At 49.1% G+C, this 60,948-nt stretch overlaps 3 protein-coding genes across 5 annotated transcripts in view; 2 read left to right on the forward strand and 1 right to left on the reverse strand.

Annotated features, from left to right (window-relative positions):
• Positions 1–1,267, forward strand: part of PGF (placental growth factor) — a gene marked incomplete at both ends in the record, with an annotated part of 11,692 nt that extends 10,425 nt beyond the window's left edge. For all 3 annotated transcript variants that reach the window (XM_082836638.1, XM_082836640.1, XM_082836639.1), the window contains one exon: positions 1,240–1,267. In XM_082836638.1, coding sequence (XP_082692764.1) covers positions 1,240–1,267 — 28 coding nt within the window. The remainder of the gene's footprint in view (positions 1–1,239) is intronic.
• A 15,836-nt stretch (positions 1,268–17,103) lies between these two features.
• Positions 17,104–32,496, forward strand: RPS6KL1 (ribosomal protein S6 kinase like 1). Its single transcript, XM_082832663.1, is given in 12 exon segments — positions 17,104–17,180; positions 17,628–18,653; positions 18,657–18,858; positions 20,147–20,271; positions 21,272–21,364; positions 27,276–27,323; positions 27,719–27,851; positions 28,641–29,228; positions 29,686–29,775; positions 29,942–30,024; positions 31,414–31,509; positions 31,774–32,496. Coding segments are annotated over 11 exon segments (1,668 nt in total). The 5' UTR covers positions 17,104–17,180; positions 17,628–18,554; the 3' UTR covers positions 31,885–32,496.
• Positions 32,497–34,594: 2,098 nt separating this feature from the next.
• DLST (dihydrolipoamide S-succinyltransferase) lies at positions 34,595–54,478 on the reverse strand. Its single transcript, XM_082835913.1, has 15 exons — positions 54,385–54,478; positions 53,775–53,808; positions 51,119–51,167; positions 48,301–48,356; positions 48,088–48,162; positions 47,813–47,868; positions 47,203–47,314; positions 45,541–45,696; positions 45,091–45,167; positions 43,185–43,282; positions 39,684–39,814; positions 38,212–38,285; positions 37,820–37,903; positions 37,250–37,417; positions 34,595–36,215 (listed from the first exon to the last, which is right to left on the reverse strand). Exons 1-15 carry the CDS (start codon positions 54,445–54,447, stop codon positions 36,081–36,083), a joined length of 1,368 nt encoding a protein of 455 aa, XP_082692039.1. The 5' UTR covers positions 54,448–54,478; the 3' UTR covers positions 34,595–36,080.
• Positions 54,479–60,948: the final 6,470 nt, after the last annotated feature.

The following is a 60,948-nucleotide window of genomic DNA, read 5'->3' on the forward strand; positions in this document are numbered from 1 at the left end:
TCATTTTAAATTTCCTGTGAGCAGAAAACTCAAAATTCAATTTTCTCTTGGAATGAATTATCACAATAATTATTATCAGTAGCAACTGATCAAAACAGCACAAATACATCATATTTTACTAGATGCTAAACGCAGAAGTACAATCCATCTTATTGGGAATGCACCTCAATGAGATGGACGCAGCTACTTCTTTTCAATTAGTTAATGAACTCAGTAACGCATGTTACCTCCTGCCAGACTGAGGCAGGATTCAATAGTAATCCCATTCCTGTGCATCGTTTTTTATAGATGAAAAGACTGAAAAACCATGTTCACGTAAACAGGTAGATGGGACTGGAAGTCACTCAATCACTTGAACTCCTTCCAAGTTGTTTGCCAAAAACCTCAAGGTGATCTGCTACAAAAATTCCTTCTCATGACAGATTAACTGACAATTCGGTTAAGCTGTTCTTCAATTTTGTTGAAAGCAGACTTGGAAACCACCCCACTTGCAAAACGCTTGCTTACCCAGTCAGTCACCATATTTCCTTTCTCAACGCCTACAACAATGTCTCAGATGGTTATTTTATTCAGTGTCCCCTCGAATCCTTTTTACCTTGGGGAAAAGTACTGTAACAGGATTTAGAATGGACATGATGCTTCCTTCCTTCCTAAGGGAGAAGGGCAACTGGGAACAAGATGGTGGGAAGCAGACCTCAGGTGGAGAAGATGGGGGAAGCGGACCTCTCACGCAGACAGTTTTCAGGCAGAGTACATGGGAAGGCTGAAAACGAATTTCTTTAAAACCATCAGTACATACACCTTGGAAAACCTTCACGTACACCTAGGGGTTCCCATATCCTCGTTTGAAGACTGCTGTCCCAGAGTAAGCAAAGGCATTGGTGCATGGAGCCAAATTGCGTTCAAAGTAGACTTCGTCTCTGACTAGCTGTGTGACCTTGGGCAAGTTTCTTAACCTCTCTGAGCCTCAGTTTCCTCATCTGCAAAAGGATGATAGTGCCTTACCCATGGGATATTTTTAAGGGTAAACGAGAGAGTGCTTAGCGCGGGGCTGGGCACCTGGGTGCGTGCTTGGTGAGGGGTAGCTCCTAGATGCTTCTTGGCCTCATGCAAGCAGAGATCCAGGCTTCCCATGCTCCCTGTCCAAGCTTCCCCTCTGGGTTTGTCCCCCCTCCCATAGGAGGGACCCCACCCTCCACACTGGGCTGATACCCCCTTTCTGTGTCTGATCTCTGGCAGGTGCGGCGATACTGTTCCCCGGAGGTAACCAGCCCCTCGGAGGAGAGAGACCCCACACCCAGCTCGTGTATTTATTACCGTCACACTCTCAGTTACCTCCCTGCTGGCACCTGCCCTCTATTTATTAGCCAATTGTATCCCTGCTGAATGACTCACTCCCTCCAAGAGGAGGGGCAGGGAGGGACAGGACCCTCAGGAATTCAGTGCCTTAAACAGAACGTGAGAGAAAGACAGAAGACAGACCCATGTGGCTTCAGCTTGGGAAGAAGCAAGACGCGTGGCTTTGTGAGGGGCAGGCCAGGCCCCAGAGGCTCCGGGGGTCACCAGGGGGCTGGAGAGGGAAGGACTGGAGACCCACCGCCTGCCCCCCGGCCTTGGGCTCTGCATGGACCAGCAGCCCTTGCTGGGGGAGCTCCTGGCCGGGGTGGGAGTGGAGAAGCCTGCTCCCACTGGCCCTGCTGGGAGAGTGAGCAGGCAGCAGCTCTGCATCCTCTTCCTGGCAGCAGCTCTACCCCTGGAGATCAGAACATTCAGCTGTGGAGAACAGTGGTTGCCTGGGGGCCTTGGCCACTCCTTGTCCCCTAGGTCTGGCCTCACATCTTGCCACTGCTTGTGCTGGGACGTTGTTCTTTACGGCTAAGGCGTCACCATCCTGCCCCTCCCAGGGACACAGGCAAAGAGTGGCCCCAGGCTGGACATGGAGCGAGCTGCCCCCGCGTGGCTGTTTGACCACCAAGCCAGATTCTCTTGAATAAAGTATTTTAGTCTGGAAACAGCTTTCCAGGGGAGTGTGTCGGCCAGAGCAGCGGGCAATAGCAGGACATGGAAGCAGGACAGAAGTAAAAGGGACCGTGGGCTCCAGGGCTCCCCGGGGGTAGCTCGAGCCTGTTGCTGCAGCTCCCTGGGGCATCTTCTCCCAGGTGCTTTAGGCACGACCCTGAGGCCCACTCCTCCCGTAATGAGGGGTTCCCAGGATGGAGGCTTGGCCCCAAACTTGGGAGGCCCTGACCCCAGCCACCCCGATCACCCTCAAATTCAAGAGCACAGTCCCCTTCCTCTCCCCGCCAGGGCCACCCTATACCCAGCCCAGTGCCCTACCCTCTGGACCCTGAGTGAATGGGGGCTCCCAGGTGCCACGGACTGTGGCCCTGGGGGACTGAACTGCACCACCTCCAACCCACGCTGGCTGCTGAACGCAGGGATTGGCAGATGCTGCCTGATCTCTTCCTCCTTTGACTTCCTGTCTTCCTCTGTCTTCCTCCTGAACACCTTGGCATGAAATGAGAAAAAAATGTTTTTTCTTTTTTCAATCCCATACACTTACTCTCTGATTCCCTTCTGCCTTTGACCCACAAGATGTGTTTGTTTTCCTGTTGTGTTTTGGGAAGGGGAGCTCCCTGTTCTCTCTAATTGCAGGCTGCTCAGACAAAGCCACAAGGCCCGGGGGCAGGGGCCCGCCGCAGGCTTTGGAAGGAAGCCACGGACGCTCCAGTGAGGTAGGTGGAGTGGGGAGGCCCTGCTGAGGCCCTTGGTGGTCTGTTCACCGAGGCCTGGGCCCCCCTGGAGGACAGTCTGGTCAGAATGTGCTTCTGGCTGGTGATCACAGAGTAGGGGTGGGCCAGCCCCGGGGGACACGCTTTGCAAAAGAAACGCACTTTCTCTCCAGCTTCTCCACTCTTGGGCGGTACGCATTCTGAGCCGTTGCCTCTGACAGACTGAGAACTGAGAAGAGCACCCCTCCCCCTTAGGCTCTGATGTGGCCCCAGGGACCCTACCGCAGCCCTTGCAGCATCTCCAAGGCTCTCAGATTCACAAGTCACCCACATGGAGGTCTGCCTCCCCGCCCAGACCAGCCACCTCTGTAGAGAACTAGACAGAGACCAGGGGAGCATCCAGAGGCCAGAAGCAAAAATCTGCATCCGGGCCAGAGCCTCACAGCAGGAGTCAGTAGGAAAGGAGCTGACTGTCCACCTGACTACACTGGCCGTCCTTTCAAATCATTTAGGACCTAGAGGGCCCTTTTCCTTTGCTCTTTATATATTTGTGGAGCCCCACCTGTGTACCTGACACTGTCCTAGGCACCAAGGACTCAGTGGGAAATAAAACTCCCAGGACCTGCTCTCATGGATCTTGTATTTAGTGGAGAGACAGACCATAATCGTGGTCCAATAAGGATGTTGGGTGGACTTTATTCTTTTTCAAATTGGAGACTGGACCATAACTTAGGAAAAAGGGGCCTTGAGTATCCCACACTCTAAAACAAAGAAGAAGCAATTTGGGGCTGGACACATCTGCCTACAGGATTTATTAAGAGATGGCTGAAGTAATCCTGCTAGGCTCAAACATCACCCAGCATCCCCTTCCTCAGTCTCCATAAGCGGAGGACCAGGGAGGGGGAAAGGAGAGAGAAGGAGGGGAGGTCACCAGAGACCTGGGTTGCTGGCCCCTTCTCATCTCCCTGGAGCTGGATTTGTCATTCCGATTAGCCCATGTGCTAGCTGGCTGGGAGTTGGAGGAATGGAGAACTGAATAGTGAGTAACAGAGGATGGGGAGAGGGGACACCTCAGCACCTCCAGCGGGAGTTTCCAGGGGGACATAGGGGAAGGTGAATGGCCACGAGCCTCCTTTCCCGTGTTCTCCCAAGAGGGATACGTGCAGATGAGGAAACCCCAGAGGCTCGAGGCTGTGGACCTAGGGTTGGGACAGTAGCTGAGTGGAGGTGTCAGGTATAGATCTGGAAAGGGCACACAGTAGGGAGCAGTGCGTGGGGTAGCCCTGTAGTGTGCAGTGCACCCACGCGAGAGTGGGCATCTAGACGCCCGTCATACGAGGCACATTCATAGCTGGAGAAGAAATGGCCACAGCGAAGAGAAACTTTCCCCTAATTTCTCCTTCCCGACCCTGTGAAAAAAGAGAAAGGGACTTTGGCGAGGAAAATAGAGAGGAGTACAGGGGCAGACTACGCCTCTCCCCACTCCCTTGAGCCAAGTCCAGGCCCTGCCCAGGGGAGAGAAAGGGCTTAGTCTTAAATTGGATGGACCAGCCTAGATGGGGCTGGACCTTTAATAAATTAAAGTGACAGGAACATTAGAAGGTCTGCCCAAGATGCTATTAAGAAACAGGAAAAGGAGGATCAACATAGTTAATCTACAAGCAATGATGAGAGAAAGAAACTGGTTTGTTTGTGCTCCCACGGTTTGCTCAATAAGCAATCTATACATGTAAACAGAGAAATTAACGAGAAAATGACTTATTGCCAGAATACGGTTCTGGCATATTAGAGATGGCCCTTCCTTTGAGTTGACCTGGGTCTGCTTTGATCAATAGAGTATAGCAGAAGGGACTTTATAATTGTTCCAAGTCCTTTAAAGAGCACTGGCAGCTTCTGCCTTGGTCCCTTGGAACCCTGGGCTGCCATGTAAGCAGTCCAACTATTGTGAGGTCACCATGTTGGAAGGAAGCCCAAGCTAGCAATTTAGATACGTATGGATATGTAGGCAGGGGTAGCAGCCAGCTTCCAGTTGCTCCAGCTCCCAGGCATTACAGTCATCTCAGCTGAAGCCCCAGACCCCATAGAGAAGAGAGACATTAGCTGTACCCACTGTCCCCTGTTTGATTTCCTAATCCATAGAATTATGAGATGTAATAAAAACAAAGTGTCTGGGGGCAGTTTGCTATGCAGCAATAGGGGCTGAATGGAAAATAAGGAAAGGTGATGAGATAGTGTTTGGGGAAGGTTCTCTAGACCAGGAGGTCACGGAAGGCCTCTCTGTGGAGGTGACATTTATGGTGAAGTTATGGTCATGTGAAGATCACTCCAAAACAGGACAAGAGCCCTTTGAACAGAAAACACAGCTGATGCAAAGGCCTAGAAGGAATCCCAGTGTGGCTAGAGCGTGATGAGTAAGGAAGGAAGGGCCAGGAGATGTGATGTTAGAGGTAGGCAGGTCATGAAGGGCTTTGCAGGGTAAGGAGTTTGAATTTTGTTGTAATGTAGAGGGAAACCATTGGAGGGTTTCAAGCAGGGGAATGAAGTGGCATTACGTACATTTTGGAAAGATCACTCTGCCTTCCATGCGGAGGACGGACTCTAAGGGCACAAGCCCAGAGGTGCAAATACTACCTAGAAGGCTATAGCAAATCCAGACAGCCAATTATGGTGGCTTTGTCTAGGAAGAAGCACATGGAATGGAGAGAAGTAGAGTTTGGTCTTAATTATGCATGTGGGCTCATTACTCCGATCATTCATTCATTCATGAACATTTTTTGAGTCTACTAGGACCAGGCATTTTGTAGCAGATACATGTGTGAAGGGGCAAAATATGTTAGCACATGAAAGTCTTTCCAGTGTCCCCACTTACTAAAGAAAATCCCATTCTGGAAGAAATAAGGATAAAGAGAGAGGTCTTAGCTGGAAAGACTAAGTTGTCTACCTGAGAACTAAGAGAGAGAAGACACGATTCTGAGAGAGAAATAAAAGATGCCAGGGCCAGAGCTAGAGAAAGAGCTTGGTGCTCTGTTTGGCGCTTCTGATGATTTAAGATAGCATGGGGAGCGAAGGAAGGGTTTGGGGAATGTTGCTACACTTCCCTAATGTTGAAGGCCCTAATGTTCTTAGGCAGAAACCCAACCCAGTGAAACACCTGGATTAGCTAGGATTACACAGAGATAGCTAAGACATTGTCCCTGCTCCTAGAAAAACTCGTCAAAGGAATCAGATACGCACAGGTGATCACAACAGAAGGAAAGAAGGCCACATAGCTTCAGCAAAGGCAGATGGAGTGCTACTAAAGAAACCTGAGCTGGGCTGATTTACCCATGGAGAAAATCAGGGCCAGCTTTGCAAAGTCAGTGACATTGAGGAATAGGCAAGCCTGAGTGCAGGGAGATGGCTGGGGAAGGTGTTCCAGGTGGAGGCAACCCACTAACAAAGACCCAGAGGTGCACCCCCTCCCCCAAATCCAGGGTAAAAGCCAGGGCTTTTCCAGTGGTTCAGTGTGACTGACGCTTAAGGTAGGTGCAGCAGAGGAGTGATGGATAAGGCCAGAAGGTGGGCTGGACCCCAGGCGCCATCCTCGGGAGGCAGGACTTGGCGAAGCAGCGGGAGGCACGGAAGTGTTCTAGGCAGGAGGGTGACGTGATCTTGGAATTCCAGGCTGAAAGAAAATTTACAAATAATCCATTTCCATACCCTCATTTTGCAAATGAAGAAGCTGAGGGCCAGGTGCGTCCAAAGCCGTGGAAGTTAAGTGAGTCAGAATTTCACAATTGACCAGTAAGTGACAGGAATGGAATTGAATCCAGATCTGGATCCAAACTCCGTGCTCTCTACCCCTCACCGCATCATCTCTTCTCAGGATGGAGCGCAGAGGAGGGGAGGGGAGGAGAACTGTGTCTGCTCCAAACCTAAGAGGCAGGCCAGACATCTGCGTGGTGGGTCCACAGAACGGGCCCCTCTGCACACACTGGTGGGAAACCAAGGCTCCAGACAGGGCGGTGACAGGACAGAGCCTCGGTGTGGAAAGACGGCTCTGTCAGCACCGGAGCCCGGCAGCTGTTTTCCTAGAGAAGGCCGACCTTCCCTTTCCTGAGGGAAGCCTGGAGTGTGCTCTCCCTACCCGACGCTGGCTGTGACTGAGGCAGATGAGGGCCTGGTCCCTGCTAGCCATCTGTGGATCCCACCTCACAGGCCACGGGGCTCCAGGCCAAAACGATAGTGTGTTTCTAGCCCCTGAGGTAGCTTTTTACCATGGCAACCACCAGGCAGGACAGTCCGGCGGGGAGGAGGGTGAGGGCTTCCCTACGGGGCTGGGCACCCTCCCACCCGCATTCCTCCCACGGAGAGGGCGTTACCTGGGTGACGGGCAGAGGGCCCTGCGGCCATACTGACCTTCCGTCGAGGCACTTTGGAGAATCAGCCCCTGTCCTCACTGGACTCGGAAGAGGAGAGTCCCCCACCGCCAGCCCCCATCTCTAGGCCTATCCCTTCTTCTCTCCCATCTAAGGCCCCGGCTCCCCCACCCCCACCCCCACCCAGCAGTCAGCCCGGGCCCCCCATGAGTCACCATGTGAGCCACTCAGCAGCGGGAGCCTCTGTGCTCACACAGCCAGGCCGGCAGCCCCGGTTGTTTACAGACATGTAACCGCCTGACGCCCCCAGCGGGGGTCTGAGGTTTAGACTGTAATGATGGTGATATCCGCCCCTCCTTGAGCTCTTTATCCCTCCCAAAGCTGTCCCTGCCACAGTCCTCTTCGGAAGCCTGTGAAGTCTTTTCATTTGCCAGACAAGCTGGAAGGAAGTACTGAGAGGGTGAGAAATCTGCCCGAGGAATTCCAGCCCCAGAGTCTCTGGAGGGTCCAGGGGGCTGACAGCTGGCCGCGGCTGCCACACAGCGAGGCAGAAGCTGAGGCCTCGCGGGCTCTGATCGGCTCGTGGACCCCGGGCCAGCCCTTTGGGGTCATGGAGGTCATCACTCAGGAGGGAGGGCCCAATCGGAACCTGAGGGTAGGGGGGAACCTGAGGGTAGGGGGGCACCCGGGAGCTATGCCTCCCCCACCCCAGGTCACTGGAAATACAACTTCTCACCAGACCTGCGGAGGTAAGGAGGGGATAGCACTCTTCTCTCACAACCAAGTCCTGAGTCCAAATCCAGGAAGCTCTGGGTGCCTTTGGGATCCTTCTTTAGAAACCAGTCCTGGCCAATCAGGATTAGCTGTAGCACAAAGACTCCCCCTGGGCTGTTTCACTGGGACCCTTCATCTTCATGTATGTGTGGACTGCCCTGTCATCTCTTCCCTTCTCTTTCCTTCTCTTCCCATCCTCTTAGGAAAAGATGGATTGTTATGTGGCTGTAGTAACAAGGAACTCTTAGCACCAGTTATCTACCCGGCTTCTTCTACGACCACTTGTTTCAGTAACCATGCTCCTGGAGCCGCACGCTCCAGCAGTCATAGCCCACCCTTCTGAGAATAACCAGTCAGCAGCGACCTCACTCCATTGACGGTGCTTCTAGAGCCAAAGGTCGACCATTCCTAAACACTCTGAAAGTTGACCCATCGCTGAACTCCACGCTTCCCCAAAGCCTATATGAGATGACCTCTCCCCCTTGCTCAGAGATGCCTTTGCAGGTACAGCTCTCTTAAGCAAGCAGTACACTCAAGACTCTTCTTTCTGATAGTGAGCGGTCACATCTTCCTTTAAAACTCTGCCCCCCACCCAGATATTTCCTATAACCTATCACAAATTCCTCCAAAATCCAGAGAACGAGCAATACATTGTTTTCAGCTTTGGTATAAATTTGGCCTAAGCTGGGCCCACAAGTGCCTTCCTTCTTATCCCTCTGCCCTCCCCCAACATTCCAGCTCCATCCTGGACCCACATGGAGCATCCACAAGACAAATAAACCTCTCTTTTGATAAAGTGGATCACTTCCCTTGGCATAATTTTGGGCATGTTGCGTTATGTCAAATGACCCCCTCCTCCTCCCACCACCAGGCATGAAGACAGGGAGAAGGGAGGAGGTGGAGGAGACATCCTGACACCGAAATGAGATCGTAATATATTCATGATGTTATAACTTGCTTCTTAAACTTCATATGTTGTAGACATTCCCCACAACGATAGATATTCTTCTACGATATGGTTTTTTAAGCACTGAATTGCTTTGCGTCACTTGGATATCCCGTAATTTGATTACTCGATCTGTTGCTGGATATTTAGTTTCTCTTTGTTGTTGTTGTAATAAACAATACTATGATGAACGTCCTTGTGGATATGTCTTTGTGTGTAAAAGTCTTTCCCATCATAAAAATAACAACAGCAGCCGGAATTAAACCCAGACTTCAATGGCACGTTCACCCTCCAGGGGCCTCCCTATCCCAGTCTTGTGCTTTAGATCCCCGTGTTTTGAGATTTGTCTATATTTTCAGTCTCTTTCTTGGCATTCTACTCACTATCATAACACAGCCCTGCGAAAGTGATTCCAGCGATTTCCATGGTGCCAATCAGAGTGTCCAGTTTTCATCTTACCCAACAGCACACAATATTCTGAGAATTAAACTCCCAGTCCTTTCCTCAGCCTACAGGCCTCCATGAGGTCAGAGCCCTGTCCACCTCCCCAACCTCATCTCAAGCCATGTCCCCTCTTTCTCTAAAGCCTAACACACTTACCTTTTCTTAGTTCTGGGAATTTGTGGTACCCCCCTCAGGGCCTTTGCTCATGCAGTTTCTTATGCCAGGAAATCTTTCCACCCTCCCACCCCCAACTCCTTACCCTTGCTGACTAATACACATGCATCATCCACAACTCAGCTCAAAGACACTTCCTCAGGCAAGTTTCCCAAACATCCCTCCGCATCAGACTAGGTCGAGCCCACCATTAAAGGCTATGGAGCACTGTCTACTTCCTTGTAGCATTAACCACTATATCCTGAAAAATAATTATATATTTTCATGTATATATATATATATATATATATTTCATATGTAATTTTTTTGTGTATGTGGTACGCGGGCCTCTCACTGTTGTGGCCTCTCCTGTTGCAGAGCACAGGCTCCGGACGCACAGGCTCAGCGGCCACGGCTCACGGGCCCAGCCGCTCCGCGGCATGTGGGATCCTCCCGGACCGGGGCACGAACCCGCGTCCCCTGCATCGGCAGGCGGACTCTCAACCACTGCGCCACCAGGGAAGCCCCCATATGTAATTTTTTAAAATTAATTTATTATCACAAATAATATACGAGTTTACGTTGCCCTTTAAAAACATAGAACATTACAGGTATTGCAGAGCTTTATTTGACCACTGCCCAGCTCCTCCCCCAAGTTTCGCTCCCTGCCTTCCCCCACTTCCTAGATAACATCACTGTTATGAGCTTAATATGATCAGCATCGTGGCTCAGAGGTTCGGTTCTGGAGCCAAACTGCTAAGATCTGAGTCCCAGTGCTTGCTCCTACTTCCTATGTAACCTTAAGCAAGTTACTTAATCTTTCTCTGCCTCAGTTCTATCATCTGTAAACTATGGATTAATAATATTAACTAAGAGTGTAGGATTAAGATTTATATGAGATGTTCCATGTTAAGTGATTGGGGTAGTGCCAGGCTCATAATAAGTTCTGAGTAGAAGTTAGCTACTACTATATGTGATAGTTAATTTTATGTGTCAGCTTGACTGGGTCATGGGGTGCCCAGATATACGGTTAAACGTTATTTCTGGATGTGTCTGTGAGAATGTTTCCAGATGAGATTAGCATTTGTATTGGTAGATTCAGTAAAGCAGATTGCCCTCCCCAATGTGGATGAGCGTCATTCAATCCACTGAGGGCCTGAATAGAACAAAACAGTGAAGGAGGGGGAAAATCCACTCTCTCTGCCTGACTGAGCTGGGACGCTGATCGGAGACTTATGCCCAGTGTTCCTGGTTCTCAGGCCTTCAGACTCAGACTGGAGCTAGGCCAGGCTTTTCTAGGTCTACAGCTTGCAGACATCAGATCAGCAGATCATGGGACGTCTCAGCCTCTATAATTGCACGAGTCAGTTTCTTACGGTAAGCAACCTATCACCTATCTATCTATCTATCTATCTGTCTGTTTATCCAACCTATTGGTTCTGTTTTTCTGGAGAATCCTAATACTCTATAATATATAGATCGTATACAGTATTTTTTTGTGTGTGTAGTTTAAAAATATAAATATAGGGACTTCCCTGGTGGTTAAGAGTCCACCTTCCAATGCAGGGGACCCAAGTTCGATCCCTGGTTGGGGAACTAAGATCCCACATGCTGTGGGGCGACTAAGCCCGCGTGCCACAGCTACTGAGCCCACACACTCTGGAGCCCACACGCTGCAACGAAGAGCCCTCAAGCTCTGGAGCCTGCGCGCCACAACTAGAGAGAAGCCCGTGCGCCACAAAGAAGAGCGTGCATGCCGCGACTAAGACCCCACGTAACCAAACAATAAAATAAATAAATAAAAAATAAATATTAAAAATATAGGACTTTCCTGGTGGCGCAGTGGTTAAGAACCCGCCCGCCAATGCTGGGGACATGGGTTCAATCCCTGTTCCGGGAGGATCCCACATGCCGCGGAGCAACTAAGCCTGTGCGCCACAACTACTGAGCCTGCGCTCTAGAGCCCGTGAGCCACAACTACTGAGCCCGTGCGCCACAACTACTGAAGCCTGTGCACCTAGAGCCCATGCTCCGCAACAAGAGAAGCCACCGCAATGAGAAACCCGCGCACTACCACAAAGAGTAGCCCCCGCTCGCCACAACTAGAGAAAGCCCATGCGCAGCAACAAAGACCCAACGCAGCCAAAAATTTTTTTAAAAATTATAAAAAATAAATACATAAATCAAAAATATATATAAATATAAATGGCATCATATGGCAGGTAGCTCTTAGGAACTGACTGTTTTTACTCAACAATATGTTTTTCAGATCTTGCATGTTCGTACACAGAGATTTAGTTCTGTTTCATTCCTTTAAAATGCTGAATAATAATAATAACTCAATAAATGAATATACCACATTTTATTAATTCATTTCTACATTGATATTTCACAAGATACTAAATTTGGAATTTTTTCCAATTTTTTAACATTGCAGGCAATGCTGCAGTGAATATCCATGTATATCCTTATGTATCTTAGCAAGTGTTTTTTTTTTTTTAGATTAAATGTCTAGAAGTGGAATTGATAGGTCATAGATTGTGTGTATTTCCATTTTAAATAGTTCTGATAAATCACCCTCCAAAATATACTAATTCACATATCCCTCTCCACCAGGAATATTTAAAAGGCGATTTCTACCTGAAGATCGTGCTGATATTCTTTGATACTTTCTTCTAAAATTTTGAGGTTGTTCTCTTTTTTTTAATTTAGAATTTTAAACTTGAATTTATTTTTGTAGAAGGTATGAGGAAGAGATCAATTTTTTTTCCTTAAGTCAATTGTCCCGACACCTCTCATGAAGAATTCATCCTTAGCCCACTGGTTCGAAATGCCTTCTTTATCCTAAGTCAAATCCCCTAGATACATGAATATTATTTTTTTGGACTCTAGTCTATTCTTATCTATTTATGTGTACCAACGTCACCTCTTTTAAAAATTGCAGCTTTATAATAACTCTTTAGATCTGGTAAGGCAAGATCCTAACCCCCACCATTTGTTTTTTTCCAAGGGGCTGGGCTATTGTTGCACATTTTCATATACTGTGTAAAATCATCATGAGAAATTATGTATCTGTACGTCTGTGTCTTTACTACTGTTTTTCTCCATTAGAAAAAGAGTTCCAGGAAGGCGTTTTTGTTTTGTTTTATTTACCACCATCTCCTCACTATCTAGAACAGGGTTAGGCCCATAGTAGGCCCTCCATAAGTTTTTGTTAAGGGAATGAATAAACATACGGATTTTAGAAGCATCCTGTCAAGTACTACAGAGTGTTTTTAGTATTTTGATTGAGATTGCATTGAAGTTTTAAATTATTTTGGAGAGAATCAACATCTTTACGACGATAGTCATTCCCTTATTGAACACAGCACGTCTCTCCATTTTTTGTGACTTTCAATTTTATTATTTCCTCCATGAAGGTCTTATATACTTCTGATTAGTTTATTCATAAGCATGTCATAGTTTTTGTTACTGTGATGAATGGGATTTTAAAGTTATTATTACATTTTCAAATTGTTATTGTTGATATATAGAAAAGTTCTCTTGATTTGTAAATATTGAACCGTTCTAACTCACTAATTGTTGCTCTGGGTTTTCTAGGTGAGTAATCACATTATCACAAATAATGGCAATTTGGTCTCTTCCTTTCCAATCTTTAAACCTCTTCTTTTTTTTGTTTTGGCTTGTTTGTTTGTTTACATCTTTATTGGAGTATAATTGCTTTACAATGTTGTGTTAGTTTCTGCTGTACAACAAAGTGAATCAGCTATATGTATACATATATCCCCATATCCCCTCCCTCTTGAGCCTCCCTATCCCACCCCTCTAGGTGGTCGCAAAGCACCGAGCTGATCTCCCTGTGCTATGCAGCAGCTTCCCACTAGCTAGCTATTTTACATTTGGTAGTGTATATATGTCATTGCTACTCTCTCACTACCTCCCAGCGTCCCCTTCCCCCCCTCACCCAGTGTCCCCAAGTCAGTTCTCTTCATCTGCGTCTTTATTCTCTTCTTTGTTTTTAATTTCTTATCGTGTTAGTTGTAACTTCCAGTATATTGTTGACGAGTAGAGGTCTTGGCTCATTTCTGACTGCACTGGGGTATCATTCAAGATAGGTCAAGGTTTGCTGCAGTAACAAACAGTCCCAAAATCTAGTGGCTCAACACAATCAAAATTTATTTCTCATTTACACCTCATATTCAACACAAGTCATGGGTCAGGGAGGGGTTCCTTATTGTTATTTCTCAGAGACTCAGGCTGATGGAGGCTAAGCACATGGACGTGTGCTTCCACAATCACTATGGCAAGAGGAATTATGTACTGGCTTTTGAAGCTTCCACCCTGAAGTAACTGCTCTTCTGTCCACTGACATTTCAAAGCAAGTCGCATGGCCAAGCCTAACTTCCAAAGGGGTAGGGAAGTGTGATCCTTCCATATGCCAGAAGAACAGCTGGACTGTGGGAATGCTTCTCATGCTCCACCGTTACACATGGTGTTTGCTCTAAGTTTCTGGTAGATAACCCTTTATCAAGTTTAGAAGTAAGTGCACGAGTTTGTTTAGAACTTGTTAAGTAAAGAGTTTGTCCTTATCATGAATGAGTGTTAAATTTTATCAACTGTTTTTATGTCATCTGTTTGATGTGTAAATGTTATTTTTCTCCCTTAATTTGTTAAGGCATTTATATATGCTGTTTCTTTACCCAGAACATTCTCCTCCACTGTCCTCTTCAAACAGTTTTCCTGGTTAATTCTCATTCTTTAGAGCTCATTCACTCATCCAGCCAATATTGATTGAGCAATGCTATGTGCCAGATGTTGTTCTAGGCACCTGGGATACATCTGGGATACATCTGGGATACAAAGCAGATAAAGGTCTTGCCCATGTGGATCTTACACTGGGGGGAGGAAAGAAAAGAAACGTATAAAATAAATAAGTAAATTAGATAGCATGCCAATAGTCTTGAGTACAACAGAGAAGAAGCAGAGCAGGGCAAGGGAGAAATGGAGATGTTGGGAGGGTATAGTCAGAGTAGGTCTCTCATGACATCAGGGCAACGACTCAACGCAGGGGCAGAGTTTACTAGGTAGGTATCCAAAAGCAGACTGTTCCAGGCAGAGGGTAGCAGTGGGGCAAAGGCCCTGGGGTGGGAATTGCCATGTGGGTTCTAGAAGCAGTGAGGAAGTTCCGGGATTGAAGCTGAGTGAGTGAGCCTGGCAAGGAATGAAGCTGGAGAAATAGTAGAGGAGGGTGACTGTGAGGGCCTTAGAGGTCATAGCAGGGCCTTTGAGTTTTTCTTGGACTAAGATGGGAGCCCTTGCAGACTTTTGAACAGAAGGACAGAATCTGACTGAGCTTTGAAAGGATCCCCCTGATGCAGTGGTGAGAACCACCTTTAGGGTGGCAAGGGTAGAAACAGGAAGACAGGAGGAATCGCCTACGATAACTCAGGTGTGAGATGAAGATGCTCCTACGAGAGTCATAGCAGTGGAGGTGGTGAGAAGTGCTGAGATTCTGGATACATTCTGAAGGAAAAACCATGATGATATTCTAATGGATTAGATGTGGAGTGTGAGAAAATAAGAGAAGCCAGGATGGCTTTATGGCTTTAATGGAGCTAGAAGAGTGGAAGAGGCTTTAGGTGGAGAAGGTTTCAGGTGGGGGAGGATCAAGGGTTCAGGTTTTTTTTTTTCTTTTTCATTATGATAATTATTTTATTGAGATAAAATTTACATATCATAAAATTCACCTCTTTAAAATGTGACTTCGATGGTTCTTAGAATATTCATGAGTTGTGCAACCATCACACTATCTAATTCCAGAACATTTGTTGGCCCCCCCAAAAGGAACCCATACCCATTATCCACTCTCCTTCCCCCGCTCCCAGACATCTACTTTCTGTCTCTATGTATCTGCCTATTTTGGAAATGATATATAGATGGAATCATACAGTATGTAGCCTTTTGTGTCTGACTTCTTTCATTCAGCATAATTTTTCCAAGGTTCTGGACTCTTTGAATTTGAGGTGTTTTATTAGACTATTAAATATTTAAGTCTGGTAGAGAGGTGAGGGCTAAAGGATACAGAAAATATAAGATATCTGTAAATAGATATACAGAATCATCAATATATGGAAGAATACTACTTAAAATCATGAGACTGGGTGCAATCCCTCATCAAGTGAGTAAGGACAGAGAGAAGGAAGATGCCCAAAACTGACACACTCGAACATCTGGAAGAGAAGAAGCCATCACAGGGGACAGAGAAGGGGCTGCTGGTGAGAGGGAGGCAATAGAGAGTATGGGTCCTGGAAGCCTGGGGAGAAAGTGCATGGACAGAAGGCTGTGATCACCTGGGTCAGATGCTCCTAAGAGGTCAAGTAAGATGAGGACTGAGAAATGACCATTGGGTTTAGCACCCAGGAGGTCATGGAGCTCCTGGTTGACCAAGAGCTATTTCAGAGGGATGTCAGGGAAGAAAACCTCATCAGAGCAGGTTCAAGAATGAGTGGGAGAAAAGAAACTGGAGACAGGAGAGACATCTCTTTTGAGGAGTTTTGCTGCAAACCTGGGGTGGTAGATAGGAGAGAAGTGAGGCCAAGAGTGTTTTTTGTTTTGTTTTCAAGATGAGAGAATCAGCATGATGTTTGTTTCAGACAGGAATGAACGATGCAGTGGGAGCCAAAAATTAATGATGTAGGAGAAAAAGGGGAGAATTGCCGGACGGGGTTCCTTGAGGAGGTGACAGGACAAGATTGATCCCAAGGGGAAGGTAGGCCTTTGATGGGGCTCGGACAGGTCATCTGTCGAAAGAGATGGGGAGACAGTATGTGGGTGCAGACCTGGCCAGAAGGCAGATAGCAGGCAGGGTAGGAGTCTGTGTTCCTAAATTTTCAAGGGATGGAAGAAGGTGGTCTTTGGCTGAGTGAGGGGGAGGAGGTGTTGGGAATTAGAAGGGAATGGAGTGAAAAGGTATCTAGAAGAGGGCAAGTGCACTAGGGAAGAATAGTGTGAGTCCAGGCAGCATTAGGGTGCAGGTGAGGTCTGTGTGCCCAGTTCAGATATCACCCCCTCCCGAAAGTCTTCTCACCCCCAGACTAGGTCACTCCCCTTGCTGCCTCATGGCCCCTGTGGTGCTTCTCTCTCGCAACTCTGATCACAACTGGAATGAAATATCAACTGTATTCTTTAATTCTTTAATCCCTGTAACCCTCCCTAGACTGTAAACCCCATGAAGACATGAGCAGAGACTGTCCCCTCCGTCGCGGTATCTTGGCATCTAGCTCCTCCCACACAGTAGTCTCTCAATACATAGTATTTAAATAGTTGAATAAATGAATGAAGTAATGGATGAGAAAAGTCCTGGAAGCTGCATGTGTGCTTTTTAGTCGGCCTAGGTTTCTGAAGCAACTCCTTCCGCATCCCTGTGAGATTCTGGACCTCCTCTCTTCGCAGTTTTTACCCCCACCCCAATTCCTTCCCCGCCCCCCCTCCCCCTCCCCCTCCCCGTCCCCCTCCCCCAGCGCTCCGTTTTGCGGGCGCTTCTGCTTTAAGGGCCCCGCAGAAGTCGAGCCGGGCGCTGATTGGTGGTTTATTCTAACGGATAGAGGATGAGCTCATCTGCAACCAATGACCGAGCTGCATCCGGCCAGACCCCTGCACCTGGGTGGAGAGCTGAAAGCAGCCGCCCACGGTGCAAGGTCCCCCGCGGGGGCGAAGGGGCAGTGGCGGCCGGGCTGGGTCTGGCCACGCGGACCGAGCTCCTGGCTCGGGCAGGTACGGTGTTTGCCCGGCTCCTCCTCCATCCCCCTCCCCTAGGAGAGGATGCCCCCTCTTCTCACTCCCCCAGCCCGCCTTCCTCGGCGACCCCCGAGGGGCGGTGCACCTTGCGTACCGGGGACTCGCGGGTTGGACGCGACGCTTTCTGGGTCCAGGCGCGGCTATGCGGTTCTGCCCGGAGGGACCCGGCCCGGCGGGTGGTCCCGGAAACCGGGCCCTGACACAGAGCAGCCCGCCCCGTCGGCCTTGGTGCCACTGAGCACGGGACTCAGCGCGGCATGTCCCTGGTGACTAGGCCGAGTGGGGAGGGTGCGGCTTCCCTTCCCCCCTCCCTCCACCTCCTGGCCGCATCCTGGCCAGAGTTCAGCTCCCCGCTGGCTTCACGATGTGGGTTTTCCTCCCCGCCGCACTCCCCATCCTGTTCTCTCCTCCCTCTCTCCACAGAGGCAGAAATGACCTGGAGTTGGCAATTTGGGCCCTGCTCCTTCCCAGTGGGGCCTGAGGGAGCGAAGGTGCAGAGGCTGCAGTGAGGGGCAAAGGCAGCTGGCCTCTCTCTGAGCCCTTTCCTTTCCTGAAGACACTGCGCTTATCCCTTTGGCCACTTGTATCGCACACTGCTCAGGGAGGAGCTGCTGTACGGTCCTTGGAGGCCACGTGGCCTCCTGACCTTCTCAGAGACAGAGCCAGGAGGCCAGAGGCATCCCCTCCCTAGGGCTGGTTGGGCTCTGACCTCATTCCTCTAACTCCACCCAGAGTGGCCCTGAATCTGCCACTCAGTCATCTCATTTGCCCGCAGACTTTAAGGCCAAGCCCTGTGCCCGGCTCTCTGCCTGGCTTCTTGGGGGTCCTCACTCCCTGGCCACACTGACCTCAGGACCTAGGGAAATGAACTAAAGCAGGGGCAATCCATTCTGTTCGAGGAGGTACCATGGAGCCGAACCTTGAAGGATAAATGAGATTCCCATGGGAGGACCAGGGAGGGGAGAACAGGCAGGATGGAGGGAACAGTATAAGGAATGGCCTTTGGGCCCCGGGCCCTGGCTTCAGCCTCAGAGTGTGTGACCTCCATGTTTAATGTGTATAGAGGCCCTTTGCAGGCATATCCTCAGCTCTCTCCAGTGCTCAACACATAGTAAGTGTTCAAGAAATACTTGATGAACTGAATTTGAATTGAAAACAAAAAACCCAGAGCCCAAAGCATGTTATTATTCTGTTATTACCGCCACTTAGGAAAGGTCTGGCTCAGTGAGGGATGTTACCCGCATTAGCTCTGATCCCTCCAGCCCTTGGACGTGAGCATTAGTCTTCCCAATACTCAGTGGAGGAAACCAGGGTGCAGATGGGGTGTTACTCCCAGCAGGATTCTCCCTAATGCCTCTGCTCATTCCAGGTCCCTGCTCCAGGGCAGCCATGAGCCTGGTGGCCCGTGAGTGTCCCCCTGGCCCTGGCCTGGACCCCGAGCCCTGCTCATGAGTGCAGTCCCAGGCCCTAGTGTACCGGGAGCAGATTCGCAACCGGGTCACTCCAGGGGCATCTGACATGACCAAGCGCGACTACCTTGTGGATGCAGCCACACAGATCCGGCTGGCCCTGGAGCGTGATGTCAGTGAGGAGTATGAGGCAGCCTTCAGCCACTACCAGAATGGCGTGGACGTTCTGCTCCGAGGCGTAAATGGTGAGGCTGGGGCTGGGCAGGGACGGAGGCCGGTGGTGAAGGGCTCATCCTGCCATCTGTCCATCTGAGCTGGGTGAGCAGGGCTCTCTGTGTGGGCCCTGCAGGGCCTCTGCAAAGGACAGTAATAACAGTTCTCATTTATCGAACGGTTCCTATACACCAGGCGCTGGTCTAAGGGCTTTACTTGTATCAACTCATTTCCCATTCACAGTAATACAAACCACTGTATATGTTCTTGCATGTACTTCCAAATATATAAGAATGATTTTTATTCCTGTTTTCCAGATGAGGAAACTGAGGCACAGGGCAGTTAACTAGCTTGCTTGAGACCCCACAGCTGTCAAGTGGCAAAGCTGGGGTTTGAACAGTGTGGGCTCCAGAGGCTGTGCGCTTAGCTCACTCAGCTTGCCCGCCCCTGGAGCTGGGCTGGGGTCCTGCCCTCGGGAGGCTTGCATTCTAATGGGGGGAGATTGATGAGTTGATGATGGACTATTATAGTCCCAGGTGGCAAGAACAATGAGGAGGAACTGAAGGGAGGGAAGAGGGAAACTGAGGCCAGATTAGGCTGGCAAAGGGCGTTTTCTAGAAGTCAGAACCCTAATCTGAGTACTGAAGAATGGTGGGCGTGTTGTCCAGCTGAAGGGCTGGGTGGGGCTCCAGAGGGAGAACCGCACAGGCCTGGAGGTGAGAGGGGAGGCCTGTTCAGGGAAAAGGAAGGCATTTCCAAGTAGGGGGAGAGGCTGGCCCTGAGGCCACTTGGAGACCCCTGAGGGCCTTGGTGGCCAGGCTGGGGGTAGGAGTCAGGCCCCAGTTCACACTTCCTACCCTCCCTCTGATGAGACCTCTCAACACCTGGGCTTCGTGCCTGTCCAGTGACTTCCTTTACACTCCCGTCCTGATCCCCATTCTGGCCTCTTTCACACTGGGCATCAGAGATACATAGAACGTGTGCTCTCTGGGGGCTTCTGTCTCCTACTCTGAAAAACGGACATGGAAATCCACACTGCGTCCCTTCCCAGGGTGTGATGGTGGCCAGCGAGGTAGTAGGCGCCAACTGGAAAGTGCTGTAGGCTGAGTGGCGACTGTGGTTCCCAACCTCTCCTGCCACCATCCCTCCTCCTCCTCCCCTGCGGTCTCCCATCCAGAGGAGGACCCAAGGACAGAGGTGGGGTGAGAATCCACTGAGCAGCATCAGAAATAGGCACTGCCTCCTCTGGAGGGCAGAGGGCGGGCAGTGGGAGCCCAAACCCCAGCGTCCTCCCAAGGACAGGACCCCTCCTCCCCACAGTCGACCCCAACAAGGAGAGATGTGAGGCTGTAAAGCTGAAAATTACCAAGTACCTGCGGCGGGCGGAGGAGATCTTTAATTGCCACCTGCAGAGGACGCTGGGCAGTGGAGCCAGCCCTGGCACGGTAAGGAGACCCCAAAGGCCTGAGGGCTCTGAGGGGAGAGAGCTGAGGCCCTCACCCCACAGGCCAAGGAGCTGTCGCCCGCCATCCCGGGCGGCAGGCAGACGGTGGAGAGCACAGTTCGGCTGGTGTGCGTGCCAGGGCTGCCCTCTTCCCCTCTCCTGGCTTCCTCTCTATCCCACACTCTCCGTAATTCATTCATATGCAAACGCTTAGTGAATCATCTCCAGTCCAGTCTTACGCCCCCACAGAGTACACACACACACACACACACACACACACACACACACACACACACACACACACACACACCTCCCTACCCTCACGCATGGCCCGTACACGTGCTCACCTATGCGCACACTCAGGCTCCCAGATCTCTCTGTGTTTGGCTGGGCTGCAGTGAGTATTCGGAGCAGACACAAATACCCACGTGCGTATACACACACATGAATATGCGCATATATAAATGTGCAGAAGTCCTCTCCCCATACGGCTTTTCTTGACCCAGTGGGCACTCAGAAAGGGTTGAAGATGCACGCACACTTCTCAAGCCCACAGGTGTGCACGTACACACCCCTTCTAGGCTTGCTGCACCTTGTAAGCTGCTTCCCCCAGAGCAGGTGCCTGGGCCACATGCCTTGGTCTTCGAGGCGTGTTCCCCGAGATGCACATGTTCCCGGGTTACTTCCCCCCTCCCTGGGCGTATCTGCCTCCTGTGGATGAGGCTTCTGAGAGGGGGTTTCTGAAGCCCTGAGAACTCCCTGTGTCTGGGAGGAGGGCTAGGTGGGGACCGAGCTGAGAGGGTGGCCTGGCCACCCTGGACCAAGGCCAGCTTCTCTGCTCAGTCTGTCCCTGTGAGGTGGGCCCTGCCTGTACCCTGGTCCTGCCCTCTGTGGCCACTGCTCTCCTGGCAGCCGGGGCCCTGCCCACTGCCTGCTGAGAAGGCCGTGGCTGAGTAGAACTCACCCTGAGGCCGCTACGTGGCTCTCTCCTGCCTCTGCAGGGTTTCAGCAGCCTGAGGCTGCGGCCCATCCGCACACTGAGCTCTGCCCTAGAGCAGCTGAGGGGCTGCAAGGTGGTTGCGGTCATCGAGAAGGTGAGTGAGCACCGCCCGAGGTGTGGGAGGAGGTGTTGCGTATAATTGGGAGGGGCAGGTGTTGGAAAGGGGTCAGAGGGTCCAAGGGGAGGAGAGCGGCTGTGGCGGTCCCCCACCCTTCCTCCACCCCAGCCCACACCAGTCAGCTCTGGAAAGGAAAATGTGAGGAAAAAGCAGAGGCGCGCAGCTCCTCTCCACAGCCCGCCAGCTCAGACGCAGAAAGCCACTCCCCCCGGGGCCCCCAGCCAGCCCGCGCTGCCCTGCCTGCCTGCCCCAATTCCACTTCGCCAGGGCTGCAGCCAGGAGTCTCCCCACCTAGCACAGCCCAGAGGTTCCTGTGGTGGGAGTGCGCTTATCTCCAGAAACCCGTTCTGCGGATGGTCGAAGTGGGCTGGTGCCTTGTCCAGGGCCTTGGCAGCTCTGCCCTTTCTCTCCTGGCTCCTCCGGCCACCCCCCATCCTGACCCCATCTAGGATCTTTTCCCTTAATTCAGGGCAGACAGGAAGATAGGAGCTGACAGCCAAACCTGAACCTGGGACACTCTTCAGAAGGACAGACAAGTTGGGTCAAATGAGATTTGAGCCAATATTTGATCGCTCTCCGCCCCAGCCCAGGGATACCTGAATATTTGCTAAAGCGTTTTTTTCCTCAAACTGGCTGTTTAACAGAATCCCCTCGGGGAGCTTCCTAAAAATACAGATGCCCGGGCCCCATCCCAAACCCACTGAGTCAGAATTTCTAGGGTTGAGCCCAGGCACCTGTAATTTAAAACACTCATGGGGGATTTAGACGGGTCTGGGAGCCCGCAGAGAAAAGGGGACCGGTGTGTGCTCCCCGACATGCCGAGGGTGAAGTGCTGGCCAGGCTGGCACCGCGTGGCCACAGACGAGCTCCTTTCCCTGTCTGGGCGCTGGTTTCCTCATCTGGAAGTGGAGGTAAGGATCCTCCCACCCACCCCCGCCCCACCCAGCGTGATGTGGGAACTAAAGTGAAATGATTCGGGGGAAAGGCCTAGCACACGCTAAAGCATTTGATACAAGTTTGGTGGCCGTGAAGGCGAATGACGAGAGTGTGTGGCGAGCAGGCTTCCCATCCCAGCCTTGCTCCAGCTGCTGCTCCCAGGTCCCTGGAACAGGCCCCAGTCTGTCAGCCAAGGCCCAGCAGCTTCCATCTGCCCAGCCCTTCCCTCCCATTGCGCGAGTCCACGTGGCTTGGCCGCTTCCCCGGGCAGGCGGAGGAGGTGACAGCCACTACTGTTTCCCCGTGTGGGATCCCACCGAACCAGTGGTGTTTTGGAGAGAGGGGTTCTGGGTCAAATAAGTTTTGGAAACAGTGAGTTAAAGTTACATCACTTCAGTTTTTTAAGTATAGGAAGTTTCAAGCTTCTAGGATGCAGATGTACACAGTGAATCTGCAAGAGGGAGGTCTGCGACAGTATTCCCCGAATTTGAATTTAACCCCGGACACACACGTGCAAAGCATTTTTGGAATCCCATATACTGAGGCCTGTGCATATGGGAATTAGAAATGCAGGCCAAGCCCAGCCATTCCGTCTTGAGAGTGCCCTCTTTTCTTTCTTTTTATATACTTTCTTGGGCACTCAATTTACTTACTCCACCGCCCTCCTAAAATCCTGCTTCCTTTTTCTGAGTCATTCCCAAGCCAGGAACACCAATCTCCTCAAATTAGGAGAGGTGTTGGGGCCACTGGGCCCAGGTCCCTGCAGCCAGGCCTGGATGAGTATCACCACATTCCATACCACAGCTCTGCCCAGGCAGATCTGGGCAGGCAGGTGGGAGGGCAGTACCAGCCTGCAGCAGCTCGCAGACTCAGGGGGAGCAGAGGGCCTGGCTCAGGAAGCCTTGAGTGCCCCCAGAAACACCCCATTGTGAGGGTTAAAGGGGCTGGGGAGCGGGGGGGTCCCTCGGGACCGAAGAGATACTGGCAGGGGTAGGGGGTGGCAGGGAAGAGCAAGGAGGGTGGATCAAGGACTAGGCAGGCAGCAGGCCAGGAGAGCCAGGGTCTGCTCTTGGGGAGCCTGGGGGCTTGGGACACAATGCTGCCTATTTGCTGAGCTTTGTCCCGGAGCCAGGCCCTGAGTCAGGGAGGGGAAGAAAGGGAAGACCAGCCAAGTCACTTCCGTGTTTTTGGCTCAAACACAGGGGTGTTTTTTGAATTATTGTTAGTTATCAGCATTTAAAAATTGGCAGGTTTCATAGAGGAGTCCAGATTTCCTACTTATCCTGAGAAATCAGAAGCTCTGGAAATGCTGCCTCACATTCATGTCAGCCGGAGCAGAGGACGGGCTGCCCGACTTAATGGGGCACCTGCCCTCCGTCGGCCCATTTCTCATCCTGCCCATTGGCTCACATGCCCAGCCCCTGTGGACCTTAGTGCTTGAGAACCTGCTTGAAACTTCTGGATTTGTTTGCTCCAGGAGGAGTCCTCCTGGCCTTGATACTGTGGACATTTTAAAATAAAGTGTTGGGGCTTCCCTGGTGGCGCAGTGGTTGAGAGTCCGCCTGCCGATGCAGGGGACACGGGTTCGTGCCCCAGTCCGGGAAGATCCCACATGCCGCGGAGCGGCTGGGCCCGTGAGCCATGGCCGCTGAGCCTGCGCGTCCGGAGCCTGTGCTCCGCAACGGGAGAGGCCACAACAGTGAGAGGCCCGCGTACCGGAAAAAAAAAAAAAAAAAAAAAAGAAAGTGTTAATGTGTTTCACCAAAGCTTTCATTGTCCCTGAATCCCGAGAACTCAGTGGGTTTCATTTTTAAAAAAGAGATTTCCCTTTTATTTTTTATTATTTATTTATGGCTGCATTTGGTCTTTGTTGCTGTGCACGGGCTTCTCATTGCGGTGGCTTCTCGTGTTGCTGAGCACAGGCTCTAGGTGTGCGGGCTTCAGTAGCTGTGGCTCGAAGGCTCTAGAGCTCAGGCTCAGCAGTTGTGGCTCACAGGCTTAGTTGCTCCGCGGCATGTGGGATCTTCCCGGACCAGGGCTCAAACCCGTGTCCGTTGCGTTGGCAGGCGGATTCTTAACCACTGCGCCACCAGGGAAGCCCGAGATTTCCCTTTTTAAAAAGATGAAGGCAGGCACCCTTCACCAGAACTGCCTTCCGCCTTCCCGATAGCAATACTCACCTGACATTCGTAAGGCCCATTCTAATTTGCCAAGCTGTCGCATTAAACCCGCTCGGTCACCCTGGGGAGGAAAAGGGTTATAAACCTGTGCAGTCCGATACAGTAGTCACCAGCCACATAAGACTATTTTAATTCATTAAAATTAATCAAAATTAAATATTCTATTTCTCAGTGGCACCAGCCACCTTTCAAGGGCTTGACAGCCACATGTGGCTAATGGCTTCTAATGGACAGTGCAGATATATAATATTTCCATCATGGCAGAAAGTCCTACTGGACAGTGCTGCATTTTTTTAAAGGTATTTATGTATTTATTTATTTTGGCTGTGCCAGGTCTTAGTTGCGGCATGTGGACTTCTTAGTTGTGGCATGTGCGACCTTTTAGTTGTGGCATGCGGACTCTTAGTTGTGGCATGCATGTAGGATCTAGTTCCCCAACCAGGGATCGAACCCAGGCCCCCTGCATTGGGAGTGCCGAGTCTTTCTTACTCACTGGACCACCAGGGAAGTCCCTGGACAGTGCTGCATTTTAATCATTGTCTTACAGAGAATGTAACTGAGGTTCATAGAGGTCAAGGGACAAACTAGTGCTCTATAGCACAGAGCAAAAGAGGAAGGGGATTTTTTTTATTTGCTTGGTTTAATGGGAAAATGCCCCCTTTTGAAATACCATGAAAGAGAAAGGAGTTTAGAACAGAAAAGAAAAAAAAATTCCCCACCATCCTATCTAATTCCAAGATAATCACTGTTAATGGTTTGGTCTCATTCTTTCTTGATAGATGTGTGTGTATATATATATTTTTTTTCTTCTCTTTTTTAACACACTTGTTTCAATGTACTGATCAAGTTTTATTTCTGGCCTCCACGACCTTCACTGCTGTTTTTTTGTAAACGAGAAGACTTGCCCAAGACAAGACAAGGTGGAGGGGAATCCCACTTGGCAAGTGGCAGTAGGGAATTATCCGGGGTGTCAGCACTTGTGGGAAACTGTATTATCCTAAATGACCCCAGAGTTCTCTTTCTTTCTTTTTCAAGCTTTGCGTAAATTTGGCCAAAGAGCAGGGACTAGGCTGGACTCCATCTCTGGCTGTTGGAGGAGAGACCTCTAGTGGTCAGAAGGGATGCCTCACGCCTGCTGCCCCTGTGCTCAGAGTCCACCACCTTCATCTCACTGACGATGGGGAAACTGAGGCCCAGAGGGGAAGGCATGCACCAGGTCACCTGGTTGTGCCCCTATTTGCAGTTATGTCTCCAGGGCTCCGGGATCAGCCTGTCTGGATTCACATCTTGGCTCTACTACTTTTTAGCAGGGGGACCGTAGGCAACGTAACCTCTCTGAACCTCAATTTCTTCATCAGTAAAATGAGTCACTAGTAATGCTCACCTGGTAGGGCTGGCGAATGAAATTAAATGACCTAGATAAAGCCCTTAGCGCAGAGTAAATGCTGTATAGCCAGTGTGGGGTTTCCATGTGATGATATTAATAATCGTCACTATAGACTATTGAGAGCATGTCATGTGGCAGGCACAGGCTGCTGCTGTACTTGAGTTGCTCGCTTTAATAGAATCCTCCTAATGGCCTTCTGAAGGAGGTACTGCTATGACCCATTTTGCAGTGAAGAAGGCCAAGGTTCACAGAGGCCATGTGACTTGGCAAATGTAACTGACATTCCCACCGCCTTTACATTCTCCAAGGGCCTTCCCATTGGTGGCCTCAACAAACCAGTGATAAGGGAGGGTGGGCATTTGTAATTCCTGTTTGGTAGATGAGAAAATCAATTCACTCACCCAAGATCTGAACCCCAATCCTGGGCTGCAGCCTTCGTCACTGTCGAGTGGCCTGGCCTCAGGGCCTGGTTCCCATGTGCCACTACGGGGAACGTGTGCAGGGCAGGCTGACGGCTAAGAAATCACAACACCAGGGTGCTGGCCTTGCCCCCCACATGCCCCTCATCTGGGCCGAATCTTCCGCTTTCCTCCCCTGACGTGTCCTCTCCTATGGCTGGGGTCCACCCCCTGCCCACCATGGAGATGAGTCTAGGGCCCAACTCCAAACAAGGCTCTGCCCAGCAATTGGCAGACCACTGCCTCCAAGCAAAAGCAACAGGAGAAGGAGTGGACTGCCCTCCAAAGATAGCCTCCAGAAAGAAAGACCATTTAAGAGAAGGGGCTGGGGGCAGGGATGAGACCTGAAGGAGCATGGCAAGACCACAAGGTCTCGGGCACCACTGGGGCCACATTCTCAGAGCCTTGGCTTCTTCACCTGTAAAATAAGAGATCAGAGAAGGTGACTGGCTCTGAGGTCCCTTCCAGCCATGACACCCTCGGACCGTACAGGATGGACCACTCAGCATGCATGCGGGAAGCACCGACTACCTCCCTGTCCTATGCAGGCCTCTGGGAGTACAGAGCTGGACATGTGGTCCCTGCCCTCTCGGAGCTCACAGCCCAGCGGGGAGACAGGAAATTAGACACAGTGTGATAGGGTGAGCCCAGAGAGCACTGGAGACAGAGTAGGAGCCCCAGCCTAACGTGAGGGTTGGGAAGGCTTCCTGGAGGAGGTGGTACCTGAGCTAAGACCTGCAGATCTAACAAGGGTGGATGAGCAGGACAGGTTCGATGTCAGTTTGGCAGTGGGGGGTACACTCTGCACTACCAAAGCCTGGCCTCCCAGCCCAGCCTTGGTGGAGGACCCTGGGAGGCTGGGGCTGGGGCCATGGAGTCCCGGGAACTAGCATGTGACTTGACTAGTGCCCCCTGGACCTCGGCAGGTGCAGCTGGTCCAGGACCCAGCGACTGGAGGGACTTTCGTGGTGAAGGCAGGTGCCGCCCAACCCCCTGCCGTTCTGCATTCCCCTTTGGACTTTCTCAGAGCTCTTGGCAACCCCTACCCCCTAGGGAACCTCTACCCAGAAGCCATATGGGAAACCCACACTCCCTCCAAATCCAACAGCTGTTTGTTCTGCCCCCAGCATGCACCCTGCCTCCCAGAAATGTGCACGTGCGCACACGCACACATACATTGCCTCATCCTTGGACCAGAGATGGGAGGGCCTGCCTTCCAGGGTGGAAAGAGGGTTGAGGGTCAGGTTAGGAACTGGGGGCAGGCAGCTGCTCTCCAGGGTGGCTCCCACCCTTTGTCTGGTTGCCCCTGAAGAGCAGAGCAGCCTCTGGCCAGTCCCCAGCTGATCTGCCTGCTCTGCTCCCTCCCCAGAGCCTGTCCAGGTGCCATGCGGTGAGCCGGGAGCGGCTGACCATCATCCCACACGGCGTCCCCTACATGACCAAGCTGCTGCGGTATTTTGTGAGCGAGGACTCCATCTTCCTGCACCTGGAGCATGTGCAAGGTGAGGGGGCCCTGTCAGCTCTTCAGGCCTTTGGGATGTCGTCCTGTCTCATCCTCTTAAACTGCCGAGCCCAGATGCCCAGCACAGACCAGGGGACCCAGCCTTCCTGGAGGATGATGGCTGCTGGGGGCTTCTGTGTGGTGCCAGGGGGGCAGGGGACGTCCTGGGAGGATGTTCACATCTTGGGCGGGTGAGAGGGCATTTATGCAGATGTCCCCTTTGTCACCCTCTCCTCCAGTCTTGGCTCTTTTCACTTTCCTAGTCTGTGCCCACCCCTCAGAGTGGCCCCGTGGGGTGATGGTGCTGAAGCTGTAAGGACAGGAACTGGGTCACGTAGCAGATATTTATTGATCAGCTATGACTTTTTTTAAAATGAGGTACACCTCTCTGGGTCATGATATACAGTCGTCGCAGGTCCGTGCCTGGCCTTGTTTTTATTTTACTTACTTAAGCTTCATTACACTTTTTTCCCTTAAAAAAATTATAATACATTGAACACTGGCGAACCCACCACCTAGACCAAGGACATTAAGAATAATTTACATCTCCTTAGGGGTTAAGCACCTATTTTGTGCCAGGTTGTGAGGCAGGGGCCACTTTAGGTGGGTGGAGAGGAGGGGAGAGGGCATCCTAGGCTGAGGGAGGGGAGGGAGCAGAGGTGAGGACCTGGAAGGCAAAGGGTCCGTGCCCAAGACGGGGGGCAGGGGGTGGCGGGAGTGGGAGAGGGACCTGGGCCCCACGCTCTTTTACTCCTGTCCCCATGCTTGCTGCACCCTCTGCACGGCCCAGGAGGCACTCTGTGGTCCCACCTGCTCTCCCAGCCGTGCCTCCAACAGTCTGGGACTAGGTCTGGCTCCAGCCTGGAGAGGATGAAGGCTCAGCTCGACTCCCGACTCAGCCTCCAGACCCCAGCTCGCTTCCCACCTGGCCACACCTGCCTGCAGGACGGAATCCCCCTGGAGCCTCCCCGGACTTCTCAGAGCCTTACCCCGGCCAGGGGGGCCGCAGCCATCAGACCCCAGAGAGAGGCTGAAGGTGAACCCTCAGCCGGGAGCGGCCCTTCCTGCTCCTGGGACCTTCCAAAGGCCCCAGGTGGCCACCTGCACCACCAAGCCAGGCGGGGGTCCGGCCAGAGCTCTGATCCGGGGCCCCCTTGCGGGCTCCCTTGGGTTCGTGCAGGGGCCGGCCGGGTGCTGGGGGGCTGTGGCCGAGGCAGAGGTCGGAGCCGCCCCTCAACCGGTGGAGCCGCCTGGAGTGTGAGGGAGGAGCAGGTGAGGCAGTGGGCAGCCGAGATGCTGGTGGCCCTGGAGGCGCTGCACGAGCAGGGGGTGCTGTGCCGGGACCTCAATCCCCGGAACCTGCTCCTGGACCAGGCAGGTAGGAGCCCTGGGCCCAGGGGGAGAAGAGTGGGCCCTCACCCTACCCCACCCCTCTGGCGGGAGGCCCCCGAACCCTCAAGACAGAGAAGGAAATTTCCCCAAAGTCAAGCGGATGCAGAGGTTATCTGCTTCTTCCCTTGCCTCCCCTCCCCAGCCTTTTCAGGAAGGACTCTGCTGAGCCTGGTTGGTCAGGGTTGAGCTTGGGAAACAAACCCTTTCCCTCGATGAGCTCAGGGCAAGGCTCCTGCGAAGACCAGGTTGTTTCGGGGCCTCGGCGTTGCGGGGGGGGGGGGGGGCGGGCCCTTAGGGAGCTTCTGCCCAGCGCAGCCGCTGGCCCCTGCCTTGTGGCTGTTGGGAGAAGCGCTGGAGTCCCCTGCGTCACGCCTGCAGCTCCAAGATGACTAATAGCAATTTTTGTCCCCTTTTATTCCTCCCTGCATGCACTGCATGACAAGGCCACATCCGGCTCACGTATTTCGGCCAGTGGTCAGAGGTGGAGCCCCAGTGCTGCAGGGAGGCTTTGGACAAACTCTACAGCGCCCCAGGCAAGAAGGGAAGGGGTAGAGGGTAGCCCTTGGGTGTCTTTATGTGGGTTGAGCCAGGGGACTGAGGATGATGGAGGGACCTGGGGCACCTGGGTAGGGTGAGTGGAGGGGAGACACGCCTCCTTGGGCAGGCGAGACTGAGACACGTATGTTCTTGTTCCCACAGAGGTGGGTGGGATTTCTGAGCTGACCGAAGCCTGCGACTGGTGGAGCTTTGGGTCTCTGCTGTATGAACTGCTGACGGGAACGGTGAGCGGTGTGTGGGCAGGGTGTAGGGCCTCGTGGGTGTCACTGAATGTAGGAGGGGCTGGGGTTAGTCCAGCCAGTCGGTGTTGGGGTAGAGCCTGTCTGGTTCCCGGAGACCTGGCCGTCGGGCCCAGTGTTCTGCCAGCACAGCTCCCGCCTCCACCGCCAAGACCATGAGAGACCATGGAAGCCACTCCCACCCAGGCCATGGCCACACTTCGCACCGCTGCCAGATGAGTGGCTATAGCTAGGGAGACTGTCAACTCAGTGAGAGTTGAGTCGGGATGATCAGGGAAGGTTTCTGGAAGAGAGCGTCCGGGCCTGGATCTGGAGGGAGGGTGGAGTTTGACACAGCCCTTTTACTTAGAAGGCCACCGGATCATCCCCCAAGCCTCCTCTCCCCGCTGCTCACTCCCCGCATCCACACCCTTCAGAGCTATAACCCCCAGACTTTGGCTGGACGACCAGAGAGAGGGCCTCCTTCATCCCAGGCTGGCAGCTGCCCCGTCCGGCCTGGGTCAACCCAGAGCTTAAAGTTCCCCTGGCAAGTACCCTTGCTCAGGATGATGGCCTCCGCCCTCCATCCTCCCTCGTGAGCTCAACGCCACACCTGGGGCTGGTTAGGTCGGGCAGCAGGGAGAGGCCAAACTGCATCTGAGCAGGAAATGCCCCAAGTGGATGCAGTGTGACCGGAAGTCCAGATCTGACTGCTCCCTCCTGGCTCCCTCCTGGTTTGGTCCTGTAGCCAGGGCCTTTGAGAGTCCTGGCTGCACACAGCCCCACAGAGTGGCTCTCTCCTCTTGGCCTCCCACCACGTCTCCAGATCAGGGCTTCTGGCCTTCCTCCTGGTCGCTTCTTGCCTCTCTTCCTGACCTCCAGACAGACCTCTCTGCTCCCCGCAGCTGCACCCTTCTGGAGCACAGAGAGGTCCTACCTTCTTCCCTCGCCACAGCCCTGCCTTGGCCCTGGCAGTAGGACGCCATGTCAAATGAGTCGCCCATGGAAATTTTTTTTCTGTAAGAAGACAAGTTTCAGTGCTATTCCTGATAGAGTGCCTGCCCTGACTGCAACCCAAGACCGATGTTTCTAGCAAGCTTGGAGCCAGAGGGACCTGGGTTCAAACCCTGAACTCAGCACAAATCCCTTGACCTGAGCCTGCTTCTTGTCTTTAAAATGGGGGTAGTAATACTTACTCTGAAGGTTGTTGTGGAAATTACGGATAATGGGTCTCAGGCATCTTCCGCAGCCTGACATGCAGTAGATCCAAAGCAAGAGGCAACAAGCAGCAGCAGCAGCATCCCCATGAGATGTGACACAGGGGGAAAAAGATAAAACCTGGCCGCCAATGGAGTGTACAGACCCTCCTGGGGTCGCCCCCGTGTGTCTTCCCAGGCGCTGTCCCAGAGCCACCCCTCAGGAATCCAACCCCACACCCAGCTCCAGCTGCCCGAGTGGCTCAGTCGCCCCGCAGCCTCCCTGCTGACTGAGGTGAGGTGTGGCCGGCCCGGAGCAGGCAGCTTCTTTGGCCTGAGGGTGGACAGAAGGGAGGACAGAGCCCTGTGTGTGAACAAGCCGCCCAGCCTATTAGGTGTCTGATGTGGGTGCAGGAGGTTAATGGGGACAAGTTTCTATATGTTGGTGGCCAAGCACCAATGTCTCCCAGGGTAACACTGGGGGTTCTGTGGGCCGGGCTGGCTGGGAGCAATGGGGTTGGGAAGGCCTGCCCAGTGCTGACTGGGCCTTTCTCCACAGCTGCTGAAGTTTGAGCCCGCCGGGCGCCTGGGCGCTGGAGGAGGCGGTGTCAACAAACTCAAGTCCCACCCCTTTTTCAGCACCATCCAGTGGAGCAAACTGGTGGGGTAACCGGAGGGGGTGGAGTAGGCAGTGGAAGCAGCTGGACTGGTCTGGATCTCCTCTCTCTCTCTTCTCTTTGCCTGCCACCCAGAGCTGGCCATTCTAATCAGCGGCCCTCGGGCAAAGAATGAAAGGCAGCTTGCCTTTCCTGGTCGGGCCCCTCCCTTGGGCCTCAGAAGTCTCTTCACTGACCAGGAAGGGCCTACGGAGTCCCTCAGCCACGTCCTGGAGAAACCCTTCCTAGATGGTGCTGAGCGGGAGGGAAAGAGAGATCTCAGCCTGTTAGGCAGCTTGAACCCCTCCACCCATCAGTCAACAGTCACCTGCTGAGTGCACACCCTGGACTTGAACTTGGACTACCATGTTAAAAGGTGCCTTCCTTTGCATTAGCTCTGAGCTACTGACCACCTGCTGAGCCGTGAAATTTTGTGACTCATTATCTGCCATGTGCCCCACTCGGGATGTCTCTGGAGACTCACCTCAGGATACTAGTCCACCGGCTTAGTGGTCCCAAACCAGGGCTGCCCTGGCTGGTCATCTTAACCATGCAACTAGTGGGCCTCTTCCACCAGAGGCTACTTTTGCAGGGGGTCGGGAGGCTGGGGAAGCAGGCAAGAAGTCTGTAGTGGGCATGGGGTGGGGTGAGGGAATGGGACAGGACAACCCATTCCCCCCTCCTGACCATGCCCCTTATCTTGTGATTACAGACTTTGGAGAGCAAAAGGAAAGGAGGGGAGGAAAATGAGGATAAAGAGGAATGGGGGGAGAGAGGAAGGCACAGCTCTGCCACTTAGAGAAATTTTGGAAACAAAGAGCTCCCTCCCCTGGCTAGCCCACCCATGTGGAGAGAAAGGAAAACCTGCCCCATGGGTCTGAGGGGAGACCGCCATTCAGTCTCCAGGCTGAAGCCACTTGAAGAAAAGTTGTACCCACTAGGACTCCCTTCTCGGACATTCGTCCTGTTTACCATTTTGCATTTTAGTCTTGAGGGTCCACTCAATCCACTGCCCACTGTGACTTCATATCCTTTTGAAATGAAACCACAAAACACATGGAATGATTGCCCAAGCTTTTAGCCGGAAGCAAAATGTTTCTGGTCTCGGAAGAACTGGGGTAAGTAGTTATCCCCAAAGACAACTCCCTCCCCAGATTTGGGGGCCTTCTTCCTCTCAGGACTCACCCTGTCACTGGGGTGTGGCATCTAAGACAAACTTCCACAGATCTCCACCAACTCCTTCCCGCCTGCGTCTCCGGCACCACCAGGTGGCGCCTCTGACACCACCCTCCAGTCTGGCTGTGAAGGCCCAGCTCTAAATCTGGGGCTGGGGACCTGTTGTGGGCATGGCGCGAAGCTCCTCAGGCCCTCTGGACGCGTCTGGGGGACGTGGCAGGTGCAGCCTTTGGAAGGTCCTGGCTCTCCCTGGGGCTGGCCCACGTCCCTCCACCCCGACTCCAATAAAGCCTGCTGTTGCCTCTGGTGTCCTTGCCTCATTAACGCAATGAGAGGGGATGGGGAGATGGGAGGGTTCCTCCAGAGCAAGCTCCACGATAACCAAGAGCGTGCTTGGATCCTGCTAGGAAGGAGGAAGCAGGGCTGGTAGTGAACAGCACGCCAGCCTGTACCCAGCAGAGCAGTTGTGAGCCCCCCAGAAAGTGGCAGTACTGGGCTCCGTGAGAAGTAAAACAGGAAAAGACATCTTTGAAGAGGGTCATGGTGCCTGGGGGTGGTGCAGGGGAGTGGACCTAACCCTCACGGTGACCTCTTCAACAGATGGTGGCTCCTGAGAACTGGAATTCAAAGAGGGAAATGACGGGACCCGGCCAGAGCCTGGTGGAACCCGCTCCAAGTCTGTTCCTTCCGCTACACTCCCTCAGTCAGGTCAGAGCACCTCCAACTACTGTACAAAGTGCAAGTGGCTTCTGGAACTTCTGGGCCTCATTCATGCAATGAACACTGCACATCTGGCACTTTGCTAGGCCGACTTTAGAATACTGTGGTCCCAGCCCTTAAGAGGCGTACAGTCTATTTCCATTTGATAAAAATGGGGCTAAATGTACCTCCTTTGTAGGTTTACTAAAGAAATTAAAGCTTCTAGCTCCATGCCCCAAACCTGACCTAAAATTCTTCCTTTCACTGAACCCAAGCTTTTTCTACTAGCTCTAGTTCTACCCTCTAGGAGCCACTCTGTTCCCGTGACAGACCTTCACATGAACATGGTATCACCGCAAGCGAGATCAGCAGGCAGGGACTGCGTGTGGAAAAGCCAGGCTGAGTTTAAGCCTGGACACCATCAAGCCTATCACACGTAGTCAGCGCAGATTATCTCTCAACCCCGTCTACTCGCCGTCACACACCACTTGCTCCTAGGAGGTGATCTACCCTCATTTGTTCAAATCAACCTTGAGCATCTGGGTACCCACGTGGCAATCAAGTGCAAAATGCGAAACTATGTTGCTCCACCACTCCCCCATCCATCCCAGAAATAACGCAAGGCAACGCCACCAAAATCTAAATGTCTGTTGGTGTTTGAAGGGGCTTCACGCAGGTGGGAACCAGTTTCTCTTCAACAGTGTGGCTTGCCGGGCTCACCAGGTTCAAGGAAGGAAGTGCCCTGGAAGGAAGCCAGGGCACTTTTCTGGATGAGAGGGACATTACGTGTCTTTCAGTGCTAATGACAGTTACAGTGCTGGAGACTTGCACAACCTCAGTAACCAAAAGAAGTACAGAAGCAGGAACCCTGTCTGCGAACATTTGCCCTTTAATTTGCATTTAAAATCAGTTTCTTTAAATATTTTAGTTACAAGTTCTGAATAGTGAAGACATAGGAGATGCTGCAGGCACTCAGTACTGGCTCCCACCCCTTCCCCCTACCCCAACCCCCAGGCCTTGCTTCTTCGCTCAAAATACAAATGGGCACCCTGCACTAAATAAATGGCTCCCTGTGTCAAGTGTCAGCAGCCTCAGGCCTGGATGCAGTTGGATACGAAGCGGTGAAGCCCAGTAGCTTTCATGACAAGACGTGTGCATTTAACCATCCTCCGAAGAATTCCAATGACTGTGTCCAGACCCAAAGCAGTACCTCGTAGGTGACATCGGCCATTTCCCCACTGTGCACTAGCATCTTGGGCTGGTTTCCACCACAATCCATCCTCTCCCAGACCTGTGTTCTGTGGAGGAAGCGCTAAGGCTCCGCTCCCTAAGGGCCATGATACAGGAAGGAACAGAACTGCCTCTTCGGCCCACAGGCTTAAACCAATGGAATTTAAAAGCTCAAGACAATGTGAGCCAGTCCGCAGTATGCCTCCTTCACTCCGATCTCTACCAGGCGCCATCCAGCCCTTGGTTGTGACACGCTGTCTCCCTGCCACGGTGTGCTAGAATCTGCTCTAGATGAGAATCATGTGGTAGAATGGTCCCAGTGGTCTGGAAAGGGCAGCACAACCACAGCTGGGCATGCTTGTGCCAAAATGGGTCTTCCTGGTACAAAGCTATGACGGAGAGTGTGAGGGCAGGCCTGGGCTCTGCTCCAGCCTCATTTATAACCTCTGACCTCAGAAGCTGTCCTCCCCCTCAACACTGCCTACCCATCCCCTGCCCCTCCGAATCCCCCAGCCTGTGCTTCCTGGAAGAGGTAGAAGAGGCAGCTTGAAGTCAGTGACAGCTGAGAATGAAGATGCCATTTAAGAAGCAAAGCAGCACCTCCTGGCCTGTGGTCAATACCTCCACACGGGTGGAACCGAGTAAGGACGTGCACAGCCAGGACAGAGGTTGCTCCGAGCTTGGGAGGCACAGCACCCTCCTAGGCATCTCTGGAGAACAGACTTTCAAGAGATAGAAACTTAATCACATGGTCCCCGGCAGTTTCCCTATGGTATACTGGACGGGGGAGAAGCAAAATCATCTCAGCGGAGGGCTAATGGAGAAAGGCAGGAATATTAATGAGCATCCATTAAGGCTCTCTCTCTCCCTCAAGCCTAAGGAAATCAGATATTCGAGGGTAAGAGAACGGCGCAGAGAGGGAGAGAGCCTGGCAGGAACACCAAGAGACCTGTGACTGCTGGTTACATAGTGCCCTGGTTTCCTTGCTTGAGAACAACAGCATATGCCTGTCTGTCACCAGGCTAACCCGGGGCCCGTGAGGGGACAGGGAGAAGACTGGTTTTCAGTTCCTGCATGGTTGATGTGTAGGGCGCATGGCTTCCTCCTACAGGTCCAATAGGAGGACTCTGGGATCCTCTACCGCTGCCTTGATTTTCCGGAGGAAAGTCACGGCCTCTCTGCCATCGATCAGCCGGTGATCATATGTCAGGGCCACGTACATCATGGGCCGCACCTCCACCTACAGAGAAGAGAGGTCGACAGGTTTGTCTGCCCCGTTGTCTGCAGCGGGGCAGAGAAAGCCCAGATGAAAGGGGAGATGACACAGCACAGCCCATAGTTAAGTTCCCAGTTGCAGAGCCTTTCCTGCTTTGCTGCTTCTGGATACGTACAGTATATTCAAAGACCAAGCCCTACCCTGAGTGCAAAGCTCCCACACTCAAAAGCTTAAACCAAGAAAACAGGAGTCTCCTTACAACTGCCTTTAAAAACACAAAACAAAAGAAAACAAAACACCATGCTCTGCCCTCTCACTTGTCTGCTGTCTACAGGGAAGTTCCTCTTCAGTTCTGGCTGCCTGCAGTTGCTTCTTTGGGGTTATAGTAACAACAAAAAAATTTTTTTTTATCCTGGGGTCCACAAATTCTCTGAAACTCTATGCAAAGTTGGGTGTATGAGCATTTTCAGGGAAGATCTATGATTTTTAGATTGAAAAAGGAGTTAGTGACCCAAAAAGGTTCTAAACATAGGAGTCCCAGAAAACATTTTCCTACCAACATATCTTCTAGGGCCAGCTCCAGACCCTTTGCCCTCATTCCGTGAACTCCCAGAAAACCTCTAAGCCTCATCATTACAACTTGGCAGCTTGTAGATGGCTCTGCCCTGCTGTCCTCTGTTCCCCAGGAGCAAGGACCATGTCTTCAACTGTATCCCCACTCTCTACAGCACCTAGAGAATGAAGCCTGTTGACTAGTCCCAGATGAAGGAGCAAGCTTTCTCAGCTCAAAGGTTCTCAAACTTTAACATGCATCAGAATCATCTGTACTTTCTGCTTCACTAGGTCTCGGAAGGGGTCCAAGAATTTGCATTTCCAACAAGTTCCCAGGTGCTGCTACTCCACACACAATTTAAGAACCAATGCCTCAGCTAGTAATTAGAAACTAGGAGATGCAACTTATGCCTGAAAGTATAGCGAAGCTTTTATAATGAGCATCTAGTTAGACTTACCTCTCCTTATCGCCTAGCTGCTAGGACATTAATGGTGATGTTCCCTACCTTGCCTCCCACGACCACTGGCCTATCAAAGATGGCATGCATGCCCAGGATGGCAGACTGAGGGGGGTTGATGATGGGCGTTCCAAAGAGCGAGCCAAAAACGCCTCCGTTGCTGATGGTGAAAGTACCACCATCCATATCTTCAATGGCAAGTTCATTCTTCCGGGCCTAAAAACAGATTTTATAATTGAAAGGTAAGGTCAACCCAGCTTTCTTCACCTAAACGAAGTCCAGAAAGCTCATATCTAAGATCAACGATCCAAGGTCTAGCTTTAACGCGAAAGCATTCAGCTGAGATGCCTATGACTAGTGCTCCACCAGGGGAAAGGACTTCAGAATCTTTACTTTCCTGTGGTTTCCTCTGATGAGCTCTTCAGTCGTAAGAGCACGATAAGCTCCACCAGGAAGCTGTACTTCAGCTCTCGCTTGTGACTGCTGTTCACAGGGGCCACGCACTCCTTTCAGAAGAAAGTGAGGCTCCAGCTCCCTGAGCACCGCTCACTGGCCCAGCCTTCCCCAGGCTCTCTTCCCTGACCTGCCCAGCAGCTCATACCATCCTTTCTATTTTACCTTCTCTCCCAGTTCACTGATGGTTCGCTCAATATCGGCATAATTCATAGTTTCCACATTCCTGATGACGGGAACCACCAGACCCTGATGAGAGTGAAAAGTTCTTTTCAGTTGCAAATTAATAGTACCCTTTATAGTTATAACTCTCTTGATTCAAGCCTATGGTCTCCCCTCCCCCAGAATATCCCCCAGACTCGTGATTAACAGAGTCTAAAATATTTAGGCTTGCCAGAGATAGAAGAACGTGGTATGGTCAAAAACAGGTTATTCTTCTAGTAACTCCCTTCTAAAAAGACAGAACTACAGGAAAGATCTCTCCCAGGGGTCTGCTTCTTCACACAGGTAAGGAGAGAGTCAAAGATCAGAGCTCCCCACTTCTTGCCCCAACATACCCGAGGCGTGGCCACTGCAACGCTGATGTCAATATAATCCCTATACACCACCTCTTTGGTTGTATCGTCAATCACTATGAGAGAGAAAACACACATTACATACAACTCCCTAGGCCTAGGCTAGTGAGGAAAAATTTGCATTCATAGAGGAAAAAGCCACGGTGCTTGGTACAGTGTGGGGTGACCAACCAGCACAAAACCCACCGCGTTACAAGTGGCAGCTGACACTCCTCTTACTCCCATGCCAGCCAACTGTAACTTCTCCCAAGTGCCCTGACTAAGCATGAGCACAGGGGCATCCGTTTCCTTGGCAGCCCTCAGAGGGATCAATACACAGGCTAACACAGGATAAGTATGTGCCAAAGTTCTTGTCAGCTAGCTCTACTCCAGCCCTCCCTTAGCTAACGGCAGGTTTAAAAAGTGTTCCCCAAAAGGGCAAATTAGTAAAGGAAGTGGGGGGATGGGGATGCTGCCCCTTCTGCTGCCCACTCTCAACAAGAAGGCAAGCCTCTTTCTAGGAGACTCGGTAGGAAGCAGGGTGGTCTGAGAGAGCAAACCAGCAGCTAAAAATTTAGGTCTGGTGCTCATGAGAAAATACAGGCTTGGGAATCTTTTTCATAGAAAGTCTGCATTGTATTACAGATAAGACATCCCGGGAAAAGCATGTAAAGTGAGAAAGAGGTCAGGGGAACTCTGAGAAATGCCTACATGTATGTGTAGGCAGAAGCGATGGAGAGAGTCATCAGGAAGCATAAGAAGAACGGAAGAAATAAAGAGATACACATCAGGGTGAAACAAAGCCCTTCCACCCACCTTAGGGCACACCACTTGGCGGAAGGGACTAGGACTTCTATTTCTAGACCTTTAGGGACCCTGCACTGCTGAGGGTTGCAGAAGTGCCACTGTCCTCTCTAATCTTCCAGGGAACAGAGAATTGTCTCAATGGAAAAGAGAACTGCTTGTTAGGTCAACATTCCAATGATGTAGGTGAGCAAAAAGTAAGGAAAATGGGCACCAAGTCCAGGAAAGAGGGGCCAGGCCCAAGGCCTCCCAATGAGGTCCACTGACCAGAAATCAAAGGTCACCCTGGAGCTATGCCAGGTGTAAGAGTCAGGTCCCAAGATAACAGGGCTTGTGGGAGGGTGGGCATCAGCCAGAACACAAGTCTCCACACTGACACGAGAAGCCTGGATGGCTGACCTGGCTCAGAACTGCCTGTCGCCACGGCAGCTGCCAGGCTATGCACTGTGAAGAGAACCTGTTCTGTCCAGCTGCGGGGGAGGAAGTAATCATGACGTCCATTTGGGAAGGTGAGTCAAGAAATCCCCAGGGAAGGTACTCAAGTTTTCACACGTATGAAATAAGAAGTCTTAGTCTGTCGACCGCCGTCTTTGTGTCTGTGTGTGGGAGCAGGTGTGTGTTTACACGCACACCTCCCAGGACCTCTGTGATTCTAGCCACCACAAACTCACCTGCATTTACAACAGGCTGCTCCTGCAAGGCAAAGGCTGAGGCCTTCACGAATGCCGACATGAAGCCTAGTTTGAGGTTATGTTTCTTCAGAAAAGCATCTCTGTGCCGAGACCTCATCTCCTGGATGTTACTGCAAAGACACATTAACATTACAAAACAAACTGACCACAAAAGCAGCCTCAATTCTGACTTTCATACTGGTTTCTAACTCTGTGTACACAGCTGCGTAAGCTTTATTCCCTTACTGTGGACCATCTACCTAAGTTCAAGTTTTGAAATAGTCCACCAGAGGTCAACACAATAACTTTATTCCTTTACAAAACCTGGACCCAAAGGAACCGGATCCAATCTGTCTTTAAGGTAGATTGAGTCCTTTACAGGGCTCCTTTGTGTTCCAGAAGTCAAAGATTTCAGTTACAGACAATATGAACGAGAGCTCAGACAGCACAGCAACATCCTCACCCTGGACAAGAAAGTGACTTCCAGCTACACTACAATCATGAGCCATCCACACCGAAAAAAGCTTTTTTTTAAGCATAAACAAAGTCTGCAAAATAAGCACCATTCTTTTTATCTCATTTGATTTATTTTCAAAATACCACCAAACCTGATTATGACTTCCTTGTGACATTCCTCCTGTCTCCTAACTAGTGAAGATGAAATAAACCCCAAAGCCCCACAGGTTCATGGGATTCATGGGAGCAAAAGCAGTCATGACTATCTGTGGATGGGTATAATCCAGTGTTGTTTTAGGCTCACGAGAAAGTCAGTAGATTCATTCATCTCCCCAGAGTTAGCAGTTTCATCCGCTTGTTCCTTCTACCGTTTTTTTTTTTTTTGCGGTATGCGGGCCTCTCACTGCTGTGGCCTCTCCCGTTGCGGAGCACAGGCTCCGGACGCGCAGGCTCAGCGGCCATAGCTCACGGGCCCAGCCGCTCCGCGGCATGTGGGATCTTCCCAGACCGGGGCACAAACCCGTGTCCCCTGCATCGGCAGGTGGACTCTCAACCACTGCGCCACCACGGAAGCCCCCACTTGTTCCTTCAAACAGGTACTAACACCCACCACACGTGGGGGTCAATGCAGGGCACCAAGATATAAAGATAATAAAAGACACAGTTCCTGCTGTTAAGATTAGTTTGATGGACGTGGTTTCCCTGGTATTTAGAAAAGTGACCATGTGCGGACCTAAGCTTTTTAAAGTACAAGCAGCAAGGCCCCTGAGAAGCCTTTGCAAGGTGACCAGTCTTTGTTCCTTCGGGGCTGGTTTTTCACATACATACAACACATGTGCAACAGAGTTAGTGGGAAATGGCTTTCCCATCATTTTGCTGCAGAAACCTCTGTATTTATGGGAATACAGTTCCGTGATGGAAATCGAATTTAACTTTATCTTAGGCCCAAATGCTCAGTTCTCCCTTTCTCTCTATAATGGCCTAATGTGACATTAGCACGAAAGATAAGATGATATAACTTTAACTCCCCCCTTTAGACCTTTTGTTTTTTAAAAGGGAAGTTTTCCTAGGGAGACTGATTGGTTTTAAAATGTTTTGTTTTCCTGAGTCTAACCTCATTTAGTGCTAGGATTACCACCCTAAAGACATTACTGGTTCCCAAGACACAAGAGCTGCAGAAGAGGGAAAGAGAAGTGATAAACATCTCTGCTCTCAAAACTGCCCAAATGCTATTGTCTGGTCATTAAGTAGTTTCTATTTCAGAGCTCTGCCCTTGCAGGCAGAGGCTGGGACAACAGGGGAGAGGAGAAGGTCTCAGAAAGGCCCCTTATGGGTTAGCTGATCAGTGCAAGACCCAAAGGGCACTCAATCTAAACCAGATTACTGACTGCAGTAAGACCCCAGGCCATCATTAAGTGACACTTCGATTAGCTGCTGAAAGGAGATCCAGCTATTGTACTTACCTTCAATCAAAGCTGTTGGGCCAACTGCATCTTTCAAGGCCACAAATATTTACATGCTTTGTCTTAAGGAATTGGGTAGAATTTCAAAGCCCAATTCGATTTGTGTACAATTTGGCCCTAATGCACTGAAACATAAGCTGCAGCCCTTGTGATTCATTAGTCAAGGTCCTTCCCTACATCCTATGGATAGGAGAGAAATCTTTGGCTTGAATGACATCCAGTCTTTTGGGAAGCTTCACAATAGAATGTATGACATCTAGTGAAATGGGCCACAGAGTCCTACTCTGTGAGTGCCACAGCACACTCCCCTCTCTACACTTCTCAGACTCCTTCCAAAGGAGACCAATTTCCTTAATGAAATGTAGATTCACAGACTAAACACTTGGGACAAAAATAAAAAACAAAGAGATGACCTGAAGACTTGATGGTTTTACCTCCTGTATTAACTATGAACTCTTACCCTGGCACTTAAAACATTCTGAAGTATGGATCCAACTTTCTTTACCATTCTTTCTTACACATATTTCTCACAGCGATTGTTTCTCAAATGTGTCATGTACTTTCCTGTCTGTGCCAGGTCCATATTGTTAACATCTTCTGGAATGACCTTCCTCCATTATGTCAAAGTGCTAGTCGTTCTTTAAGGTCTATTAAAAATCTCTTTCCTCCAGGAAGCCTTTCCTGATCCCTACCTCCACCCTGTCACCTCAAAAACAAATGATCTCATTCTCTTCTCCACTTCATACGTTTTATATCCTCCTGATACTGATACTAGAGATTTTACTTTCTATTTATCTAAGCAAGATGGTAGCTCTATGAAGGTAAGGGCTCTTTTTCACTCATCTTTGCATCCCCCTCAAATATAGTGTAATATACTGTGCACAGTAAGCACTCAAAAACTGTTTGTTGACTTTAACTACATTCTCTTCCCTACAGTCCTGACACCTATAAACATCAAAGTCTTGAAGAAGATAAGTGAGTCAACGATTAGCTCACTACAGAAATGGGTATACTGAATTAGCCCCTTTGGTTAATTCTGAAGTTTTTCTTTAAAAGCACAACTTGCTTCCCATTTCATTATCAAAGCTGGGAAAGGTGAAAGATACGACAAGCCTATGCCTTTCCACCCACTCAATTCTGAGTCGCTTAGGAACACACATAAGGAGCAGTCCCAGTGAGAAGGAAGCAGGGTATGGCGCCTGACTCTGGACACGCTGTCAAGTGATTCTGTATCCCTAGGGGAGCCTTGTCAGCCTGGATGCCCTATCTCTCTACTTGTCAGCTCGACAGTAGTCATTAGATTTTAAGACTATTACCAGCCTCGTTTATCAGAAATCACAAGATTCAGGTATAAAAGTAAAAGGCTAAGTTTTTTAGGTCACAGAGGAGGCAGGCACAGTATTAGGAAAGTCGATTAGAGAGTGAAACCAGTGGGTCACTCTGTATAAGTCAACAAGCACTGCAAAGAAGTACTTCTTTCCTGTTAAGTTAGTTTTAGAATCAGCACTAGGTAGGGACTTGGGCAAGTTCAAGTGTTCTCCAAGAAAATGGGCACAGGGAGGAAGAGGACTAGAGCTCTCACCTCATGTCAATCTCATTGAAAGTGGTAAGCATTGCGCAGGTATTCTGAGCCTCCTTCAGACGCTGAGCAATGCGCTGCCGCATCCTATTCATTTTCTCCTGAAAGGGAAAGTGGGACAAGTATTGACCACCTGGTCTCTCTGGAACTAACCCTTCACACTTAGTCTGAGGGAGCACTGGGCTTCCTAGGAGTGGATAAGGACAGACTGTAGTATCTAAATACAGGGAGAGATCCAGGCTTCCTCTTTCCTGTGGTGGCCTTGCTCCTCTGTGCAAGAACAAGGGAACACAAACTACCCACTCAGATGTGCCTGAAGTTTGACCAAGAATAGAGGCCTACAACAAACACATGAAAGGATGCTCAACGTCACTAATCGTTAGAGCAACGCAAATCAAAACTACAGTGAGGCACCACCTCACACCAGTCAGAATGGCCATCATCAAAAAATCTACAAACAATAAATGCTGGAGAGGGTGTGGAGAAAAGGGAACCCTCTTGCTCTGTTGGTGGGAATGTAAATTGATAAGCCACTATGGAGAACAGTATGGAAGTTCCTTAAAAAACTAAAAATAGAACTACGATATGACCCAGCAATCCCACTCCTGGGCATATACCCTGAGAAAACCATAATTCAAAAAGAGTCATGTACCACAATGTTCACTGCAGCACTATTTACAATAGCCAGGACATGTAAGCAACCTAAGAGTCCATCGACAGATGAATGGATAAGGAAGATGTGGCACGTATATACAATGGAATATTACTCAGCCATAAAAAGAAATGAAATTGAGTTATTTGTAGTGAGGTGGATGCACCTAGAGTCTGTCATACAGAGTGGAGTCAGAAAGAGAAAAACAAATACCGTGTGCTAACACATATATATGGAATCTAAAAAAAAAAATGGTTCTGATGACCCTAGGGGCAGGACAGGAATAAAGACACAGACGTAGAGAATGGACTTGAGGACACGGGGAGGGGGAAGGGTAAGCTGGGAAGAAGTGAGAGAGCGGCATGGACATATATACACTTCCAAATGTAAAACAGATAGCTAGTGGGAAGCAGCCGCACAGCACAGGGAGATCAGCCCGGTGCTTTGTGACCACCTAGAGGGGTGGGATGAAGGTGGGAGACGCAAGAGGGAGGAGATATGGGGATATACGTATGCATATAGCTGATTCACTTTGTTATACAGCAGAAACTAACACAACATTGTAAAGCAGTTATACTCCAATAAAGATGTTTCTATTAAAAAAAAAAAAGAATAGAGGCCTCGGATATGGTTTGATTTAAAAACCAAAACCAATTTATGGAAGAGTGTGGGGTAGGGCTAGCCAGCCCAGGAGTCATTGCACAAAGGGAAATTTCTGGTAATAAAGACTTGCACGAGAATAGCTACTGGTGGAATGGAAACTCAGAGGCAACAAACTTTTGAGGCTATAGTATTTTTAGGAGGTATTCTCAGGCAGAGGAACCCACCCTCTTGACCATACTTCCTTGAGGTCTTATGTCTGCTCCTGACTGCCACTGGGTAGCCCTCAGCTAAGTATCCCGGAAGTATAGGAATAGAGCTCACTAAACCACCTCTCTGAAGTATGCGTTATCGTGGGAGGGAAGGGATGCGTCACTAGGCTACCATCCCCTGCGTATATCTTACTCACCCACAGCATCTCGCTGCTGGCATAACAAAGTGGGAAAAACCAATGGACAAGTGTTCAGAAGACCTCTGGTTCTAGGCCTGTCATTTGACAGTCATGTCACTGAACAAGTCGCATCCTAAACTCAATTTCCTTGTCAAGGCCAAGGGAATCAGCTGCCAGCCATTCAAACGTAGGCAGAGCATACCCACTCCATTAATCTCAGCACTGCCCCTCGGCTTCTTTCTTGGAAGTGGTCCTCAGAGACTTACCCGATGTTCTGAACGCAGACCTGTGCCAGCTCCTGGCTCAGCTACTGGAGGGGCAGCAGTGGGTTTTACGGCAGACACTGAAAATGAAGAAAGGGTACACTGCATCAGAAAATGAGAAACATTTACTTGAGTACATGCCAGTGCTTTCATACCGTACTGTCACTTAATCTTCAAGATATGCTGAGGTGAATTACTATCATTCCTACTTCACGAACGAACAATCTGCTCAGAGAAGTTAAATAACTAGCCTAAAGTCACACAGCTATACACTCAGCTAAAAAGCTGAGATGCAAACCCTTTGTATCAGGTCTTCTGATACAAAGTCTAGAATTCTTTCTACAAAGCAGACAGTGGAGCATGTTCAGAGCCGTAATTAGTCTTAGACTGTGAGGGAACATAAGATGAGATGTTGTTCTCCCACATAAAGACACGTGGGAGCCAGAGGCTTACCTGGTTTGCTAGTGAGAGGTTGTGAGGGCGAGGGCACTGGTGGCATCTGAGTGGGTATAGATGCTGCAGGGGGAGGAGGAACTGCCGATGCTGCAGGTTCTGCTTTTGGGGCTGCGGCAGCAGGAGCTTCGGCTGGCCTGGCCTTAGCAGGAACAGCTGAAAAACAGGAAAAATAGATGCCATTGGCACTATCTAGAATGGAAAGCAACCAAATTGCAGATACTAAGTAGAATTTAGCAGCAAAAGCTCTATCTCCAATCAATTAACAAATGCTTCCTGAGTATTTGCTATACATGTAAAGCTTTGAGATACACAGAATGATTTAAGGCACTATGCTTCTATTCCCCAGGGCTCCTAGATGTCCTACATTAGATAACTGGCTTAATTCAGCTGCCTTCCTGATTTCACAAATATCTACTGATCATCAAATTCAGCCAGTACTTTCAAAGCACCTACTGAAGTCCATGGTAATGTAAACTTCAAAGCAAAAGAAACCCAGGTAATTTAAGATGTTAAAATACACACATAAGAGCAACACCTTTCTAGTTATGGTAATACTGATCGTCTCCTCTTCTATTTTAACATCCCATGTGGGAGAATACTCTTAACTATTAAAACTTAAAAGTTTAAATAATCAAGGGCACATTTAGACTGAAGACTTCAAAGCATTTTATCTAGGGTAACTTTATAAACCAATGAGGTGGTCAAGCAATATAAATTCACAACTTTAAATATTTTTGATTTTACCAATTTGGACATCACATCTGGGTTTACATTTAAATTAGAAGAACATTCTCTTAAGGAATGATCAGAAGATGAAATTCTCCAACTAGAAGAATCAATCTTATCCCCTAGCCTTCTACTGTATGTTGTTTCCATTCTGGGCTTCTGGTCTTGCCCTGATCAATCATAACGATGCAATCTACCATCTTTCTGCTTAACTATCTTAACAATGAAAAAAATACTTTAGTAGTTACAGCATTTAATTAAGAATCAGAAAGTTCTTTTCTAATCTCTAATACTGGCTGTGAGATCCAGTACAAATTCATTTCCTTATTTCTCATTTCTTCCCAAGAGAAATCCAACTCTCCCTAAAAAATGTTATGAGAGAATAGATATGAAAAAACTACACCAAATTCTCTATAACAGACAGGATGAAATACTACTTCTCGTTTTAGAAGAGTGGCTCCCAGCCCTAGCTGTGTATCAGAATCACTTGGAGAGCGTTAAAAACAACAACAACAACAACAATGAAAACTATGATAAGATAACCAGGATCTGAAAACCCCAGATTTAATATATCAGAATCCCTGGGACTCAGAATCTAGGTATTTGTATTATTTTTAAAGCCTCCATGTGACTCTGACGCCGGGGTTGGGGTGGGGGGAAATCACTGTCTTTAGAATCTTCTTCATTCCTATTTAAGAAAAGGTCCAGCACAATAAAGAACAGAGTATTATGAGCTTTACTTTTTTAATACCCTTTTCTTCTAAAACTTGACATTTAAAGTTCACAATATAAATAGCTCCCCTCTTACTGCCTCAAAAAGGGCAGAGGGAATGCCAAATGGTCTTTGAGGTATAAAGGAATTAGTATATTATGCTCAGCCCCAGTTCCAAGGGGGAACACTGGAGACCTTGACAACCAGGAGAACTTCTTTACCGCCAGTTTTCCTGAGTGTGAAAAGAGGAGTGCCTCCTTCTACTTTTCCCCCATCAGGTACCAAAAGAGCTTCAATCATGCCATTTGCTGGTGATGGAACCTGCACAGATGTCTTGAAAAGAAGACAGATGGAGAAAGAGTCCAAATTTTTACTCAGCATTAGAAAATTAATTGTATAGAATCTCAAATGAGTCACAAGAGTTGCAACACAGATACACAAGACCCTGTATATAGAAACACCAAGGCCACACTTTCAGAGTAAGAGTAATCACTGCTACTGTGAAGATTCACCCTTTCTGTCCTTTCTCAGAACACTAAAGCAAGATTCAGTTAATATGTTTCCAAGTGATACATAAAAACAACTGGAAACAGCTCATGCACACACACACAAAAGCTATAAAACTAAAGCTATTAAAGTACATAGTACATACACCTAGAACAATCTAAAATTAAACTTTTAATGTTTTCTTTTTAATGAGCTATTCCAACAATTTTACAACTGAGGCAGTTAAAAATTATCTATAACCAACAGTTAAGTCCCTGTTCCTTTCATTAGGTTAAGAAACCAAGGGGAAACCATGAAAAGTTGGTACTAATAGGACAAGCCTACCTTGTCAGTTTCAATCTCACAAACCACTTCATCTTCTGCAACTGTGTCTCCAACAGCTGAAAAGATAGTCAAAGGCTACCTCTTAGGGTGCAGGGGGGAACCCTCCAGTAGCCACAAAATCCCCATTGGCAGGTGTGTTACAAGACCCCTTTCCTAAAGCCAGGGGAAAGTACACTGCAGGTAAAGAAAAGGGTGGAGCCACTGATTATCGTGGGGGTAAAGGGGACTTTTCAAAAGTATTTAAACTTAAGAAGTGAGAAGGCACTAAATCTTACCTTTCTCCCACCTGACATCCCCTTCTGTGACAGATTCTGCAAATGCTGGGGTATTGACTGTAATCACATCATCCTCTAGTAAAAGAGGGGGGAAAAAAATCACATAGTCCACATTTCTCCTTTTTAATTTTTTTCTTTAATTAAATTCAGTCAATTGTTGTTCTTCCCATTAAAATTCCATTCCCAATAAGGTAGGGAGCTGAAGGTACTTACTGCACACCGCTGTAGTTCTGAAAAAGCGAACACTGAAGACACTACCGCTGTTAATGCTAGAAAACAAACATAAAAGTAAACTCCTTTAACAGGTGATTCACTCACATTTTAGTCTAGATAAGGCATCACGGGTCACCTTCCCTTTTTTATTTTCATTTTTTAAATTTTTATTGGAGTATAGTTGATTTACAACGTTGTGTTAGTTTCTGCTGTCAGCAAAGTGAATCAGTTTTACATATATCCACTCTTTTTTAGATTCTTTCACCTTCCCTTTATTTTTTATTATATATTTTTTTTGCGGTACGCGGGCCTCTCACTGTTGTGGCCTCTCCCGTTGCGGAGCACAGTCTCCGGGCACGCAGGCTCAGCGGCCATGGCTCACGGGCCCAGCCGCTCCGCGGCATGTGGGATCCTCCCGGACCGGGGCGCGAACCTGCGTCCCCTGCATCGGCAGGCGGACTCTCAACCACTGCACCACCACAGAAGCCCCACCTTCCCTTTAAATCAGTGATTCTTGACTAGGAGTGCCCATCAGTGTTACCTGGGAGAACTTTTTCAAAGCATACATGTCTAGGCCCCATTCCCAGAGATTCTGACTCAGCATGTCTAGAGCAAAGCCTGGATGACTTGGGTGCCTTAAACAGTGAGTCCCTTGGGTGAGTGAAATGTGCTGCAGTGAAATGCCAGCTCTTCCAGAACAGATCTAGTTTGGGTCTTTGAAGAAAAAGATAGCATCTTGGCCCTTTGCATACCCACCAAAAGGACTCAGCTTCCTGATGACGTTTTTTTCTTAACTAAATGCAAGTAAGATAAATTGTGTGTCCTCAGGGTACATGCCACTGTGCCACATACAACAGAATTTCTGTCCACACGATTATAGATTTATATAGGACAGCAAGATGAGACAATTAACAAGTAAAACAAGGTGTTATATGCAAAACAAACAAACAAACAAAACACCAAAAAACTGATACAGTATCTCCTAATCTGTTCTCTTGCCAGGAGGCAGCATATCAGTCCATTCTGGACTCATTCAAGAGGAACTTCAAAAGAGCAAGGTAGGGCTTCCCTGGTGGCGCAGTGGTTGAGAGCCCGCCTGCCGATGCAGGGGACACGGGTTCATGCCCCGGTCTGGGAAGATCCCACATGCCGCGAAGCGGCTGGGCCCAGTGAGCCATGGCCGCTGAGCCTGCGCATCCAGAGCCTGTGCTCCGCAACGGGAGAGGCCACAGCAGTGAGAGGCCCGCGTACCACAAAAAAATATATATATATATTACCTTGTATGCACAAAATCATTAATAGTGGTTACCACTGGAGAGTGGGAAACGTAGATATATATGGTATCTATGGTTATCTGTTACATACACACACATTTTGGAAGAGTGATTTGGACTGATGGGGACTTTCACTTTCTACACTTCAGGACTGTTTGAATATTCTACCATAAGCATCTTTATAACAGAAAAGTATAACAGATTTAAGTTGCCTTTTGATATTTTTATTTTTATAATTTCAAAATAACTATAAGGTCTATGTAAAATCAAGGGGAAAATGTATGTTATTAAAAAAATACAGAACACAAAGTGTTCTGCCAACAGTTTACAACCATGTATAGGTACATGTTCGTAGGCAAGAACTAACAGGTAATGTATAAATGCAGAGACTGTTCTCTGAGGACACCCGAGAACATGGAGCACTGGCTGCCTCTGGGAAGAGAAGCTTGGTGGCACCGGAGAACAGGAAAAAATCTTCTCATGGACACTCATTTTACTTCTGAACCATGTAAATTTATAAGCTATTAAATAAAAACATAAAACCAAAAATAGTTTTACAATAAAAGATTTTTAAGTAAAATGGGTACCTTATTCATGAAAAAAGACAATATACAACACAAAAACAGTTATTAGAGTAATACCCTAATGTGTGATCCTTATCCCTCAAAGTTTAGGGTATTTTAAAATAATTTACTTTTGAATAGTTATTTATTGCATTTATTACATAGGATTTGTGGCTGCTCCACTTTTCATTTAAACTGCAGATGAGTAACACATTTTGAATCTCCCTAAATAACTTTTAAATTACAAAAGTATTAGATGTTAACAGTAGAATACTTAGAAACAGCAAAAAGAACATTTACAATGGGATTATGCTTGTAATGCACAGGGAAGAAGGAGCCAATCTGCTCACCCTTCATTTTGAAGATCCTACCTGTAGAGAAAATAGCTTGACAGCTGATCAACAGGTAACTAAAGAGCATCCTCTTACCACCACCCTGAAAATACTTGGAATGCAAAGTAGCATTAAGCAACATTCATAAGCAGAAGTTAATCTGAAACACACATGGGTGGCCTTTCCCCAAACTTTGCATTATGCAATAATAGCATTCCCTCTGAACTAGGCAAAGTCCCATGACTCAACTGACTAGTCTTCTGCTTTTACTGTTTCTAAAATGAGTAACCATGCAACCAAACAGATGCTCTTAATCTCCACAATAAATGTAACCTCCAGTCCCTCAGCTTCACTTGTATCCAACCAGAATATTTAGGAGCACCTTTCTATATCTATTCCCATAAAAAGAGGATTCCAGCTTCACTTTCATTATAATCTAAACACCTCAGGACAGACACACTCCTGGTCCAGCACTTAACATGGGGCTGAAGCTCAAGCACATGTCATAAATTAACATCAAGATTAGGTAGAGGGACTCAACATAACCAGCTTGATTACTGGGCTTGAAAGACAGTTAAGACAGCAGATGGTTCAACTGGTGTCTTAAATACCCCATGTCCACATATCTGTGCTTCCCAGTGATACTTACACAGTCTTCCTGCTGTCAGGGTAACCTGGTCCCTGACATAAGGAGATCCCTGCAAGAAACAAAACAACTCTTAACCAACAACTCTTTATCTTATACAGGATACCTGCTGGGAATGGAAAAGAAGTCTGTTCACCCCCTAACTCTGAGGTAGAACAGGATCAACAGCAGGCAACAACATCATCTTTATCACACAGAGTCCTGCTTCTTAAACTTTTCCACCATAGCAATAGTAATGGCAGAGAACAACAGGCATGTGGGACTTCGGGTGGGAATGGCTTTGAGGAAGAAAGGGGAGAATTCTATAATCTTATTTATCTTAAAACTCATAAACTTGCATTATCCCTTTATGTTTTCATAATAAAATGCTCTACTCCCCAAGACTTCAAATACAATTGAAGCTTGAAAAAGACACATGATGGCTTATCCTGTGACTACATATAGCCTAATCAGAGAAGCAGTGGGAATGTTTGATCTGAGTTTGTTTCCCTGGTTACTTAAAATGCACTGAGCAGGAAGTCTTGTTGCCTGAACCCCAGTAGCAAAGACTAGGCTACTTCAGGCCTAAGGTCTCCAGCTTGCTCTAGGACCGAGCAAATCATTGTCCCTCCTTTCAGTTTATTGTCTTCCTACACTCTTCCCAGGCCTTCCACTCTGGTCATACTCAACAAGGTGCGAGCTCCTTTCTGCCCCACCAATTGTCCTTATCACAGATAACTGCACTTCTTCAACTGACAACTAATTACTATATCTGCTTCACCTGATTATATTCTTTCATGTGTCTTATTTTTTCAGATCTATTAACAACTCTTTCTGAACCACGGGCACGGTAAACACCAAATGGGAGACAATTCTCTCTTGTGCCCTCCTCCTTACAAACACCCCCAGGGTTTCAGAGGCAAGTTAAGTCACCTCTGTATCCAGTAACCAATGATGCTGCAGTACAAATCCCAAACACAGCATATATTTGAGCTAGAACAGTCAGCAGCCCTTACTGATTTTTGGAACCCTAACTCCAATTTAGAGTTCATCCTATAGCAAGTTTCATTTGTACAGCATTTAAGAGTTTATAAAAAGCTTTCACGTAATGACCTCATTTTGATTTTTGTGTCTCACAACTCCCTGAAGTGGAACGACCATCTGCCATTACTCCCGTTTCATATATAAGCAGGGCTTCTGGAGGTTAAGTGACTAGCCCAAGGAGAAGCCCTGAACCACAACGCAACCCCCAAATACAAGGCTCTTCCCATTGTCCTGCCAATCTATGAAGTGGAGAAAATGTTTACTGACATTTTTCAAAATTCCAAGTTAAAAAGTTTATTACTGAGAGTCCACTATGAGCGAACACTGTGCTAGGTGCCTATGATCTCATGACTCTAAGGATAAAGTCCAAAAACTTTCCATATTCCTGTCTAGCCCTCCCAGACAGGCTTCCTTTCCATTTCTATGACCGGTCAAGTCTCTTCCTGCCTGAAAACCTTTGCACAAGCAATCCCCTTTGTTTAGAATATCGTTCTCCTGGCCAACTCCTATGTATTCTTCAAGACTTAGCTTAAATGTCACTTCTTTGGGGAAGCCTTTACTGACGTTGCCACCACACTCTCCACCCTCCCAAGCCTGGCTACATCATCCCATCCTCTCATTACACTCCACTTCTCCTTTATAGTAATCACAATGTAATTATGTCCTTAGGTATGCATAAATATATATTTGTTTTCTCTCCAAGTAGCCCCTAAGATCCTGGAGGGTAGAGACCACCTCTATCCCTGTCACGTAGCACACTGCCTGGCATGTAGTAAGAATTCAATAATCTGTTGATTATATGAGTAAATGATAACATGGTGGGTTAGGAGTTCGGGCTGAGGAATAGGCAGACCTGGCTTGACCAATAGTTGGCTGCATCACCTTGGTCAAGGCACTTAACCTCTCTTAAGTCTTGAGTTATACATTTGTAAAATAGAGAAAACACCTCTTTTACTCTTTCTTGATGATTAACTGAAAAAATGCACAGAAAGCACTCAGAACAATGCCTGGCACACAGAATGCCCACAATAAGATCAACTCATTCAACAAATACTTATGCCACGCATATAAAGAACTGTTGAGATAAAACCTAAATTCTCGCTAGTCTCTATGCCATCTTCTATCTCATGCCACTCTCTCCCTCAACTAAAATGCTCTGGCCAAACCACCCTTTTTCCAGTTCCAAAATACTGCCAAGCTTTTCCCTCCTCAGGGACTTTGTACATGCTATTCTCTTTCTTTCTCCTGCTTTTCATCCGGCTGGCCTGTCACATCCTCTGGATCACAGCTTTAGTGTCCAGCTTCGTATGTTTCCTTCTCAGCATTTAACCAAGATTCACAATAGTTCACTTGTTTAGCAATTTACATTTTGTCTTTCCCACTAGACTGTAAGCTCCAGGAGGGCGAGAACCCATCACTGCTGGATCCCTTGTGAGGGCCTAGCATGGTGCCTGACACTCAGCAGATACTGAGTAGCTAAGTGCTAAATGAATAAATGATAGCTGTTATTAAACAACACCTGTTTCACTTCTATCTATCTGAACACGATGCGAAGAAACACAGGCACCCCGATTTCCTCGCATACTGCTCTGCCCAGGAGGAGAGCATTTTAGGTGACGGCAAGGGCAGAACTTACCAGGCAGGGAACGTCTCCCTAGAGGGCAGTTCCCCTGTTGAGAAAGAAGACATTATCGACGTCACCCAAGACGAAAGGGGAGAATAAACAGCTTTCTCTTTCAAGCACAGACTCAAAGCTGCCCAGGTGCCGGTGACAGGCGAATCTCATGACTCCAAAAGGTGAAGGCAACAGCCTGGGCGGGCTCTCAGTCCGTCAGCACACGGGGCCTGCCACACTATCTCAACTTCCCAACCGGATTGATATCCACCAACTTAAACAGAAAGGAAACGGGCCCCCGAATCCCGTCAGGGCTTCCGCGGCGCCTCCTCCCGAACTCTGAGTCTCGTGCGGGGGCGGGCGCGGCTCTAAGGCGGCTCCTCCGCCGGGGCGGAGGGTGGGGTCCAGCAGGGGACGGGGCGCCGGCTGTCTCGGGAAGGCGACGGGCCGGTGAGCTCCGCAAGACGGCCCCGAGGGCAACAGCGGCTCTGGGCCGCCCAGCCCGCGGCCTCCGAGTCCCAGTGCCCTTGGTGCCCGGCCTGGCCGGGGCGCCACGCCCCTGTCCCCAAGCCGCCCGTCCGCCGCCGGCGAGTTTCTCACCCGCCGGGGCCCCGGCCCGGCCGTACCATACCTTCTGGAAGGCGGAGAGCGAGCGGCTGAACGCCCGGGACAGGAAGCGGGACCGGGACAGCATCGCGCCGGCGGTGGCGGAGGCGGCAAAGCGGACGGCAGGCGGCCACCGGATATAGGGCCCGGCAACAACCGGAAGCGGGGCGGGCCGCGGCACCCGCCGCTCGGGGAGGGGTGTTCGGAGCGAACCACTGGCGGGCGGGTGGAACCGACGGGCAGCGCGGAGCTGCCACCGCCTCAAGCCAGCTGTCCGCGCTGGTGAGGCTGCCGCGCTGCCAGCCGGCCGGGGCCGGTCCTCCCGAAGGTGCCCCTCTGTCCTGGCACCCAGGGGCACCGCGCCGTTCCTCCTCTGCACTACCGGAAAAGAGCCGAAGGCGGCATGGGCTTCGGACTCGGACCTTGGCAGACTTGCCTGCCTTATCTTACACTTGTGTGGCCTTGGGCAGGTGACATTGCCTTCCTAAGCCTCAGGTTCCTCAAATATTGAAAAAAGCAATAATCACTTGCCTCGCTCCCTAACACCGGAACAAAGAAACAGAACCCCAAGGAACCTCTAAAGGGCTCCCATTGCCCTTTAACCGAGCTGAAGATCTTCACCAAGTAGACTGACTTCTGCGTCCACATCTCCTGATCTGCCATAGTGCCAACTCAAACTGTCTCCAGCTGAGCTAATTGTTCCCCATACATCCTGTACATTTTGAAGGCCATTCATTTGTCACTCTACCCCCAGAATATAAAATCCATAAGATTAGGGACCTTGTCTGGTTCACTGATGTATCCCCAGCAATTTTTTAAAATTACAGTTTTGTTGCGATATAATTGACATGTTGCACTGTGTAAGTTTAAGATATACAGCATAATGATTTATGTGTATCATGAAGTGATTATAACAAAAAGTTTAATGAATATCCGTTGTCTCATATAGGTACAAAATTAGAGAAATTAAAAAAATTTTTTTCTTGTGATGAGAACTCATGACTTATGCTCTTAAAAACTTTCATATATAACATACAGCAGTGTTAATCTATCATGTTGTGCGTTACCTCCCTAGTACTTATTTATCTTATAACTGGAAGTTTATACCTTCATCCAATTCCCCCACCTCCCTCACCGCTGGTAACCACAAATAAGATTTCTTTCTCTATGAGTCTGTTTGCTTGTTTTTGAAGTATAATGTATCCCCAGCCCTTAGAACAGAGACTGTCACAGTTTAGGTGTGCAATAAATATTTGTGGGCTGAATTTGGGCCTCCCAGCTTTGGGCAGACCATGCTTCAAAGTGAAAGCAGGTAGCACTCCCTCTACTCTTTAGTTTCTCCTCCCCTTAAAGCCCCAGGCCCCTGAGTATCCACTTTTATAGTTTGCCTTCCTAATAGAAAAGGTGTTCTATAAGCTTCAATTTGAATTAAGAATGAATGAGCCACTTGGTGCCTACTCACGTTGGTCTCTTTAGCTGAGTCTTCTTGCCTGGTCCTTAGGAGCTTTACGATGCCTTCACTCACCCAAACCCTGAAAGCACTTCCACTGCAATTCTGGAGGGATGAGCAGAAGCCCTAACTTTAAATAGAGAAAACACCCTTGTCCTGCAGCTGCCTCTGATCAAGTCCTCAGCATCCTTCACCTGGATTGTTTAAAAAACTTCCTGGGGACTTCCCTGGTGGTGCAGTGGTTAAGAATCCCCCTGCCAATACAGGGGACGTAGGTTCGAGCCCTGGTCCGGGAAGATCCCACATGCCACGGAGCAACTAAGCCCATGCACCACATCTACTGAGCCTGCGCTCTAGAGTCCGCGAGCCACAACTACTAAGCCCACACACCGCAACTACTGAAGCCCGGGCGCCTAGAGCCCATGCTCCGCAACAAGAGAAGCCACCGCAGTGAGAAGCCCGAGCACCGCAACGAAGAGTAGCCCTCACTCACCGCAACTAGAGAAAGCCCACACGCAGCCAAAAATAAATAAATACATAAATTTATAAAAAATTTAAAAAGCTTCCTGAAAGGACCTGGGCCTCCACTCTCACTTTCTCTAACTCATCCTCCACACCTGTGTCAAAGATGTCTTTAAAATGCAAATCTAATCCTGTCACTCCCCTGCTTAAAGTCCTTCGGTTGCTTCTCTGTCAGTAGGGTAAAGTCCAAACTCTTCAACTTGACCAGGCACCTGATAACCTGGCCTCTGGCTATATTGCGATCCCCTCCCTAACCTTCCCCACCCCCATTCGCCCAGGTGCTGAACTTTAGTGCTATTTCACTCCTTCACATCTTTGCCCAGGCTGCTCCCAACTCCTATTTACCTAGGGACTCCTAATCATCCTCTAAAAGTCTTTTGAATCCCTTCCTAATCCCCTTTAGCAGAGTTAACAGATACCTTTTCTGTTTTTCCAAAGCATTGTGTCTGTATCTCTACCTTGATTGTAATGTCATTTTTACCTGTCTGTCTCCTCTATTGGGCACAACAGCAGAAGGAAAGAGATGACTCTATTTTCCTAAATCCCCTGCACAGGACACAATGGCTGGTACTCTGTAGGTACTCAATAAATACAACTGGAGTGATTAAATACTGCCATGCTGACAGCACTGCTGGATGCAGCTAAAGAGTCCAGAAACAGTAATCAGGACTTGTGGCAATCCTTTGCAGGGGTTGCTGTTAATATTTCTTAGATAACTGCTTAATTTTTTCAGTTTTACATAATTAATTTTTGAGATTCTGATTGAGAGTTTAGAAGCTCAGGCCTGGATAATGTGGCAAGGCATTTCTCCTGGAGTTTCAGTGATTGCCCAAGTTAATTAGATGTTATAGTCAGACACCACACACGTAGGAGTGCACACACACACACAGCTGCGTGCAAAATTTCTCTCACAGGATAAAGGTTAAAACTGATTTCCTTGAGAGTCACATATGAGCTTCCGTGGAGCCCAGGGTCCAACTCAATAAGCTCACACCTTCTTCTGTATCTAAAGCCTTTCAGGACACAGCATCACCTATTGGGACAGGAGTTGATAAATACAAGTTCATAAACTTGTGTTTATGGCAGGGTTCAAAAGAAGATTTTTATGGCAAAATATATATTCAAAAGGGTGTATAAATATATGTGTATGATTTAAAGAAAAGTAACAAAAAGAATACCCACACTCGCCATGCAGCTTAAGAAATGACAAAGCCCTATGTGACCCTCCTTGCTGGTCGTCCCAGTTAACCACTGCTATACTGAATTATATATTAACCATCCCCAGGCTTTCATTGCAGCTTCAATATGCATGTGTCCTAAACTGTACACATGTTTTTGTTTATTCTTTAAATTGAGGAAAAGATGTATTTAGTTTCAAATTATATAAGAAAAAGAAATGTGTTTCTAGGAAGAATAAATGGCTCAGTTAATTTATAAAAACACCACAGAGAGGGCAGCTCAGCTTAAATAATACACACAGCATTCTTTTTCTTTAACTGAAATTCCCCAGTATTCATAAGTGTGGTCTGAACTATACACTCACATCCTTACCTATATTTTTTCTAATATTATTGACCAGATGATAGATGGAGCTAGAGCCTGGGGTCCATAAAATAGAGACTATACCCTATATTCACTTTGAATTACTCATGCTACCTAGATTCCATCTATCTCTTCTTTCAGTTGTAATTAAAAATAACGGATAGATGAGTACTCAGCGAAAATCTAGATATTTTGGCCTTTTTTTTTTTTTTTTTTTTTTTTGCGGTACGCAGGCCTCTCACTGTGGTGGCCCCTCCCGCTGCGGAGCACAGGCTCCAGACATGCAGGCTCAGCGGCCATGGCTCACGGGCCCAGCCGCTCCGCGGCACGAACCTGTGTCCCCTGCATCGGCAGGCGGACTCTCAACCACTGCGCCACCAGGGAAGCCCCTTGGCCTATTTTTAAACGTAATATAAATGGAATCACAGTACCTGTGTCATTCTGTGATTTACATCTTTCACTCAACATTACATTTTGAGGCTTTATCCATGTTGAACTGAGCTTTAGTGCATCGATTTTCATTGCTGTATTTCACAACATTCACTCCACTTCCCAAAATGAAGGAGGAGAAGCTGCTAAAATTCTAGTGATGTTGGGGGGAAATGATTTGGCCAGTGAGTTCTCCCCAGCTCTGCCAAAGAAGGGGGCTTTTGGCCCAGCAAACAGCCTCCCCAGAAGTGTTCAGACCTCTGCTGGAGGGAGAAGCTGCATAGCCTTCCTGCAGAGCCGAGATGCCATATTTTTGGCGCTGGCCTGGTTTCCATATCCTCAGGATGCGTGAGGGGTAAGGAGAAAGATGTTCACTTTGGAGCTGACTCTCTGGAGAATCTGGAAGCCGAGGTCAGGAGCTCCCTGCTGGAGGCCAGTGTAATGGGTGAAGCTGGGTAACTCAGTCTCAAAATATCAAGGGGCTCCGTGGATCCTTAGGCAAGGACAGAAGAGATGGCATTTCAAGAAGGTCCTCTCTGAGCTGGCTTTTCTGGACATCTGAGATGGGGTGGGAGTGGGAGATGGCAGGGGGGCAGCCAACCAGCTCTGGCCTCTATCTGCATATTCATAACCCCCCCACACTGGTTGGCTGCGCTAGGCAGCCCTCACTGTCCCCAGTGCCAGCGGCTGCAGCAGGGCTGGGTCTGTCAGATGGTGCCTTGCACTGAGAAGAGGTGGGAGACTTCCCTTACCCAGCCACAGGCACCAGGCCTGCCTGGAGAGGAAGCAGGGAAACCAAAATCACTTCATGACTGTGGCTGTGTTGCTGCTCCAGTTCCTGGGGTGGCGAGCCCCACCTGGCTGAAGAGCCCAGGACCGGACCTCCCTGAGGGCGTCTTCTCTGTGAGTAACACCATCCCTTCCATTTACCTTTCCAGAGCACTTTTTATGATGATGGAATGTTCACTTTAAAAAATTTCAAGTATGCAGAAAAGTGGGGAGACTAGAGTAACAACACCCATCTATAAACCCATCACCTAGATTTAACCATTGTTCATATGTTGCCATATTTGCTTCATCTATTTTTGTTGGCAGAAATACTTTCAAGTAGATCACAGACAGTGAGACTTTTCACTCCTAATACCTCACTCTCTAATACCCTGGTATGCATCTCCGAGCAGTTTCGAAGCTCATCTTTCATTAGGTTCTCAGACAGTCTTAGTGAGGGGGTGATTATCATCCCCATTTTAGAAAAACAGATAAGGCATAAAGTGTGGCTTGAGGGCAAATGGCTGGGAGTAGAGCCCAGAACTACTAACTCTCAGCTTGGAGCACCTGTCTCAGCCACATGAAAGGAACTCTTTATGTCCAGGGGTGTTGTCCTAGATAACAGTGAGACATGGCAGCCGCTGTGTGACCTTGGGCATGTCACTTCTACCTCTCTGGGCTTCAGCTGCCTCATCCATAAAGCAAAGGCATGGTTTGACAATCAGAGGTTCCTGAACACTGGTCTGTGATGTTTTCCTGATTTTCAGAAAAGACAATATAAAGAGGTGTTTTTACAAAGCTAAATTTATTTGGATATTATGCCCTTCCTGTTTTTTTTTTTAAACAGGGTGGTTAAGATTCTTTTTTTATGAAATAAAAATGATAGTAGGTTGCAGTCTTTTATACTTATTTTTGTGCCCTTAACCGCAAATAAAGTGTCAGCAACTCTCAAGCTGATCCTTTTGTTTTTTCATTTTATTAATGATTGAAATCTAAAAGCCTGGAAACCACCCACTGTACCAGGTGATCCCTAAGCCCATTCCAGTGCTAAAGTTCCATGGCTATGGGGCCTTCCAAATCTGCCCTACGGGGAAAGGAAGCTGCAATTTAAGGAGCACCTGTTGTCAGTGCTGGAGAGTGCAAGCACTGGACACGTGTTAACACCTGTGATCCTCACCGAACCCCTAGTAAATGGCATTGTTATCAACCCCATTTTACAGACAAAGAAACTGAGGGAGGGAAGAGGCAAAGTTAACTTGTATGAGATCACCTAAGAGCTGGTGAGTCTGACCCAGATCCAACACCAGTAGATGATTCTATAATTCATGGGCACTAGTCACACAGACCACCAGGGCTTCCGACTTGGTTGTATCTATGTCTGTTGATGGTCAGGGCTGTGCACATTGGGCCGTCAGGCTGACCTCCTCTCACCATTTCCATCATCAGCCAGCGCAGCGGGGAGAGCTACTCAGGGCTGGACCAGAGAGGAATGGGTGCCCCCGCTCCCACCCACAGCCATGTGGGGATGGATGATGCAGGGGACCCTCAGAAAATGAAGCAGAGGTGAGGTCGTATATGAAAACACCTTAGTAAAGCATGGAAATGCTGTATGTCCTTGAGATGTGCCACCTTGAACAAGTCTTAGGTGGCAGCTAAAGTTTGCTGAGCCTGTAAGTACGAGGATGGGAGGCTGTTCAGAAATACTATGGATCAGGCAAAAATGTATTCGTATATAAATGTGTGATTAAGTGATCGTTATTATGAATCACCCGTGGTGGGCCCTTAGATCCCAGGACATCTGTACAGAAGAGGCTGTTTCAGGATAAGGCATTTTCCTCCGTATTTCTCCAACCATATTGGAGTGGTGATCTACTAGGC

This window comes from Leucopleurus acutus (assembly GCF_964270905.1).
Source record: "Leucopleurus acutus genome assembly, chromosome: 1".
Taxonomy (NCBI): Eukaryota; Metazoa; Chordata; class Mammalia; order Artiodactyla; family Delphinidae; genus Leucopleurus; species Leucopleurus acutus.

What these genes read in the sequence shown, in the direction of transcription:
- DLST (XM_082835913.1), bottom strand. Translation starts at nt 54,447, where the DNA reads ATGCTGTCCCGGTCCCGCTTCCTGTCCCGGGCGTTCAGCCGCTCGCTC. An exon ending in CGCTCTCCGCCTTCCAGAAG is followed by an intron (nt 53,809 to 54,384) that starts GTATGGTACGGC and finishes CTTTCTCAACAG; the next exon opens with GGGAACTGCCCTCTAGGGAG. An exon ending in GTCTGCGTTCAGAACATCGG is followed by an intron (nt 43,283 to 45,090) that starts GTAAGTCTCTGA and finishes TTTCCCTTTCAG; the next exon opens with GAGAAAATGAATAGGATGCG.